Source organism: Chanos chanos, chromosome 10 (genome assembly GCF_902362185.1).
Source record: "Chanos chanos chromosome 10, fChaCha1.1, whole genome shotgun sequence".
In the NCBI taxonomy this organism is placed as follows: Eukaryota; Metazoa; Chordata; class Actinopteri; order Gonorynchiformes; family Chanidae; genus Chanos; species Chanos chanos.
In genome coordinates, this window is record NC_044504.1 from 20,418,169 (window position 1) to 20,490,257 (window position 72,089).

The window sequence follows — 72,089 nt, forward strand, 5'->3', positions numbered from 1 at the left end:
GGCCTCCTCAAAATAGTGCTGAATTTGAATAGGTAAACCAACAATCTAAGCACAATCTGTGTACCGAAATTTTCAAAACAAATCATACTGACAAAATTGCTGATGGAGCAGAATAGCTTAAATGGAAAAAAAAAAACCTTACACTGATTTCCCCGTAAAATACACTGACATTGCTAACAAAATACAACAGGGAAAAAAAACTTTTGTTACCAAACGGAGCTGAACTGTCCGCCTGACTCCGCTCTTCAATATAAATTGGAAGCTGAGAATTAAATAGAAGTGGAAAAGGGGGGAAAAACTAACGATCAACTTAAGTAAACGTATGGTGTACTTACAAACACAGATGACCGAGAAGAAAATGTTCGCTGTGGCTTGTTACTAAGACCCTAAAATCTTACGAGAACTGTTCGGAAGAGAGGAAATGTCTACACTCTCCTTTTTTGAAGATTCCCTTAGATTTCTCAATGCCTGTGCTCAAGCGGTGGAGGTGGAGTCACATCAATGAGGTTTTTACAGATGGACTTGACTGACAAAAGGTGCGACAGTTATATTTTCAGACAGCTCAAAACATCTGGATGCCACCTAGTGGAGAATGCAGCCTCTCTTAGTAGTAACCATTGTACTACTTACCGTTCAGAGTATGAAACCAAAGCAAATCAATCTGTAATGATCGGTAGCTTACTTGCCTTACTTGTAGTATGCAGAAATAACAGCTGCGCTGCAGGCCATGTCGTCAATAATGCTTAATTTAGTCAGGTTCAACAGATTGGTTAACCACCCAAATATTGCTGATCGGATTTAACTAATATCTAGACGGTGGTTAACCACAAACTGCTTCAGTTCGTGCTTTTTTTTCAAATCCATTAAGGCGAGTAGGCCTACACATAAAAATCTGGCGAAACCCCAAATGTAGATAGTTAGGACACCAATGCCAAGGTGAATTATAAAGCATCACAATTTTATAAGCCTCACAAGCTAAATAATTTCTAATTATCATTGCTGTCACAATATTATTAAGTTGTCTGGGCGGCAGATAAACATAAATTCGTAAAGATGTCGTTTTATGTAGTATGTTACTTAAAAAGGTGGCTTTAGCGTTTGATTTCCTTGATATGCTACCACACCGGAAAAGCCTGAAGCAGACTTTCAGAAAATAAATCGAAGAAATGAAGGAGACAGAGCAGACCTAAGAGGAGCAGCTCCAGTGCAACAAAAGTGTCTAAAAAGGAGGTCGTGAAACAACTCCTCTGACTGCGGCGGCTTGCATGTACCTTCTTGTGAGCCTCAGAATATTCGATCAAGCATTGGTCTTCCGCCCCTAAGGATGTATTGACCTCAAAGTTGAAGGACAAATCAATAAAGATATATTTATATATATAACCTATGTTTACTATTGTGGGTTATATATGTGTACAAATATACGACTTTTTTCTGATTTATTGCAATACATACGCATGAATACGTTTCATTTTCATTTTTTGCTTTACGCTTTTATAGGCTACGAGTGGGCATTCATTCTTGCATTTGTTGAGTGATAGCTACAACTGTCTATTATCTATCATTTAATTAAATTACTTCTTTTCTCCATATGAATGGACACACTTCCACAATACAGTAGCTGTTAAAGATAGGGTCAGTTATGGAAGATCTTTTCATACTACTTAACATCTTGCAATTGGTGTATAGTCAAAATTGTACTTTCAGTGGTGTGACCTAATGTTTCAGAAATAAGATTCATTGTGTCACCCTTAGCATTTAGTACGATTCATGTTTTGATTCGTGAACTAAAAATACGCTAAAAAGTCAGCATGTGCTACATTTATAAAGAGGTCTAAGGTTGCAGGATCGCTCGCTAGATGGCACTACTTTTTTGTGAATTATTATGTGCCGTCATAGCAACCACGGCACCTACATACAAAACACTTCAAACATTGACTGTAAAAATGTTAGCACAGCAGTGTTTGTCTGCAGAGCGTTGAAACCGAGTCAAATTCCATAACTGACTTGATGCAACGTCATATAATTGATTCATTAATTTTGTACTTAATTGTACTAGTTGTGGTGCGCGTTACGCTGTGTGCTGATAGAAAAGCGGTAAGAGCTTTTCTTACCCCTGCACAAATGGAAGATTTCACTTGCACTAAACCACGAGCAATTTCCTGTGTAAGATAATTTTTAAGAATTCAACACACAACCCACCTTCAAAACTGAGGCTTGGGAAATACTTGGTTTTTAAAAAGGGAAGGGTACTCCGATAATAATTGCATGAACAAAACAAGAACTGAGATTCGTTTCTGACAGACATTTTAACGTTAGCCCCTTTTTAGGTACCTTCGTTCAATCAATAGCCCCTAGGATTCTCTAGCAAATAAATCAAATATTATATATATATATATATATATATATATATATATATATATATATATAGCAGTATCTATCAGATAAAACATACGCATTGAGTCAGTCTGGGAAGGAGACGGACACATACCCACAAAATCCATATTAAAACTCAACATTTCAGACACACACTTGTGACACAAGAAATCAGTGAGGAACTGATTTTGACTTAGCAAATTCACAGGCTCAGTGGAGTAGATTTTCTTATACAGATCAACTCACCTTGGACACAATAAATTTTGTGGATTGGTTTGTAAGAAAGACTAGTCTTGAACCAAATCATATTTTAGATAGGAAATCTCTGTAAAGAACACAGTTTAATTAAAGACCTGTCTTAACCTTTATCTGAGAAATATGCTTGTTGCATCACAGAAAACTATCTGTTACAGAGAGAACAAAAAATGGGTATTTATTTCATTGAAACTGTACAACAGTTGCTGATACATCGTTTGCATGAAAAGGTATTGTTGACAAATTCATTTTTCTGCAACCACTTTTAATAAAGCATTATTAACAAATATATAAGCCTCATTCTGTAGATGATACTTTAAATCACTTTAGACTGCTTGGTAACCTAATTCAGAACTCACTTTTTGTTTTCTCAAACAGCCCTTTCAGCTGTTATTAAACAGACTGGACATAATTCCTTGCCCAACATTGCACAAAGGACAGAGAAAAAGAAAGAGAAACACAAAGGGGAGGGTTGTGTGTGCATGTGAAAAACATAAGCAAGATGACATAACAAAGAATAGATGAAAATATTCAACAAAGTTGTTCAATTAAAAAAAAAAAAAAAAAAATCGGATGTGGTTGCAGGACTACATACACTGTACTTGCAGAATACAGATGCATGTAGACCAAAACTTAGTCAGATCCCACAACACGTGCCTTTCACGTGACTGTACTGCGCTACGCAGTATACCATGACTCAAGCATCACTATTCAGTAGAGGCAGTCAGAGGGGTATGCAGTCTATAGAGTGGAGTTAAGAGATCGGTTTCCTACAGATTATTCTAAGACACGGTTCCCATTCGTAGTGCATTCTGTTATGCACTGGACAATGGTACCTCAGGCTCTGATGCTCAGGTCACTGTGGTCAATGAAGCCCCAGAAACCTTTACCTTTTTTCCTGTTTTTGTTCAAATAAAATCAAAACATGAAAAATAATAATAAAAAAAGCATATAAATCTTTCAGGGTTCATTTTATTTCTGTTGTTCAATACCCCACCCCCACCCCGACTCATTCCTCCTCGCTCTCATTTTCTGGATCCAAGTCCGAATCACCATTTGCTTTGGACTCTTTCATATCCTCTTCATCTTCCTCATCTGCGTGGTTTTCTTTTTCCTCCGTCACATCCATTCCCTCTTCCTCCTCCTCCTCTTCTTCCCAGTTCTGTGAGAAGTTCAGTGATTTGACTTAAAAGGTATCCACTGACAGATTTAAAGTAAATGTGTTGTGGCTTCTCTGACATTTCCATTTCTTACTGATGTGACTGTTTGAGATACCATACATCATGTCAGAATAAAACTACATGCATGAGACAAGTGTGACCAAGCTTACAGAATTATACTCGATGTTTAAGTGTGTTTGTAAGCAACTGTGTTATTCCTATTGTATGCTACTTACATCAGAATCATCCGCTGGTCGACCTTCATCATCTGAACCTTCGTCTTCATCAGAGGAGTCTGCAATAAAAAAAAGTAAGGTCATTCAAAAGATACAGTACACCATATGGTCATATTATTTCATAGTCTTAATGTTACAAACAAAACAAGAAAATGAAAAAAACAAAGGACAAAAAAAAGAAACGGGACATTTTGCTCATGGTAGCCCATCAAACAAGTACAAGCACTGAAACTATTTCTCTGAGAGATCCTTTTCTGTCTCAATTGCAAACACCCGGCAGGCGACTTGTATTTGAGATTGCTTGTGTATAGCTGAAAAGAAGCATACCCCAACTGGCTCTCTACAATATCAGTAACCCCCACTGCGCTATCAGAGATAGAAGGGAGGGTACCTTTCTCTGAATTACATATACATAGCAGGATCATTTGTCTCTACAGGGAGAGAAACCATGTCAAAATGCAAGTTGGCTACGGTCTTTTGCAACTTCTACATTCAACAACGAGGGGTGGGTGTGCAAAGCTCACTGTGAGCATTGCTCCCTGGAAATGAGTTTCAACAGGAAGGCTACAAGCAATCCCCTCAGTCATGTAGAGCTAAAGGCTTTAATGTCCCACTTTTATACCAACTTCATAGCACAGGATATAAAACAAACAAACAAACAAAAAACAGTGAGTCCAACACAATCAGGAATTTCAGAATCATTTTGTGCTCTTGTTTTGTACATAAATGGACAAATATGGGCTAAAACAGTGACTTTCCTCAGGGGATGCATTCTTCCCTATCTTTGGATCAAATCTCAAACGTTCCTAACTAGTGGTCGACCGATATGCATTTTTTAGGGCCGATATTCATCGCATTTGACTGTTACAATAACAAAACTACATAAAGGAAATAATAATGAATTTGTTTGCAGAGACCTTCAATATGATCAATCTGCCATAACCTTAACATGTTCATTCACTGCCCAACAACATACTAACGAAGGTTCCCTTAAAGTTGCTTTATATTTCGTGTAAACATAAACAATTTACTGACGGGTGGGTTGTCAGGGCGTGAGTGTGGTAGCTGAAACCTCACTTGAGGGAAAACAAAAAGAACACAGTTAAGAGTACAGTAATAGCTCCCACGCAGTTGCCATACGAGTGCTTTACCCCTTCAGAAGCATTTGTTTTGAAATTTTGAGAAAAACGAATATACCGTGATATATACCGTTACAGTCTATGCTTCAAATTACACCATGATATAAATTGGTAAATTTTAGGCCACACTACCCAACCCTAGTTCAGATATCACATAACACTTCAGTAATCCCAGATCAGAAGGATAAAGCTGTAATATCAGCAAAACCGATATGAGGAGGCCGATACCGATACAGACCGATAAGTGTCAAAAGGGGCCGATATATCGGCAAAACCGATATATCTGTCGACCTCTAGTGGTCACCAATATCAACCACTCACAACCCACTTCATGGTTTTATTGCAGACATGGTTCAGCCCAGTATAGGAAGGACTTGAGGGCTACGCTCAGATCAACAGTATAGTTTTACGTGAAGAGACACCCATTAATAAACCTCATTCCCTAGCAGGACAAAGAGGCTTTCTTTTCTTTGTGGTTGAGCAGCAGAACACACAACAAGTTCTCCAGAGGAGTTGGAAACACATCTGAAGGAGCCATGCCTCTCCCGCACCAGCCTCCCAGACAACAAGTTTGAGAACCTCAGGTTCATACAGTTCAACCACTTTCTTACGAGAAGAAACACTGGGAATTGACAAATTACTGTAGGCCTAGGGGTTCTCAGCAGATAATGAGCATTATGGAAGCGGAATTCTTTCAACAACTGAATTCATTTTAAAATACTTTACATTGATTCATTTGGCAGAAGCTTTATGCACAAGTGCAACAGCATAGTAAACAGAAAATAATTTAGCTGTGCTCTTCATAGTAAAGGTCACCACAGTACACTATTTAACAGAGATGGCTTGATTTATGTTCCACTGTACTCTTGGCTGTAGTGGTGGAAGCTTATAATACCCCAGTCATATTCTAATTCTTATCACCTCTACAATTCTAATGTCAACTCCAGTCCTGAGGGCCCCTTGCCCTGCGCATCTTTGTTTTAACTCTTCATTATCACAGGTAATTGAGCTAATCAAGGGCTTGATGACTAATTGATCAGTGGAATCACACATGTCAGTCCTGAGTTAAAACAAAGGCATGCAGGACAGGTGCCCTCAGGGCTGGAGTTGAGAATCACCGGCTTACAAGATGCACATCTTCCTTTAAATAAAAATTAAACATGAAATGTGAGACAGAAAGACTGATGATAAATTGTGTGATTTCTGCTCTTACCCTCTTCATAGACTAGTTTGGCGGTGTGATCCAGGTCACCGATTTTCTGGGCACTGTTTGTTGTCGCCACCTGGTGGTGAGATAATAATATTGGTAAGGATCCCTAAACTCTAAATGTGACGTGAACTTGTTCGCATACAGACTATTGTGTTCGAAAATTTAAAAACTGATGTAACAGTAATAGAGCACAATGTCAAACGAATGGATGAAACACCTGTTTTGTTTAAAACACTGCAGATTTCTGCACGAGCATTAAAACATAAGTGAAAATTTAGCTTGTTGATGTGTAGTGCAGTGATGCTGCTTTAGAAAAACAACAACGTACCTGTGTTATTAGCAGGTATAGCTTGCCATGCAGCCTGGTTACTTGGTGGTACACTTTCACTCTACTCTCAATCATGTGATAGAGCTTTCCAAGCTGGGATACCAAATCAGGAAGCTGTCACAAATAGCCAAAAAGAAAAGTATGTCAAAACAACAAATATTAAACGCATACACAACAAATAATTGAAAATGATTTCCATTGGCAAAATTCTTTACAAAAGTGGCCAACAACAAGGGGACAGACACAGTGGCATACCGTGGATAAGTATGAGGTGTGTTGTGTTAACACAGCCTTCAGCCACTGGACGCTGTATATTGCACTGCAGAGAAAAAGAAGAGAAACAGAGTTAAGAAATTCTGTTTCTTAATCATATATTCTTTTTGGGAAAATGATTAACAAGAGAGCTTCACTTACGAATATGGATGCCCCTGCAACCTTCTTGAAAGCTAGTGAATAAAAGAAAAGATAAAGAAACCTCAGTCCCACAAAAGAACAAATTAGAGGCTAATTTGTCAAGTACAGAAATGGCTTTAAAAGAGATTGCATAATTTAACAGTGTCATTTTACTGGAGGAATTGCAAGGAATTGCACTAACCCAGAAACAGATGTATGTAACGCTTTCATCTGTGGACAATTTCCGCTATTAGCATATAGCATTTTAGAATCTGACTCTCGCTCTCTACTAGACACTACACACAAGCTCTTACCTCCTCAACCAATGGCAAGATAGCTGGAAGTGGTAACTGTGAAACTGTTTTCTTTATCAACACCTCTTTGTGTATTTGAAGTATTTTCTGTAAATGGCAGAGAGACATGAAGTTGACAGAGATGGAGAGGTTAACATGCCAATGCAAATTTGACCCTGTTAGTAAAACAGTAAATTTATTATTAAATTTAATGTCACTGCATGTATGAACATAAGCTCTACGAAACACTCCACTTAATCAGATCAACAATCAGTCAAATTAAGAACAAAAATCTGAATCCAAACCGTACAAGGATGGCAAAAGTGTCCAAGTGTCATATCACGTGAGGTCTACTGAGTGTGAAGTGTGTGTGGACTCACATTTAGGATCTTTTGGTCTCTGCTCTCCAGGCCTTGCACCAGGAGCACAGCATAGCTGTCTGTCTGCAGTGAGATGGCCCCTTTAGCACTCCCCTTTCCACGAGCAGCACTCAAATCTATCTGCTCCAAACGCTCCTCTATAGACATCTACAAAGAGATGGGGAGAATGGGAGAGGATGATTGAAAGTTTACATTTTCAGTAAACATAAGGTTCATTTTCAAAATCCTTTCAAATACCCATCAAACCCCAAATGCAATATAACTCTCATCTTAGAAATGTATGAAAACATCACTTGCCTCTTGTACTTCTGTGCTGCTAGGTCCTTTCTTTCTTTTCTCTGGTTCATTACCAGAAACTTTAATTGGTGCTTGGTGACCGGGAAGCCCAGGAATCAGAACTTTACTCTGTCTCTCATTGACAATGGGCGTCTTCACCTGAAACATCCATTTTCAGTCTGTTCAGCCAACATACAGTCTAAATCTTATACTACATACAATTTGACAGTAACCATATGAAGGAGGTTGGATTAAGTGCAGCAAGGTTATGGATAAGAGTTATAAGATGCTGACACAGGCTCTGTAACAAAAACTTTTTTTGCAGAGTGTATATTGTACAGTACCACAGAACACATTACCTTGGACACCTCTGTGTCTACAGAGAGAGACAGGGTAGTGTGCAGATCCCGGACTAAGCAGACATGTCTCTCTGATGTATTCGCTGCCTGCAAGCAAATTAAGACATTCAACTGAGTCAAACACTGGCCTGCTCACCTTTTGGATCAGAGGGTACAGTCATGACTATCTGCAGTCATCAAGTGGTCCTTTACATGTCAGCTTCATGAACCATACAGTATTGATCACAGTGAACAACTCAGCTCGCTTGCTCCAAATCTGTGCTTCTCAAACTAAAGTGCGAAGCTCTGCTTGTTAAAATGATGCTGTTTAAGGAACATGAGGAGTTATCACCACTAACAGCAGTGTCTCACTGTTACTCACCGTTCGCTCTATGACGGGCTGCAAGTGGTTGCCATATGCCAACAGCAGGTTCTGTTTGTCTGAGCAAAGAGATGCTGCCAAAAGGGGAACGGGGACGGGTGTGTCCCCCTCGCCTGCCTTAGGCCCAACCCCTGACACTTGGAGAGAGCAGGAAGGGGAGAGGGGTTTCTTACATGGCCTGAGAGAAACAGAGAGAAAAGAGTGAGTAAACTCTCAGAAGCAATACATTAGCATGAGTTTAAAATGTGGGATGTGAGTGAGCACACATGGAATAAAGACAGGATTAAGCAAAGATACAAAAAGGTGGAGAGCCACTGTAACAGAATGACATTTTCAGAGCAACACTTCCAAAGAGAAAGAGAAGGTATAGAGAGGAAGACATTTCAAAAGGGACAGAAGTTTGGAATGATTGAAAAGATGACTAACCCATTGAGAAAGTGCTCAAAGAGATGTAGCTGCCCATCCTTACACACCACTGCTAACCTCACTGCCTGCAAACACACACAAAAAAATGCAAAACGCCAAAGAATCACTAAGCGTTCATTCAATTACTGTCCAGCCGGACGACATACCAGAGAAAACTAAAAAACCCCTCAACATCACCAAAAAACGTTTTTTTTTTAACCATCTCACTCGAGTATACTGTGTTTCAATGTGCTCACCTCATCTTTACTTTCAGATGTTAGGAGGTCAACATACTGGGGTTCGTCGGTCAGAGTGAAAGACACAACAGAGTTCTTATCCTTTCCGTCTGAGCGCACTTGCCTGAGAAAAAGAGGTGGCTCATTAAGCCTGGCTCATACAAACAAACAGCATCACCTACAAACACAGTACCAGTTTACATTCTGGATGGACAGGGAGAAGGACAAAGAAGATTGAGTCTGAACCCACCACACGCTCAGCAGACGGTCTTGAGCTGCTCCAGAGAGGAAGTAGAGGCCATCGCTGTCTGGAGGTCGTGTTGTGGCAAAGCACAGGGTCGTTACCATGGTTGAGTGACCTGTGAACTTCTGAAAATGGGATAGAAGCAAGGAGCTGAACATCTTCAATAGATTTAAAATCTTCCATATGTGTTAAACACAGATGAAGCATTTGGATGTAAAGAAGTTGAGAGTAAGAGCAATCTGTCCTTCGCTGGCCCGGTGGATTCTCTGAGACTTCACTCACCCTGTACACCTCTTTGGTCTCCAGGTTCCACATCTTGATGGTCATCCCAGCTGAGAGAAGCAGCTTTCCATCTGGACTTACACTCAGGCTAGTCACTGCTGCTCTGTCTGCTTTCCATTTACTGTAAAGAGACACAGATACACACACACAGAAAAATTTCTAGGTGAATATACATGTTGTGGGGGAACATACAAAATTCTGGGGGTGTGGGGATCGACCTGCATAATCTTAATGGGTCTCACTGCAAATTCTTAACATTCTTCTAGAACTTGCACACGTGACATCACTGTCTCATTAATTAGATGAATACACAGTGTAAGCCTCAATCTTCCAGGTTCCTCCCCACAGTCAATTAACCTGAAGTAATCTGCTGACAAAACACTAAGCAAACACGGTTCATGCACCAGTAGCAACTCAAACTGAAGCTCTTTTCAGTGCACTTAACTTCCGACTTAAAGCCAACTTCTAAACTCACTGCACAATGCTTTACAGTCGCCTTTGAGACATAAACACAAAAATCCTTGTACACCACATTTTAGTCTTTAGGCTAACCACATGAAAGCAAATTTTCATTCTACCCCCGCTCCAATACTCCTGCCTTTGACTAGCTGAATCAGGTGTTTCAGTATTGACTGGACCAAAGCTCTGCAATTCTGAAGGTCCCTGTAACCGGATTTGGTAGCCATCAAAAACACTGGCTTACAGAAGCAGACCCAAGTAATTAATGAATAAGGTGATAATGATTATGATGAACATGGCAGAACGCACCAGCGTGTTTTGCCTGTCTGTAAGTCCCATTCTGCTATGTGTGTGTCATCTGACCCACTGTAGAGCAAAGTGTCCTCTGGATGCCACTGCACACTGTTCACTCCTCCGTTGTGTCCTCCATCCTGAGAGAGAGAGTGAGAGAATAAACAAAAGCGTGTGTTGCGGTTACTAGCACTACACAGAAAGTTATTCACATGGCTGACATCACAGGATCCAATAACTGCAACTTTGCACTGTCCTTATAGTATTCTTGTTTTTGTAAAATTGTACAAAAATCACTTTCTTTTACAATGAAAGCTAACCTTGGGTATTCTGCTAACAAATGAAAACTCAAGTTCAAAACGAATCCATTTTCCAGCTGACTACACTTGTTGCAAAATGCTGAAAAAATATTAAAATGTGAAACCATTCAGGGGCGCTTCAGTGACTGACAGCTTGCAATTAATCACAGTTGAGAGCTTCAAGGATTCATCAAAAACACACATTTAAAATGTACACTGAGCAGCAGAATAAGTGGAGTGGAACTATACACATTTGGGTATAGAGGGAACATTGAGGTGCTTACCAGTGTACAGTGTAGTGCCCCTTTCACTGTGCTGTAGATTAGGATACTGCCTGCTGCTGTGCCTAGGGCCAACAGATCTGCCTTCTCCACCACCTGTCCTGCATCTGATTTCCTCTTCTTTCTCAGCGGCCCCTCCTGATGTTCCACGCACAAATACACCGTGAGAAACAAACTCCACTAATTAACAAGTTGGGGAAATGAGTGTAGTGTATAATGAAGGTGGATAATAATTTCAGCCTCTGCATTAAGTGTCACAGCAGGGCTCTTGATTGATTTAACAACAGTTGTGAGACGTTTTCATATCTGTAAACCATTAATTATTATTTTATAAACCCATACAGAAGCCAGGCCATTTATCATCATTTAAGGAATATTTCACAGTCTGTCACTAAACTAATGTTTCATATATCATTCCAGAAAGTAAATTCTAGAGTTGTAACCTAGAAGGGGGATCAAGATCACGTAAAGCTTTAGAGTTAGAAAGTACTCTTGTTTATCAGAACTTGCTTAGCAAGCGCTTTTCCGATTCCTTTATCCCTCTGCACCTGTTGAAGCAAAGTGGGGAAACTAACTTACATGTTCTGCTTAACAGAGAGAACTTCCCTTATAGTTAAGAGAATCTAACCTTAACTTCTTAAGACCGAATCACACACAAGTGTCTTTGTCAGCGTCACGTTGTATTTTAAGAAATGATGAGCCCAAATTGTGAGGATCTTGTTAACTTTCTTTCGGGGTAGAGTTAATGACTGCGGCAACTAAAGTAAAACAATAATAATGCAGAGAGGTCGATAATTATCCATCAAAATGGACTCAGAAACCAAGTAACAACTTAGGTTAGCAACCACAAGTCGATATACTGACCTGCGCCACATAACGGATTGTAAAGTCTTATAACGTAAAGTTAACGATGATGATTTGTGAGACATCGCTGTATTCATCTTCATGAATAGTCACATTATGATATTTAACCAAAGAAAGTATTTAGAGTGCGTTTTGTCAAGGGGAAAAAAAGAGTCACGTAGCCATCTTACGAACATGTGGGACAAACATGTGCGTGCAATTGCTGAACAGTAAGTTAGCTGGTAGCTCTGCTCGCTAATAGTCTGCCAAATTCCACTTCAGCAACGGCAGGCTTAAAATCTGTCGCACTATACGTGTACAAGAGCCTACCTGAATTCACATTCCAGTAAATCGCAAAGACAGTAAAAGCGTTTTCAGTAATTATGAAAACTTAACCGGATACGCTAGCTCTACTGACTAGGCCAATAACCCGTGCAACTCTATGGAAAACTGCCCCCCACATACCTTTGCCGTTCGGCATGGTCCCCAAGCTATGCAAGTACAGGTGGCACTCAAATGGGCAGAAGGCACATATTCCTGGTGAAGTGTTTTGCTGTCTGTGTTCCAAATACGAAGTCTACCATCCTGCGCACACAAGGCCAGATACTGTCTTGATTTAGGAGAAAAAGCGCAAGGTAGCATCAGAGAGGAGCTGCCTCCATCGGCCGCCATTATTGAAGCCCTACGTAAGTCTGCGTATTCACACACGCATGGTCCAAAAACCACGTGTTATCTCACAGGGAGCACGCGCGTTTGCTAAGAGCGCTGCCACGCTCTTGATTGGTCTTTGGCCGGTAGAATGGGATTGGCAAATGTCAGATTTGATCTGCCAAGGCGGATTTCTCTGTTAGGATGCATTAAGTGTGTTGCCGTTACAACATCAAGTGAAAGCGTACAAATAGTTTAGGCAATGTTTATTTAATCATTTTAGACAGGCAATTTGAACTTCATTTTAGTACTGCATAGCAGGAAGCGGAGAAGGAGGTGGCTAAAATAGGGGAGTTTTAGTCATATTCAGGTGTGAATTACACGACGACAGTCGGGGGTTTAACTTTGTGTGCTGTGAAAGGGGTTTGTTAGATATTAGGCTACCGCTATGACTACACTGGTGTTTTAAGGGAATAAGCAATAATTGCATTGGAGTAACTAGTCATAACATCAGATGAGGAAGTGCATGCAAAATAGGTAGCAGATGAATTTTAAGCTTTAGTTGGTTTAACTAAATGTACTGATGATATTACTCATTGCTCTGGCATAATTTTGGGCAGCTGAACAATTTGGGCATTTGGAAATGTCCTTCCAAAACTCTAACCACAGAAATCCTATTACTGGAATGAACGTCAGTAATGTGTGAATGCACCATCAGGGTTGCCACCCAATTTCGTTGTACTCTGTGCAATGTCAATAAAGGAATCTATCTATCTATCTATCTATCTATCTATCTATAGGATCTTGGAGTTTATGTTTGTTCTTTAGCTTGAAGGTTTGTGCATCCATATCCAGTTTTAAGTGGATCTCATATCTATGATCCATTGCAATACTGCCACTACTAATACTGCTACTAAGAGAAAGGGAAAAGTGAAGCGTCAGCAAAATAATAATAATAATAATAATAATAATAATAATAATAATAATAATTAAAATAAATAAACAACCAAATAAATAAATGAGGTAGCTTTCACCAACTGGTCTCACAGCCTGGAGGTATTTCGTGATTTTTTTAGCCGATGGAGATAACATAAGTCAATATATTGCCAAAAATCAGTAACTTCCAGAATATTTCTATAAACTATCAAGAACTCAATCCGTCACAACAAGCGCCCCCTAATGTTGTACAGTTATTACTACAACAAAGCTGGTGTTTGTCGTTGACAAAATCACGTGATCAACATGGCGCTGTTGTGAAAAGAGCATGCTGATGTCCATTCGTAATGTTTAGCACTGTCATTTTCTCAGTAAGGCGGTCTGACTTGATTGTGATTTTGTGAGCCGTGGTGCGGTTGGTCTTGATTGTCGTTTATAATTACTTTTGCACTAGGCAACTAATATAGCTGAACTTCAGCAGATTGTAGGCTAAATTAACGACCGGTGTCTCTGAAGGGCTAGTTGACTTATTTGACATTTATTTTGATTACACTGGCCAACAGATGCATTCTCTTGGGAGACAACTTCACGCTAGCAAGCTTATGCGACGCTTTTGAGGATAATAAGCGTTGCTGAAAAAGCACTGTAAGGTTTCAAAGGATTGAGCACCACTAGATCTAACCTGCACTGAAGTAAAAATAATCTTTCTTTGTCGTAAAATTTCTTATCCATGTCAGTAACGAGTGGCTCCCTTTTAAAAACACTTGGACTTGCAAGGTTCTGTGTAACCTGTCTTAGACAACAGAGTTACAGTGTTAAGCAATCACACATCAAAGTGTCAACTCCACAGTTGACATGGAGAGTGAGAAACTATGGGACAGGCCCCAGTGGTGTAGATGGAGAGGGGAATGATCCTGATGCAAAGGAGCCAGGCGGTCTCGTGTCTTTACAGTTTTCTAAAAGAGCAGCCCAGCTCAAAAGACGCCGACCGCTCTCACCTTTAGAGAGGGTCAGTCGACTACTGCCTGAGGAGAGCTTGAGCCAGGAAGTGTGGGAGCTCAGGGAAACAAAGCCAAAAGAAGAAGAGGAGCAAACTCAGGAGGGGCAGATAGGCCAGGAGACCCTGAGCGTCCAAACAGAGTTCACGTCAAGCCCACAGGACAAAATTCAGAGAGGTGAGGACAAAGGGAAGATGTTCAGTCATTTGCACATAGAGGTGGAGGATATGTCTGAGCAACCTCCCTACACTCTCCCTGGGGAGCGACCAATGTGCTTCGGGGAGGTCTTGTTTGCGCAGCACCGTCGCAAACGGCAGCTTCTGTTCCAGAAGATGTTCCAGTTGAAGGAAGGAGAACGGCTACAGAGTAACTGGGGAGTGATTGCTCATGAGGAAATTGCAGGGTGTCCTGCTGGTACTGTCCTGCGTACCTCTCTCGGTCTTCCCATTCTCGTGCGGAGACCCAGCCTGGAAGAGTTCACCTTATTCATGAAAAGGGGTCCTGCCATTGCTTATCCCAAGGTAAGTCCTTCTGTCCTCACATATTGATTCCCAGTCATTAAAACCAACAAAACAAAACAAACCCTGGTCATCTTTCACTGTCATATTGTCGATGTCCTCACTATCAGTGTGTTTTGCTTACAGTAACTGTATTCTTGTTGTTAATGGTTCTTCTATATTTGTGTACACCTTTTTCTTCTCCCCCTCTAGGATGCCAGTGCAATGTTAATGATGATGGATGTCAGTGAGGGAGACTATGTTTTGGAATCAGGCTCAGGATCTGGAGCCATGACCCTCTTCCTGTCAAGAGCTGGCACGTATATTACTTTTCATAAGTAATTTTAATACATTCTGTGATTATAGTGTACATGCAGATCCAGCTGTTACTATTGGTGATGTTGATGTATTTTAAGAAGCTTATGGATGTAGTTTGTATAAATTTTCTTATTGTCCTTGTCTATTAAAAGAAGTCTTGATATTAGTTTGTAACACTGGTATGTATGCGTGAGTGTGTGTCTACAAAGAGATGTCCACCAAAAAATATGTACATGTTTTATGTGTTTCTTCTGCAGTGGGTTCAAATGGCAGAGTGTTAAGTGTAGAGGTGAGGGAGGACCATCACAGACGAGCTGTGTTGAATTACCAGCGCTGGCGTTCTTCATGGAGCCTTCGCCGAGGGGGGGAGTGGCCTGACAACGTTCAGTTTCACTGTGCTGACCTGTTGTCCGCTAAACCCCTCTTGTCTGGGAAAGGTTTCAACTCTGTAAGGAGACACCATTTCTGTTTGTTTCAGTGTTTCCCAGTTCTCCTCAAAGTTACCTCCAGCCAATACACCTTTGTTCTGTTGTAGTTCTTCAACACTTGATTCATTTGTTGAATCAGAGGGGATAGTGTACAACAGAGTAAATAGGGCAAGTTCATATCATAGCTGGAGGTATTCAGTGAGATGTTTTCAAAACAGCAATCTAAAGTGTGTCTCATTCTATAACGGATTTTGTTTAGTTATTTTTATTACCAGTTAGTGGGCTGTTTGCTTTGCAGATTGCCTTGGATATGGTGAACCCCCATTTGGTTTTACCTACTGTGGTCCCACACCTTCATCCTGGAGGTGTGTGTGCTGTGTATCAAGCCAAGTGAGTAACACAATTGAATGTGTGCGCTTTAAAAACCTTAAAATCTGTTTGTCTTGAATGATTGAGTGACCTGTTCAGAAATGTGGTCAGAAGCTATTACCAGGATGGGAGGAGCCAGTGTATCTGACAAGCAACTCAATACTGCAGCCAAATACATTCACTGTGCCTCGTGAAAAAGAACCCAGATAGAGATAGGCAGCCACAAAAGGTGTTCTCTTTTTATACATTCCTGTTTTTTCCTGTTGGTGGCAGTGTTACACAGATAATTGATTTACTGGAGGGATTGCGATGCTCAACCTTGCCTCTTGCATGTGAACGCATCATTGAGGTGCAGTACAGGGACTGGCTACTTGCCCCATCACTCCAAAAAGATGGCACTTTCCACACCAGAAAAGCAATAAATAATTCAGTTGATGAGGAGGAGAAGGATGAATTAAGTGAGGATGAACAAGGTAAGCTTTGTTGTGCTTTTGTCTACATAGAAATATTGGTTTGGGAAATCGATTGGTTAAATGAAATTATTTGGAGGCATTGCAAGGATATGATGATAAGGTGCAAACTGCCTTTCAAACTTGGTTCCGACAGATAGGACTTGATTTAATTGTTTTTAGTGTCATGCAGCATTAAATATAAAATATATCGGACAAATACTTGGTCGGTTCTAATCTTGTTTTTATTTCAGAAATTTCCAGTCACAGAGCATTTGGAAGTGTTCCCTACATCGCTCGTCCTCATCCTGTACAGACCAGTCACACAGGTGAGTCCCTGTGGTGCACTGCCCTGTCACACAGACTGAGAACTGGAGTTAGGGATTATCAGGGCTACTTTCTGACTCCTATTGTCTCTTTTGATGGTTTTAATGAAATATACTGTAACACATAGTTTGCCTTTAATGCTGTGTTTCTCTTTTGTTTGTTTCAGCCTTTCTTGTGAAATTACGCAAGATTTTGAAATAGTCAATCTCCAAAACGACAAACAAGCAACAGATCATGGTACTCACACACAGTGGAATACTCGAAATGAGCACCATTCTGGTTAGAAAAGAAATTTCAATAAAACTCTATGTATTTTGGATATAATACGGAGCAAAACTCATTCACAGAACTCCAACAGCGGTGCCTTCTACACTTCAATATTGTGTTTATTTGCAGTTATGTGTAATTATAAAGAGGACCATGTTTCCAATTGCTTTAAATCAAAATAAACATGAAATGTCAACAAAAATGCCTTGAACATGTTTCTTTTGACATTTCAAGTTTTATAAATGAAGGTAAACATGGTGAAATTAGATAAATCACTCATAGATGTGAACAAATACACAGGCCTTGCTGCATTTACTAATCATTTGTAATTTTCTCTCCGATATTTATGTCCTTCACTTTATTCACAAAGCAGCACCACAATACCACACCAAAAACCAGTCGCTCATTTCTTATCACTGACTAATGCAAATGGGTCAGTCTTAAAATGCAGATGATCATGTTACATACATATCACTGACATCACTTCAACTCCAAGCATTTGGTTAACATTTCACAGTTAAGCTTTCAACACGGTCACTGTGTACTATAGTTGCTGCCAGGCACAGGAGCAGTAAAACACTGAATAAATAGTGAATAAATAGCTGGAAGAAGGGTGTGGTGACATGAATGTGTATCCAAACTGTACAAGGGTGAGAGCTGTACATGACACTCAAAAGACCATCTCTGCTCTGCAGTGAGAATTTAAACAGATGATATTGCACACATTTAAGTAAAACTGTCAGTGTTTTGAACAGGCACCCTTATATATGATACATCATGCTCAGAATGATAGGTTAAGGCACTTTACCAGTCTTGGTTTATTATCCACAAATATTTTCCATTAATAACATTGACTGTACCACACTTCTCATGTGTTCATGTGTTCTAAATTAGTTAGGGCTTTCAGGGAGTTCAAAATGTGTGCATGCAACTGTGTATTCACAAAACCCAGTCTGGGGAAGTCTGTGCCGTGTGCGGTCGAGGATCTACTCCTCACTGATCCAGTCCATAGAACGGTCATTCTCAGCTGCGCTGTCTGCATTCCTACCTAACAACATATTTGAACAGAAAAGTAATTAAAGCATTTGATATATTTACATAATTAATCTTTTCAATTAGTGCTACTTTCTGAGCTCTCACATTGTGTTTGAAGAATTCTGCTGACCTGTGGGATTCTCCATGCAGATGCAGGAACGCTGATCCCTGGCTCCCCTGGTACGCTTTAGTGGAGCAGGGGCTTTGGGTGGAGTGGTCTCCTGAAAGATAGTGAGGGGGAAGTTCAGCAGTGAGGAGGAGGGAGTGCCCATCGTGGTGTTTGTAGAGGAGAGAGATGGGGAGGAAGACAGGCTGAAGTCTAAGCCTGAGCTCCTGGCGCAGAGGGTGCAGGGTTTGGGGGAGGCTGATGGTCCGCGAGGCATGTGGACCTCCTCTCGGTCCCTATAGTGCCGCTGGGCACCGCTGTGGTGCTCTGCACGTTCCCGCTGCCAGATGAAATGAGATGGCACAATGGCCATCACCTGCACGCACACAGAAACACACAGACAATGATGTTGAGTGGGATCCTCTATGTGGTGGATGACATGTATTTTAAACAAAAAAACAAATAATAAATCAACAAATTAACCAGTCAGCCATAGAATAGAGGAGACGGTGGGGTGCTACAGATGAAACAAGCGGTAGTCGGGTGCTAGATTTGGGGAAATTACTTGGACACCGAGATGGGGTTGGTGGGCAGAGAAAGAAAGGCAGGTCTGGGGAAAAGGAAAGAGGGAGGAAGAGAAGGATGAGTGAGTGGGCAGAGGAGATTACAGTATTGTCAGATTGAATACCTCTTCACAGCAGCGGCGGCTGACAGCAGCACGGTACTCAATGCGTGCCCACAGCTTGTCCCTCTGTTTGAGGAAGCGTGGGAAAAGTTTCCTCCAGCTCTTTCCCAGGGCCCAAGGGAAAATCTCATACTTGCTTTCCTCCTCATCCTCCTCCATGGTATTTGCTAGGTAGCTAAAGTACAGAAACTGACTGTCACTGTTAGGTACAAACTCATCTTCAACTGGTGTGTGTCTTTATTTATCAGGTATTTCAACTGATTATCAGTACTGAGTGAACTAAACTGGTTCAATCCACCACTTGACTGGATGGAAAGGCTAGCTTTAGAGATGCTTGCTGTGCTTAATCTTTTAGAAGTACACTGAAACACAAGTTGATGACATACACGATCCCTGTAGTTTAATAAGTCATATTTATTGGCATGAATGGAAAAGTGGGAAGAATCTGTTCAAGGGAAGCACTTACAGAGCTATGAAAAAGTTCATTCTATTATGCTCGCTGATGCTGAAACGGGCTCTTTTGAAGTAGACAAATGTCATGGCCAGTAAATACTAAAACAAAAGGAAGAGAGGGAGATGTAAAAACCAGTGCATCTGTCCATCATAGTTCAGACAAGTGTCCTTCCTCCGCTTAATGAAAGACTGAGACTGCATTTTTCCAGGAGCTGTGGCATGGAAAACTTATGGAACAGAATAATTATCGAGAGATAAACATACCTTGTCTGTGATTTTACAACAGCAGTCCATCCACAGAAAATCCTGTATTAAGTCATCATCTGCAGATGAGGAAAACAAAAATTTAAAGAGAACACTTTAGACCTGAAACTGAGAAATTTGTGCGAATTCTAATAAATAAATGAACGTCAAAATAAATTTGACACGCTAGCAGAAACCAGCCTTTGACAAACCACTCCGCTCACCAAAGAGCCTGAAAAATGCGGCCATCTCTCGACGCTGAATAACAGGTTTCGGGCCGCATGACGGATTGCTTCGACGTGGGGCTTCACCCATGCAACGGCTGCTCATACTCTTGCCCGGTGGGCCATCGTCCATTTCGTGTTTCGGCCGCTTCATCCCAAGGCCTTTCTTCAACTTCAGATTTCGCGCCGTGGTTGGATTGACTCTCACGGTAACAGAGGGTGGTGTCGGGCTCCAGTTAGAGATGTGTTTCAACATACCTGATGAACTGACTGGGTTGGTCATGGGAGGAAACGCCTGACATTAACAGATGCCAAAGAACCATTTTGAACTAGCTAATTACCTCACTCGAAAACCACCTCTGGATAGCAAAAACCGTTTCATTTGTCGATTCAAGAATATTTCATGTGTCACTTGAGATAATTACTTTAATGTCTATGGCTACTTCCTCTAGAGCCATGTTTGTCGAAAATATTTTACACGACTCGTTAGCCATCAGTTACCATCTGGCCAATAACTTTGGTCAGTCCAGTTTGAACGGAAACTCAGTAGTGTCAAACTGATTTTAGAGAATTACCAACGTCTTATCTACATTTTATACAAATTAGATTACCTTATTATTGTCAGCTTCTTTCCGTCTTGGCCAAATTGTGGACAGTTCACCAATTTCTCGCCAGCAGAATTTTATTGGAACAAAATCAAGCTTGTGTCGTTGGCTAACACTTGACAAATGAGGGTGGGTACTTGGGGAAAAGAGAATGATTATGACCATTAATTCAGGCGGCAGACATATTGGTTGGTTCGACTACTTTATGAGATTACACAAAATGGGAATAATGAGTATGAACTCAGTAGGATTACCGCGCTATTCCCCTGGAAACAGTTCTATTCACCAGAGCGCGCCTTAAGAGGACGCGCGCCACACAAGAACTGAACCCCTTGCTATTGAAGACTTGTGTCACAGATGGGAAGAAAATATTTGATGCCGGTAGATAGCCACATAACCTGCGTTACGCTGTAATCGGGATAACTGAATACAGCTAGGGGTATTCCAGAAAGCGGGTTAAATCAACAGAAACTCAGAGTAAACAGTAAACCTCCTAATGGCTTCATTCTCCTAGCAAAACAAACAAAAACAAAACCAAAAAAAACCCATCTAGGTCATTCATCTATTTCTGAAATATGGTTTACGCTGTCTTATCAGACGCTGCCATTGCGTTATCAATGGTCAATTATCCTAAAAAGCCGAATGAGGAACTCGTCTGGTAGTGGGCAGAAACCAATTAGCATGTTGATAGAAGCTGGCAGAAAAGATTTCCTGCCTTAGAGATGGAATTGTCTGTGTGTTCCAAAGCGACTGTACAACGCAGCTAGTATAGGCCATACAATTCTTACTTCTTCGCATGGTCATACTTGCTCTATTCAGTTTTTTGTCGATCTTAATTTCATTTGCCACAGTTCATTCGCCTAATGATATATGTATATTTTAAAGGTATATCAACTCAGTGATTTAATTATCTTTTGAATTCAGTTTTGATGTCTCAGAAATATAATAAAACTGTCCTGCCTGGTGATAACAAATATCACTGCTGAAAATTAGGATGCCACATTAGGATGCCAATCGATCTATTTTGAAACTGTTTAGTTGATAGGCTGTGTGTACTAAAAGTCTGTAGCCCACCAAAGTGAAAGACGTCATGCTTTATTGACTGGGAACAAAACCATGATATTTGGATAATTTAAATTCAGCAATATAGCAATGTTCTCTGTGTGTATGAATAATTTATTTTGCATTAAGACACAGGTAACAGAGTTAATTAAGTGCATGTCATCACGTTAAGTTTAAATAGCTTAGGCAGCAGTACTCTTGTAAAAGCAGATTTCTTTTACTGTTTTCTTTTCATATTTACATTTAATTGTAGATTTTGCATATTTTGCCATAACTGACAATAATCAGCCATGGCACTCAGAAACAAGAACAAACATGACTGCAGTGTGCAGAATGAAGTTTAAGTGACCTTTGCCTTTAGAAGAAGGCTATCACACAAATGATAACTGACAAAATTGACATAACTGACAAAAACTGATGAAGAAACATTTTAAACTGCTTTTATTAGTGCAGTGAATTTCTTGCAAAATTTACATTACTTTTTGCACATTTTAACTCAAGGAGTAAATGAAACTCATCAAAAAAATATTTTGACAAGTAAAAACGTTGACTAAATCAAAATCTTATTTCATCTCAATTTTAGTGGTGATTAAATTAATGGAAGATTATTAAACACAATAAAACTCATCTCAAGCAAAGTAAAGCAGACCAAAACGTTAAAAAATTACACAGTTGCAAATCACTTGCACATCTTCAACCCCACACAGAAATCCTTTGGTTTATGACCATGGAGAAGCAGATAGATCAGCATGGCTTTGTATTTGTTAGCCTGCTTCCTACAGAGATATTTGAAGAATTTCATCCGGCCACACACTGCATTGATCTCCTGAAAAAGAGAACAGAAAAAGAAAATCCTGAGAAGTAGAAGACATACTCATTGCACCATTGTGATTATAAAAGAAACATTAGTATTGTTAAGACAGACCAAAATTGGTTGAGAAATGTGAATTCATCTACAAATGTGTCTTGATACTATGTGAGAGGCCAGTTTGGTTCAAAAAGCCTTTTACATGATACCTTTTCGATGGTGTGCTCAACCGCTTTCTTAACTTCTTTTACAATGTCTGTGCAGATCCAACAGGTGATTCCATTCATGCCAAGACTCTGAGAGGAGAAACAAGAGAGGTAACTGATATTGTAGTGGAGCTACTGTGGTCACTAGTAAATATCACGCAGTTCGCAAAAACAGTGATTTTATTGGCTATCGCCTTCACTCCCCTCAGTAATATTTTCTCATAACTACCTGTACTTTCTCTTCGTATTGACCCATCATGTTGTCAGGGCCGCTGAGTGTTAACTTTGACATCCCATGTTTTAGACCAGCCTCAGGTTGAAAGTCAATACACTGACCAGTAACTGTGTGGAAAAAAAAATATGTTCACTCACCAACCAGTGCAAAATTTTAGTACATTTTCTACATTTTAAAGAAAATCAAAGTGATTCTTCTCAGTTCTTCCAAATGAACTTGAATATTTGCAATTCAGGTCAAATTGTGCAATCATATTATGTCTATCAGTCATTTTTTAAACACATCTTTTTTTTAGTTGCTGAAACCCAAGTGACTCTGAATGTTACTTTGCCAATTTTAACATGAGAGAAATCCAATATGAGAAGAATGTGAAACTCCAGTGATACTATGTCTCACCTGTGAGTGCCAGAAGAAACCCAAAATAAACAAGTGCTGCCATGCTTCCCATCACCTGGCAACAAAAGTGTTTTTCTAATATCTTCTACAGTTTTATGGTCTTTTCATATGTAAGAAAAGTTGCAAATTGTCACTTTAGCAAGTAAAATGTCTCTCCTCCTATTTCCCCTTTCTCTCTCTCTCTCTCTCTCTCTCTCACACGCACACACACAGACACTCACACAGTCTGTCAAGGTCTCAACTGAAACCTAGTAACTTAGTTTTTGTGCTGTTAATAGCAGTATTCCTGAAGTGCTGATCTGTAGCACCCTGAACCCTCAGTCGACCAAGGTGTTAAAAAATAAGTCACACTGAACACTGTAACCAGACACAAACTGTCAGCTCTTTGCTGACATTGAGTGTGTTCTCTGGTTCCCCCTGCACATGACAGGCTTATACAAGAGAATTCGTCATCATGGCTTTGTACACCGCAGTTATGAATTACTTTTAATAAATATCATATCAAGCATTTTTTCAGTTTCTATGCAGAAATTTTGTGTTGGACTTTTTTTGTCTCACTGTCCTTTTTCATACAAATTAAAAACACTATAGATCATGAGACAAGAAGTTATAAATCCACAAAGGAAAAGCAAAGTTATCAGATCTTACTTTCTGACGTTTCAAAATGATTTTATGGCATGATTCTTAAGACTTTGTACTGACATGTTTCTTTCATCTCACTGTGAAAAATACATTGCTCTGTCTCCAGAAAATGCAGTCTCAGATCAGAACCATGTTTATGCTGCCTGAAAGTGTGGTGTGATGAAGGTGATGTAAGAAAATCAGATGTTTTCACAGATGACCTTTATGAAAAAATAGTGCAACTTTGCAAAACTCAGTACTTTTTGAAATGTTTCTAAAAAAGTTAGGTCCCAGAGATGGAGAAACACAGCTGGTCGCAGAATTGTGTTCACTTAGTTGTAGAAAGCAAGAATAATGTTTAAAAAAAACACCAACATGAGCATTTAACACTGCTTGTATAACTTTTGCTTTACACAAATGCTTTTTGAGGCAGGGAAACACCCTGGACAGGTCACCAGTCCATCACAGGGCAGACACACAGCCAAACACATTCACACACAGGGGCAATTCAGTATCTCCAATTCGACTGACTTACATGTCTTTGGGCTGTGGGAGGAAACTCATGCAGACATGGGGAGAACATGTAAACTCCACACAGAAAGGGCCCTGGCCACCCAGCCGGGAATCGAACCCAGGATCTTCTTGCTGTTAGACGACAGCTACCCACTATGCCACTGTGCCACCTCTAAAAATGTATTACCTCGAAATTATGAGGGAGTACACAGTAACAGTAATTGTATATTATCTAATGTTCAATCACATGGGGTTGAGTAACCACCGTTGTATGATGCACTGTGAATACTGGTGTGAGCCCAAGCAACTTAATTTGCTTTAGTCTGTGATCAGCTGCCATTACCTTGTTAATTAATTTGTGAGCAAATTTAAAAACATGACCCATAATTTTCTTGAACACATGAATGATTTGGGTCACATCTAAGTCCAGTGAAAGAATGGGACTGGATATAAGAGGGGAAGAGCAAATCATAGGTAAGTTGTCATCTCTGTTTTTTTAATTATTATTATTATTATTGTTGTTGTTTTTACATATCCTTAGTGAATACTCTTTACAAAAATCTGAATGTTTGATGTCTTCTTGTTTGCTTTTTACATTAGTAGGTGGGTTCAATGTTAATTTCTTTGGCCCAAATTTCTAATCAGCCTCAAAAGTGAAACTAAACCACCAAACAGTAAGTTGTAACAAATGACAATGTGGATTATTGAACTGGTTTCTCATTTAAGTGCCATGCTTTATTTACTGATTAAGATGTAGTTTTAATAAACTCTTTCAATATGTTAAGTTATCTCTTTAGAGATTGTTGGATAAAAAAAGCTATGTAGTTTTCTGTTAGAGTTTTGGATTCCTGTGTCAAGAGATATAGGGATGGTAGTGACTTCATCATTTTAAATTGATTTTTTTTACACTCAGGTATGACGTGATGGAAGTTATTGTTTGCTACAGATATTATATTTGGGCCTACATAGATATACATCATTTTTTTACTCATGTATATATTTAAATAAGGAACCATATAACATACCATGGACAGCAAATCTGTTATGCCGAGCTGTAAAACAGTCTAACAAATAGTTCAAATAACTGATGATGTCTCACTTGAATATATAATCAGAGTTCAAAAGTGAAAGAGAAGTGATATGCTTCAATTATTAAGGAAGAATTTCAAAGCATTTGTAACTCGACTTCTCCCCACCCTCTCCTTCTCCATCTCTTTTTACACTGACGTGAGATTGCTAAAATTTGTGGTTAAGCGTATCTGGTGTGTTACCTCAGTAGTGCTGAGCAGCAGAGCAGTAACACCGCACTGCCGATGTGTTAGATTAAGGAAGTTAGACTACTCTCACAACAGAAAGGTCAGCTTATTCTGCTCCTGTATGAAGCTACGTTTATATGTGAATTCATGTGTCTTTGTATTAGCATAGTCATATTTGGCAGGTAAAAAGAGGTCTGTTGACAATGTGACAAAAGAATAATTTTGTTTATTTCAAAATATAACACATTTCTTATTTTACTTCACATTTGTGAGGGCAACACATTTTAAGACTTGGTCTTTCAAACCGAGGCCGGATTTTGACGCTGTGTTCTTCAGCTTTCAGTAGAAGTTTTTGTCTCTGCTCTCCCAGTCTGTTCCCTTTCTTTAACTGCACATCTCACAGATAGAGTATCTGTGAACCCCATTATTAATACAATAATTGTAGAAATTTGCAGAGTTATCTGGCATTTTGTTTTTCTGATGTTATTACACCAAGCAAAGCTTCAGCTGCCTACATTTGCCACGAGCACCTTTAGGGAAAAGACCTTTCATTATTTTTTTTACATATGTTTTTCTTCTGGCCACACAGCACTGTACCAGAATGGGAATCTTAAGCTTTTTGCACACTTTCTTCATCATCTGGAAAGAAGAAAAGATCAAAATAAGTAACTCTTTACAGCAATGCACAACTTGTCATTGGAAATATCCAATGCAATTTCTAATTAACACATAGAATATGACTTATAAGAGACTTTGCTCACATTCACATTTCATAGTTGCTGTTATTGTTACCAGTCAAAAGAATTGGCTTTCATATATAGAAACAAATACACCAAAACTACTTCTGAATGTTACAGAACCAAGTTAAATTGATCCATTACTTAACTTGGCAGTTCATTTTCCACCTGATAACAAGCAAACTACAAAATGTGTATTTTTCTTTTCCCTCCCCACATACTTTTGACAAAATACATGAGAGGCCATTGAAAGTAAGTAATTTTAAATCAGTGCATGATGAAAAAGGTTATTGTGGTTGTCTCATTTACCATTACCTTCATAATTGCTTTGCTTATCATCATCATAATTGCTTTTATTGTGGTACTGCATATGGTACAAACCCCTGGCACCATATGTGAATTCTGAGAAAGAGCAAGAGGAATGATGGAGAAGACAGAACACATGACACTGGTCAGCAGTCATTTAAAAAATGTCATCTTTTTCCTCTTCAATATACTTCAGTGTTGAAAGATCACTTACATTAACAATACACATTTTAGAAGAGATAATTTCCATTTTGATAATCACTTTTTATGTTCTGTTTTTTTATTCCTGCTAATTCCTGGAACTATCCTATGCCCCACCACAGTGCAACCCTGATGACAATCTGGTGGGAGGGTTGGGGGCTGTAGTAGTGCTATCATTCTCAGTCATGGGCTAAATTGGGTCACTGGTTCCTGTCACCTGCCCAGTTTACAAGTCAATTTTCAAGTGTTTCCACGAGAATATGGCACAATGGAAGTTTACACTATTTTGTAATTTTGCCTACTAATTTACTTTTGATACTAGAAATTGCTGAAACACAATGACAGGCAGAGTACCCTGTCTGACTGATTTTGCTGGAGTACAGCCAGTTATACTTTGTATAGCGTACAACACAGCAATTGGTATCATTGAGATTCAACCTGGCAGTGCCAGGGATGGTATGTGGTGTAGCTTATTGCTGCACAAGTGGTGTGACCCAGTATGCTTGTTTGGGGTATTTTCATTCTGATCTTTCAACAGAGAAATGCATTTATAAAAACAAATGTCATGTTGGGACTTTCAGATATCATCTTAAAAATACCCACCTGTGCCTCCGTTCCATAATTCTTTCTCGCATTCGCAGAAAGGCACAATTTCTCTACCCCATGTTTCAGATTAGTCGCATATGGAAAAGCAATGAACTGACCAGCAACTGTTTAGGAAAAAATATTCATTCCAGTCACAATGACTATTCAGTTCAATTAAATCTGTACCATACTAACCTGTTGAATGAAATAGAATGTACAGGCAATTTTTAGAATTTTCCCAGTCCTCCAAATGCAGTACAATAGAGATCTGATGTACACTGTATCATTTTCCCGTGCCAGTTCACATTGTATTTGAGACAAATGGGAGATTTCAACAGTAAACTCTTACCTGAGTATGCCCACAGAAGTAGTAAACTGACAGTAAGAAACATGGCTTTGGTCTCTTAGTAATTAAATAGCTGTAACTGCAACAGCATGTGCTCTTGTGTGTGGAAAGTTGTTAGATATTGCCCTACTAGCCCCGCCCTCTAACAGTTCATCTCATGCTTGCCCTTTTCTCTCTCTCTCTCTCTCTCTCTTGCTCTCTCATTCTCTCGTTCTCTTGTTCTCTCTCTCTCTCTCTCTCTCTCTCTCTCTCTCTCTCTTGCTCTCTCATTCTCTTGTTCTCTTTCTCTCTCTCTCTCTCTCTCTCTCTCTCTCTCTCTCTCTCTCTCTTGCTCTCTCGTTCTCTTGTTCTCTCTCTCTCTGTCTCTCTCTCTGTCTCTCTCTCTCTCTCTCTTGCTCTCTCGTTCTCTTGTTCTCTTTCGCTCTCTCTCTCTCTCTATCTCGCTCTCTCTTTCTCCTCATGTCTATTCCCACATCCATACTACATATGCTTCAGTTAATCTTTGTATAATATAAGCACAAATAAATCATGTTTGCTATAGAATGTCCTCATATTTTCTTTTTATTGGAAGAAACATACCACAGAACATCAGAAATAAATGGTTACACAAAAGCAACATCTGTTCACATACTTGCCAACTTTCATCGTAATTTATTTAGAACAAATGAATAGATCATTTTAAGAAGACAGAGACCGTGGATGAAGAAGACAAACAACGTGTGGTGTTGTTGTTCCTTTCCTTATTATCTTACAACACTATGTCAAGTACTACAGCCGAATAACACATTTATGAGTTTATGAGAAAAGAAAACATTAAAATGTTTAAAAGCCATTTTTATTACACCTTTAAATTATATTTCATTTCTGTACTAGACAAACCTGCATGCAAATCAAAGGGCAGAGCAACCCCCCCCCCCCCCCAAAAAAAATCACAAATAAGAAGCACAACTAAAAATACTTGCCATAAATAGGATACACTTGCTTAATTATTTACCAGTTAAAGACCTATAAAGGTGGACTCTTTCAAAATCGGTGACGGCACAACTTCATTTCCGTACAGACGCCTAAGGCTCCACCAGGGAAAAGTGAAGCAATCATTTTTCGGCGCAACTTGTCACCATAGAACATACACTTCCCTTTCACATATTTTATAAATATGTTACAGAATCGATGCATCTTCTGAAAAGGTGAAAAAAAAGAAACATAAAATCTGTTAATGCCGTGGTTGACGGGACTGCATACAAGTAAAACAAAATAAATGAACAGCTCCTAACTGAACTTTGGAAATTGGGTTTAGAATTTAAGCAGTCGTCCTGAAGATTTGAAAAGGAACTGAACTAGCACCAAACGCAACATAACATTGTATAATTCAGCAATAGGCCATTTAAGAGATTTTCCAACAATCCTAAACCAGACTAAGTTTGGCTCTCTTCTAATAAATGAGAACGTTCTGAGTCATGAGGTGAGCCTGCATGCTCTCCAAACAGAATCCCAATCTAGTTTGTGGTCATTCAGTCTGTGCCATTCTGTAAGAATGTTTCATTACCTTCCTTGTTTGTTGGTGTACTTTCTTTATGATTCGTTTTACATATCTCTGACATACACAGCACACAACTGGATTTGGCTTTAAATTCTGAGGAAGAAAAAGAGCCATGGTAGGTGACAAAAATATCCATTTTTGTGATCATTTAAAAGAAGACAAAACATCATTTTCTGTTTCAATTTTATTTTTCTCATTTTGTATTTACATACTGTTAATGTTTCATTTTGTGTGCTTTTCTATTTTTTTTTTTCTTTTACCTGTGCTGCATCTCCATGCTGGCTCTTCGCGATGTCAGGCTGGCTTATGAACACCTGTACCCCTTGTCTCAGATCAGTCTCAAGTGGAAACCTATTGCACTCACAAGAGACTGTTCCAAAAGGTAAAGTTTACTGATTTGTCACATGCATTACAGTCTGCAAAGTCACATGCAATTGAATTGCAATTATTATGTGAAACATGAAGAAGCAGTGTGGTCTTCTTGTTGAAAAAAAAAGAAACAACAACAAATAATTGAAGATGATAGGTACTCTAGAGAGAAAGTTACTCTGCAGAAACCACTGGAACAGATGAATACCTCACCTGTATATAGCAATAGAAGTCCAAGGTGAATGAGGAATGACATGCTTGTTACTGAGGAGAATTGTCATTAGACCATAACTTAAGAGATGTGGGTGTGAGCATGGTAAAGGTTTAAGAGGATATCACCACTTAGTTTTAAAGACCAATAATTCTACGTCTGTTTCTCTCTCTAACTCTGGCCTTCTCACACTTTTTTTTTCTCTTTAAAGTTTGTGTTCATAAGTGTCTTTCAGAAGTGCTTATGTGTAGAACAGTAATACCACACTGGTAAACTACCCTGACAAGAAAAGAGAGTCAGCTAATTGTTTGATGACCTTGGTAACACAGTACACAGCTTTTGAGCTTGTCCATTACCCAATTTGTATCAGTTGAATTCAGTCAAATAAACCGTCATCTCTCTCCCTCTTCCCAATCTCCATTTTCTACTCAGTGCCATTATTTGATGAATTTGTTTTTGAGTTTGATTTTATGTGTTTCATGTCAATATTTAACACCACAGTTTAGAACAGCACATCAAATCAAAAACTTTCAAAACACTTTCTATTTTTCCCTCTCTACCTACCCTCTCTACTCTCACCTCCCTCTTGCCCTCAGTTTTCTCCTCTATCCCACCACCAGTGGCAGATTTAGGTATGGGTAACATGGGCAAGAACCCAGGGCAGCATCTTGCAGGGGGTGACACGGGACACCCGCACGAAAACAGTTCGGAGCGGTGACACTTGTACATTCAGTTTTCTATTGCTCATTTGCACGTCATGTCAAAGAAATCATGTCACTGTGCGGGTAAGTTAACCTTGGCGGAGTGGGCATCCTGATAAGGTTTGTGAGCAATGCAGGCTACTGCCTGGGAAGGTCTCCCACTCAGAAGTATGAGATGAGGAGAGGGGTGGGGGTGGGTTGACTTCAGGTCTCCCCCCTGGAAGCCCGGGGTAGCAGAGCAGGGGAGTCTATCAAATAGCGCACCTCTAACTTTGTACAGCACTACTCTTGTGGGAAAAAAGTGTATGAAAGTGCACTTCTGAGAAGTGCACTTTTTCTTAGAAAATTCCCGCATTTCGTGTTAATGCCCACATTTTAATTGCACTTCAGTGTGCACTAAATGTACTGTTTTGGAACAACCTATTTAAACTTAAGTATATTTAAGTTATATTTGATTCAAATTTTAAAACGAATTAAATGCACTAAATGCTACTTTAATATGTGATTTTGGGACACTTCAGTTGCACTAAAAACAATTAAGTATTTACTTCAGGAATATTAAATAAGTGTAGTTGTAGTACTCTTTCAAAATACTTTTTGGAAGTGTTGAAAAAGGTCTATATATATTGAACTACAACTTAATTGAGTCTATATTACATTTAATGGTCACTGAAATGTATGTATCACTTAAGTGGGACAGAATTATGTTACTGATTTACAAAATGTATCAATACATTGTCTTTTGGTGTTAAAATTAGGAACAATATAATGGCAATTAAGTACACTGTTGTCTAAAGACCACCTTTTTTTACCTGCTTTGCTTGAAATAAAATGCACTACAAATGCATTCAGTTGTAGAGTTTGACTGTATGTACAACATGAAATGAGAAAAAAGTGAATGAAAAAATGCATTAAACAAGAACTTTCCATCAAAAACACTTTACTTAAAAGAACGCAAAAATGACCTAAACCTGCTTGGACATTGCATTAAAATTAGCCCCAGCTGAACAAAAAACCAAAACAGCCAAACAAAAGATTTAGTAAGTATATATCCCCAAAGTTAAAGGTTAAATTGAAAATATTTTGTCTCTTAATGTATGTTTTAGCAGTACAATAAAACCGGTCAATTATGATTGTTTAAATAAGCTTCAACATATTAGGAAATTATTTCATCAAAGAGCACTTCAGCAGAGTACACAAAAGCACAATTTAAATGATAACAAAGTTCCTTTTTTAAGAGATCACCTCAGTGTGTCAGAAATACAGTCATTGAAATGTATTCCAGAACAGTGTGCAAAAGTAATACTTGAAATGTATTAATATAAAACATACTTTTGGAAAACTTTATTATTGTTATTCTTGATAATAATAATAATAATAATAATAATAATAATAATAATAATAACAATAATTTCACAGACATATTGTTGCCTTTTTTCTGGTTTAAAAATCACAGTTAGTGCAGAATGGTGGAGGGTGGGTTTTTTGGGGGGTCGGGGTTAACCCAGTGCGCCATACAGGATAGAACTACTACTACCCGCCACCTGTCAGGCTGATTGATTTTATGTCAAGTAGCTCAAATTTTTTCCACCAAAAAAATATGTATTTTTCTTGTTATCTTTTCTTCATATCTTCTTATACATCTTAAAGGTATAGACAGACCAGTCAGCAGTATTGCTTTTAAGTATGATTTTAATAAATCCTGTGATAGTTACATTGAAACCCAAGCGCTAACATGATGTACTAAGTATATTTGAAAACTGCATTTTTACCTAAAGATTAGATGTTAAGGATTCAGAAAGATTTCAGAGTCATCAAACAACATAATTTCTCTGCAAGCTATGTAGGCAAGTCTGTGCAGACAAGTCCAGTGTTTAGCACAAAGCCAACTTCAAACAGATCTGTTGAGCTCTACCACCACCAGACAGTGCATCAATCAGTTTGGCTTTATATTTGTTGACAATTTTTTTACAGATGGAACTCATTCTCTTTAACTGGGCACACACTGCATTCAGCTGCTTTGTTATTTCATCCTGAGAAAAAAAAGAAATGGGAAAGTTTTTAGTAGAACTAACACAGGAAAATCCTATGTGAAATATTTGTACAAGTGCAAATGTTTTACCTTAGATTTTTGTTTCTTTAGTTTAGACTGCACTCTGTTTACAATCGCCTTACACACAGGACACGTTGGCTTCATAATCAGGTTTCTTTTTACTCTTGGCATCAGACTCAGTCTTGATCTCTCATATGTCACCTATGTTTGAGAGAGAGAGAGAGAGAGAGAGAGAGAGAGAGAGAGAAATCAAAACATTGATTTTTCTCTTTAAATTTTTCAAATACTGATAATCAGTACAGTTGCTATCAGGGTTAGGTCAGATTACTTTGAAATGAAGTCAGTTACTGAGTACAAATTATACGGCAATTTTTGTAATTAGTAACATAATCCATTGGATTACAAACAAAATGTAATCTAATCTGAATACTTTTGGATTACTTTTGGATTACTTCAAAATTAAACTTTGAAAATATTGCACCTTATATTAAAAAAAGGGATGAAGCCACAACAATTTCAGTTCCACAAATATTCTTTTTTCTCTTTTCATCTCAAAACATTTTCAATGCAAATAAGATGCATTTTGCATATTCAGCATTTACTGCGTTGTGCCGGCAGGGCAGGGACCGGCGCACATAATCGGCGCTCAGGGTCAGCGGCAACTTCGCATGCCCACCTGACCTGTCTTGAAACACGGACCAAGGAGTCTAATGCGCGTGATTCTAAGGAACAATGAGAGTGAGGGCTGGTCCTGGTTGGCTGAGGTGGGATCTCCATGCAGTGGCACGGAAGTGCACCACCGGCCCGCCTCAACCCGTGCCATTTATACTTGGACAAATTGTATGTCAGACGCGCTTTTCATGAGTCAATAGCATTGGTTATCGTGAAAAAAAAGTTTCATAATTTCAAAATTACAATATTTTAAAGATGTAACCAAAAATGTAATCAAGTAATTTTTGACAGTGTAACTACACTGTGATTGCCACTTTTTTTTCAAATGTAATCTGGGCTGATTATAGTCACTTATTTTTGTGATCTGATTACATAATCCATTACTACCCAACCCTGATTGCTGCTTATTTAATTGCTCTGACCACAGACGTATTAACTTTCTCATTTTTTTCTCAACAAATATAACCATTTAATTCAGGTGAAGTTAACACAACATCTTTGACATTTACCTGTGTAGTGTCATCACGCATGTCCATAAGTCTTTCATTAAGTACCAGAGCCAGCTCCTCCACCCCGTTCTCGTCCACAGCACCCAAATCAGTCTGCCATGAAGTACTGTCACTCTGAGTAATGACTGTCCAGAATAAAACATGTATATATGTCAAGTGTTAACATGTTTATATGTTAAGTGATTTGTCAAATGCTGTCATTAGATGGCAAGCTAACCATAAACATATTAACAGATTCAGGTAAATTACAGTGACATTGTGACGCGTCAAATAATCTTTTGCAAAAAAATATACTTAAAGTAAGGTTAAAATTGTGAGTTTTACTTAAAATGAACAAATATTTTGTAGGTAAAGAACCAACAAAACTGAGCAACAAAAGTGATTGAATCCTCTAAACGTCTCACCCAAAACAGCCAGCACAACTCTGAGCTGAATGATGAGAGACATGCTACTTTGTTCCTGGAAAAAAACACACACACACACACCAAAAAACAGGGTGACAGATGTGACTGTATGTTCAGAACATGCAGGATATGTCGAGGTTGTATATACTGGCAGGGTCAGAAAACTCATGGTATACCCAAAGTGTCAAATCAGCCACCCTCTACCCTTGTCAGGAAGTTAAGCTCTTCACAGATTTGGCACTCACGATCTTAAACGCTGATAGGTCAAACACTGGAGTTAGTTGCATAAAATGTGCACGTCTATAAAATTGATGATGTTATCTGATTTTTTAAACGTATTAAATAATGAGTGACATGGTGAATGCATGTGTGTGTTTGTATGTCTGTGTGTGTGCGTGAGTGTGTGAGTGCGTGCGTGTGTCTGTGTGTTTGCATGTGTGTGATATTTGCAATCATTGTATATTAGCTAAATTAGTAGGATTTAAATGAATAGTCAAAAGCAGGGATACTCAGCTCTGGCCCCCGAATCCTAATTTATTTTGGTCTTTTTTTAATTGGTGGTAGTTGCTCAAAAATATGACAGCTTTTTATTTTCACCTGGCATTCAACTTCCTCCTCCTAAACTAGACCTGAATCCTTCTGACAACAAATATTCATCCAGAAGAAGGTGTTTTTTTGTACAATGTTATCAAACACACCCTATGCTAGCTTTTCTACATGGTCTCTTTCAGAGGTGTAGTAAGGCGCATACTGACGACTGATACACTGGGTCCTCTCATGTCTGGGGGACACGATACTCTGTTCATCTTTCACAAGCTGAGCTTTTGCCTTGTTAACATTGCTCAGGTTGACAGAAGTAGGTGACAGGTTGGGATCCCTCCCTGTGCCCTGCAGACACTCTGTGGGAAGCCCAGGAGGGGTTTGGTAATAATTGGCAGGATCGCCTAAGTAACACCTGTTCATCAGAATTTGAGAACGTCCCCTATGGGTCAAGAATCAGACATACCACAGGCAAAACTGAGACACAAAAGCCAAAATCTCCAAGCCTTTCACTGGCTCAGCAAAGTAGTATGAAGATGATGTCATTTCTTTTGTGATACAAAATAACTACGGTAAGTGTAACTTGAACTTTGAAAAGAAAAAAAAAAGATGTTACATATTTGTATGGAGCTGCTGGGGCATTTCAATAGAAATCCTGACTGCATGAGGAGGCCTTACGCGTCATGCATATGAAAGATCAAAGACAATTATTGTCCTCTGATTTCACTGTTCCATTCCAGGATTCTCCATGTCTTACCCTTTCACTCTAACACACACACACACACACACACACACACACATACAGAGGAGAGAGAGAGAGACTGATTGTGGATGGCTAGTGTCATACTATATGACTGCTTCCCTCTATGATATATTTTTATTTCAGTGCTTTCCAAGTTTTACCATCCTGTGGTATTTAGTTGTTATTCTGTTTCAATTTGGAATTGAAGACATTTGGAGGAACAGGCATAGTAACATGTTGCTCTGACTACCAAAAAAATGTTAATGTGATCATTCTGTAAGTGCCTTGTAAGTGACTTTTGTTTCTCTTTTCAGAGAAAGTAGCCTAAGTGAGAAACGTTCAGTGTCACGAACGTTAGACCTCACCCACACACACACACACGCACACACACACGCACACACACACACGCACACACACACATGCAAACCACACACGCACACACATGCAAACCATACACGCACACACACACGCACACACGCAAACCTAGACAAAGTGGGGGGAGGCGCATGTCAGAAAAAGTTGAAAACCCCTGCTCTAGATGACGTGGCATTTTTGAGGAAATCCAAGGCAATGATCAACATTTTAAAATAAAGTAAATATATAAACTGATAAATCTCCACAGATATCCACCATCCATCCCCATAAGACACAATTTAGGCTTTGAAAAATCTTTTGTTACATTTATTCATTGGCTAATCCTCTAATATGAAGCAACTCAAATATTTCCTGTCAGATATCACATACCTGGGAGACATGAATAGAAGTTGGCCATTAGACTGCAATGGCAGCAGTCCAGACCATCAGAAATAAAGCTGATGTGATATTCTGGCACAAGAAATAATGAGTGTTTATTGAGTCGTTCAATAACTGATTCAGTGAAATGTGTCTCTGCTGTGTATACAATTGTTTATTTGAGGCAATAGTGTGTGGTAAGGCCTGTGTAGCTGTATTAAGATTCATTTTAATTTAGATGGAGCACAAATACTGTGAGCCTGAAGCGAAATTTGACTGTTAGTTCTACACTACCCTCTACTTCAAACAATATGTGCGTACATTAGTGTGGAGTAGTACAGGTCAGAAGGTAAGATCAGTCCACATGTGTAACCCATTTCTAAACATAACAGACAACACAAAGGGGAGGGTTCGCTCTTTGTCATTACCAGAACACTGAACTTGTCAGTCACTCTGCTATGTCGTTACACTGTAGCTCTGTGGCTCTGTGATAGTCAGGCTTCTTTTGTTTATTTTGATGGACGTGCTGCCACACTGTTTGCTTTTTATTCTAAAAGAAGTCCTGAAGTTGGTGGCAGGCAAAGATTCAAAAGTAATTTTCTGTTGCACACAAGCGACAGAAAGCTCTGATAAAGTGAGACGTAGATCAATAAATAATCGTGTATAAATAAACAATTTGAGGTAACATAAATTCACTCACCTTTTCTACATAGCAGATGAACAGTTCCAAAAAGAGTTCCGTGACAGGTTTTGTTAAATGTAACTTTTCACTGAATGATAAAGAAAATTTATATGCAGAGCTTGCCATTAGCATTATGCTAATAGCTTTGTTTTGTATGTTTTTTTTTAGTCACAGCTTTAGCAATGCTGTTGCAAAATACAAGAATTATTTCGGATATTATTTTAAGTTTTGAAATTGAAAAGTTCAGTCAGTCCATTGGGTTATGAAATACCTTGTCATTTACATAAGTTATTCATCATAACACATTTGAAAAAACTCCATCACAGGCCAGATACGTATACAGTAATACAAATTATACTGACATTCAGACAAGAAATTCTATTTCCAAGACCTCAAGATTCAGAGAACAGTTTCTGTCATGGAACATTTTTACTTAAATAAGCCTGTTTTGATTTGCTATGTTTGTTTGTCCCGAACGAGATATTTTTATTTGTGAAATGAAGTCTCTGTTCTTTTGAAAAACACAAGGTTCCTTTAGGGCGGGAGCACGATATGTCCAGTTCTCCCTGTTAAGGAAATCTTGTATTACAAAAGCATTCATTGGACAATAATTCTTTGCAGTTGAATGCACAAGAAACTCAACTTCTATGAGCTGTGGTAACAGCAGGAAACAAAGTAAACTGTATTTGATTCACTTCTTAAATATAGTCTGTCGGGCTCACACAGTGAAATCATAAAAGGACAAAACCCTTCATATCATTTGAAATAGAATCTGCCGATCTTGGTTTGTATGATCAGAGCTTTACAATATTTAAGAGATAAGGGAAATGCAAAAACATCGTGCACAGAGAAATGCAGGTTTGAATCTCTTCATCCAGCACTATGCATTATTTGGTATTTTGGTCATTTTACATTATCAATGAACCTAACTCTGTGTGAATGCACATACACGTGGAGGAGCACTTCTGTAAGCAAGGTTTTTGATCCATCCACTCTAAAGATGTCTTTAGATGGGTTAAGATAATCAGTAGGTTTTGTGTGTTTCACTCTCCACACGTTGTAAAGAAACACATTGAGCACATTATTTTTCTCAAATCAAGAAAATGCTTTAAACAGAAAAATCCAACAGTAAAAGCAGCCAACAGCAACATCATCCTTTAAAAAGAGAGGGAAAGATTAGAAAGAAAGGGGTCTCACATCCAGTATTTGCATTTGCTCTCTGAAGAAGGCTACTTTAGAGTTCACAGACAACAGGGCAGTGTTACACAACATGCACTTTCCGTTGTCTTCACGGCCTTGTGTGGCCACTTTGTTCATCCAAACGTGTCTGAGTAGCAGTAGTCAACAGTTAGACCTGCGCAAGCTGTCAAAGAGTCCTGCTCCCAGTCTACATACACATTCTGTAGTTCTCTCACTCGCTCTCACACACACGCACACACACACATACATACACAAACATCTGCACGCACACACAAACACATACACACACGCGTGCGCGCACACACACACACACACACACTCACACACACTCACACACACACACACACACACACATCTTCCTCCATATCTTGTTGTGTTTTTGTCTTTCTTTGTCTCCTCAGATATTCTCCAGGATGTCACAGGGCACATATCCTCTCTTCTTTCCACTGGCCACTCGAATGAAGCCGTTGTGTTCCTCCTCACCACTCACACAAATCTGGAGTAAGGAACAGAAAATGAAACCAGTGAGGCCATTTCTTGTTTTGTTTTTTTTGGTAATCAAAGATATGTATCAGTGTACATCTCTGAGCATGAAGACTTACATATTAGCATAGTAATTCACTAGAGGGCACTCCATACAACATGACTTCATAATGTTACAGTGTTTGTTAATGCATTCAGACAGAATTTTCTTTTCTTTTTTTGGGGGGGAGGGGGGGCATAATAATGAGAATAATGAGCCTCTGTCAGGGGTTACACCTAAGATTCATAATACAGCAGTCTTAATCTGTGCTGAAAAAATCTACAGAGCTTAATATTTGAATTTGCATCTGGAGCTTCTGACACAGACATTTTTGCAGATTTCTCTTTATATGTATTGTTGAATAGGATTACTCACCTGTCCTTCCTTCAAAGTGATCTGGCCCTGTTCCTTGCAGCCAATAAAAGTGCGGATACATCTGAACACTCTGTCACCAGCCCTCACCTGGTGTGCAAACGCAGCTGGGAAGAAACCGATCCTGTCTTCAATAACACCCTGAAACAAAACACAACAAAGAAATCACATAAAACAATGTTTTCATCCAAAAACTAACTACAAATCTCTTGAATAACCCTAACGATAACACCTGACCCTTAGCAGATGCAGATTTAAAAAAAAAAAAAAAAACTACTGTAAAACTATTGTTTGTGTTTCTTCTTAAATTACTCTACAGTTAGTTTCTCCCATACTTATAATAAGGAACCATGTAAGAGACCTAAAGTTTTCATTATCTAAACCACCCAGTTTAACAGCATTGACAAAAACACATGAATTCACCTGGACATATTTGCCCACTGTAACCCTGGCCAGTATGAGCAATGATGATCTGTTTATGATAAATAAACAAGTCTGCTGAAATGTACATGAGAACTCAATTGTAGAATGGTTTTGTGTCAGCTAGTCTTTAACCACTCTACAATTTGTTACAGATGCTTTTAAGTTGTGTTACCTTCCACCAATCATCATTGGAGTCATCTGCTAGAACAATTCTGTCCCCAGGCCTGAATGAAAGATTTGAAAAAGAACTGAAGAATAATCAAGGCATTGATAAATATTCATCACTATTTTCAGCCATTAGACATTTGTGATGAAGCCATCTTATATTGTGTATTTGCAATTCGTGCTGCAAATAAACAGTACAAACCCTCTTAGAATTTTCCAAAAATACTTGTGCGTTGAGAACCTAACGCTTAAACTCTTAGTTTGATTTCGTATCCCTTAATATTTTAGAAGTCAATGCACGATATAACATTAATAAAATATAAAAGGAATTTGCATAGACATATTCACACCTGAGTTTTTATCAGGTTTTCTTTCAACAGTCAGGTATGCACATTTCTTTCTTTGTTGGTCTTGAGAGATGATTACACTCTGTGAGGGAGCCTTGCTATCAGGCTTCACATGAGCAGATTTAAAATACAAAATGACAAGCAGCTCACAGACAGAGCTTCCTGGTGAGGTGTCACTGACTTTAAAGTGAAAGACAGAGGACTGGGGTAATCCGGAGGCTGATGTGAGAGATAAATCAAGGCTTTGGAGAAAAAAAAAGACAAAACAAAACAAAAAAACAGCGTATGCTCAGGGCAAAGAACTGCATGGATTACCCGGGCACTGCGGGAGGTAATGTTTATATGTCTTGAGAGAGACTACTCCGGAGGGAAATCTTCTATTTTGGGTGGGCACAGGAAAGTGTGCTTGAGAAAATTTACTCTGACAAATGAGATAAACTCAGATGCCTGATAAGAGCTGTTCATTTGAAACCTAACTGAGCAATGAGAAGAGGAGTATGCTGTGACTGACATCATAACGAACAGGATCCTTTCACAGACTCATTAACTCTCTGCCTGCTCTGATCGACTCTCTGCTTAGTTAGGCCAGACAAAATGAAGAGACAGAGAGGAAGCACAGATGAATGAGATGAGCTATTGTCAATAGAGTGGATTAAAAATGCTTCAGCAATTTTACTCCAAATGTATATTAATGACAAATGTTTCACATTATCATTCAGCTGCAATTGTACACTTTGTCAATATTAGAATTCCTATTAATACAGGCAAATTGTCAGTGATTGATTGCAAAGTCACTGAACTGCTCAGGTTCTGACCTTCATTTTACTCTTTGATAGTTGCCTCCTGATTTTGGAAAAACTTCATAATCATACTTATTTAAAATAATGACTTTTGATTAGTTATCAACTTAATCACTTCTTTAAGTGTTCTCTTTCAACTAATTGTTCGATGCTCCTGCTTTTTCATGAAGCAATGGAAAAAATGACTCAGCAAGTAAAATGATTTGATAAGCCATCTGTTAATTAATTAAAACCATAATTTGTGGGCTATAAGGCTGTCTGCTTATCTGTGTAGGTAAACAATGTGTGCGTGTGTGTGTGTATTCTGCACCCAAATTGGGCTTAACCTAATAGTTATCACTAGGGGATTTACAATGGGTGCAGTGAACTGCATTGCTAAGGCTGCCTCCAAACTAATCAAACATCCTGCTCCAACAAATGGAGAGGAATGTAAAGGGCAGAAACATTTGGGTGGCACAGATAAGCACAAGAGAGAAAGGAAGAGAGAAAGAGAGATTGAAACAGCAAGCAAGAGAGAGAGAGAGAGAGAGAGAGAGAGGAGAAAAGACAAGAGAACAAAAGAGAAGAAAAGAACAGATCAGAGCAGAGGACCAGACCATGAATTGATCTCTAAATGTCTGGTCATTTGTGTGTGACTATGAACTTAGACATATGGCCTGCCACATGTCACTGGTTAACTGAACCTACCAGACTTTGAAACGACAGTGAAATGTGTCTGACAGTTATTCTTCAGGTTAAGTAAAATTGCCTTGTATTGTGCATATGGTAGGTGGATTTATGTCTATAAAACAAAAAAACAGTTATCAGCCATGACACAGAAGCTGATGAACACTGGTTAGAAACCAGCGTAAACATAAAAGTATAGAAGGAAAGCGATGGAGTGAATCTTTACTGGCATGACTAAACCAATACATAATTTATTGCTCTGTACTGTTCTCTGAAGTAATGGGGTCTGAAATTTCAGAGTAAGGGGACAAAAATAAGCCACACAATTGGCTGAAAAGATTAATAGAAATTATTTCCAACTGGCTGTCCTTGACTAACCCTGCCATAATGTGTTCCATATAAAACATTCTGGTGTTTTATCATGAAATCACTTCTTACGGTCTGAAACTTTTGGAAAACTTTTGTGACAGACACTGGAGGTTCGGACAGATTTGTGCCGTGTGTTAAGCTACAAACCTCATTTCCAGATCCTGACTGTCCTGAGGGGTAAATCTGTATAAGGCCACGTAGGTGTTGAGTTGCAGTAAGTCCTTTCGCAGTGCTCTCCTTGCCTACCGTTCAATACACACAAGGACATCAAGTTGTTAAGCAAGCATAACAGATCTCAAACCACACATGCAAATCTCACAGTGACCCTTAATAAAGGATGGAGCTTTGTGTAATTATTCTCACATTCACAGGTCATTCACATTGTGGTGGTAAATGCATAGGTTAACGTCCATGTTTCGAAGACAAATGTGAGAACTAAACATAATCAGTAATGAAAAATAAGAGCTGTGAAATCAATTTTAACAAAACAAATGTCTATGAATATTAAGCGTGCATACAAATGAGTCTATGAATGTTCTTTGAGTCCATGAATATATTGTGCTGCATTGTTAAACCTAATCCGTAAGCATCATAAAATTCTAGCTCACGGTGCAGCCTTTGTTATGAGTGGATCATGTGAAGTCTAATTGTCTCTCTTGTGTCTAATATCATTCAGTTACCAGGATGAAGATAAATAAGGAAACCTCTCTGCTTCCGTCCTCTCCAAACCCCTGAGCGAGAATTTTAGCAAGTGCTATTGCCTATGTGAGATGAACAGATTAGTGTATGGGGGAGGACAGATCCTCTTCCAATCTCTACAACAGCCTTTAAGATATTAAAAAAATGAGTAACAGGAAGGAAGTGAGGAGAAATGTTCACACCATCCTGAACAACAACCTGACTTTCACAGCTTCACACCAAACAACAACAACAAAAAGATTTCAGCTGCTATATTTTGAGCAATTTTGTTATGATCATATTGTTGCCCATCTGTAGTTTTTTTTTTTTTTTTTTCTACTAAATGAGACAATGATCAAGTATAGCTTGTTGGGTTCCAAAAGTCCTCATATAAAGAATTTATCTATAGTTGTCTGAGTAGTAAGCAGCTGCTGCTGAAGCAACAAAGAGATCACATAAATCACATAAAACAAGAGTATAAAACAGGTTTCAGGCACTGGAAATGTTTATGCTACAGGTCTGTTTTACAGAATTGATATCAGGAGGCTTGTTTTATTGCTCCAGCACCAAATATAGAGGCAATCAAAGTGCTGAGACTCTGAATTTATGAGCTGTTGTGAAACTACATGTCCTTTATGACTTGAGTATGAGGACCAGTGGTCAGTTGTGGGTTTTTTATGTAGTGGCGACAGCAGTGTACAAATCCACTGCCTTTTTTTTTTTGGAAAAAAAATTGAGAGAACCCCAGGGGAGAACCCAAGACTTCAACTGACTGTCTATATTGATTAAAAAAAAAGACTTAAGATCCACTAAAACACTAAAAGCTATTTTAAAACCAATTTCTCAGAAATTGAGTATTATTCATGAAAACCACCTGAAAGGACAATAAGAAAACCAGAGAGTCAGGGACAAGCTGTGTGCTTTCTACTGTAATGATAGCAATGCTAAGCTGGCACTAAGAGCGTTCCTCCCCCTTGAGATGGTCCAATAAATTTTGCAGTGTGACCACTGCATGAAGAAAAATAAATACAATGCCAATTGCGACGAGAGGGGGACAAAAACAGATTATATTCAGAGCTCGTGCATATCTAACCACTGGTATAATCATAGAGCCATAGTTTGTTATTTAAAGGGAGAAGTTTTTCCCCTCTTGCCTGGGAAATTCCTTGCCTGTGGAGACAGGCCAAGAGCTCAGAGGGACGGGATCGGAACTGGGACAAGATCAGTTCTCAGGCTAAAGATGGGAGAGGAGAACCAAGGAGTCATGGCAAGAAAAAAGATCTTTGTCTGATCTGAGGAGAATGAGTGGGTTGAGATAAGCCTTTAACAGCTTCTGAATCCTAGGAAGCACAGCAAGATGGGATCTACAACTCAAAGTGCTCATCTATAGCAGTCCAGTAGTGTAATCTGTCTTAAATGTTATTCTTCAAAAACACTTTAAAATAGGGATAATGTGTTAGGCACTAATACCTGCAAAGGATCATGTGTTAGCAACTAATATACAGCTAATATATCTCTGTATAATAAATTAACTAGTATAATAAATGAATAGAAAAACAAGCTTAATAAATTATTAATAATAATACTTCATGCAGACCTTCCTGGGCACTTATACACAGATTAGAGGCTAGATATTACATTAGATATTAGAGGCTAACAAATGATCCCTTTACTAAAGTGTTACCACAATCAGAACTCAGATTAGGACCCTGCTCTTCATAATGACGTGAGAGAAGCAGTGAGGCTGGTTGTGTCCGCCAAGAACGGTGAAAGACCTTATAAAGATGCTATCACTTCTGCAGTCTTGTCAAATCTCATGCTCTCTACGCATGCGTGTGTACTGAAATTGATGGTGGTCATATCAGCAAAAATCTGAGGCAGAGAAGTGGTCCAAAAAACAAGCACCCGTGGGAGAGTTTATATCCTCATAAAGCTGCATTGAAAGTTGAGTGACCCTTACACATGTGTGGTCTCATTCAGGACATCAGTATGATACTGGGCAAGTCATTCAGGTTGCTGTCAAAATAAAAGTCTATCTCACCCTATTACACACATGTTCTGTCCTCTTAAAGGTCAGGCTCACATTTTTGACACGTGGGCACACACCAGTGCTTTTAATTGGTACCACAGTCACCTTTTTGCTCAAACACTGTATTTAAATGTCTTTTTTTTTCACCAAACCACTCAACTTTATTCTAACATCCTAAAATGCACTAAAAGCTATGATGACTTAACATGTCATTAATGACTGTGGTTGCATCAGCAATGAATCTCCAAATAAACACCTTTTTAACTATCAAATGGGTAAAAAAAAATAAAGACATGTTGCTTACCAGAGCATGATTTTCTGCATGATGTGTAACTGTGCTCATACTTATTCATTCTCACAGGAAGTGGGACTAAACAGCAGTTTTCATTATTGGTTTTAAGGGGAAGATGTGAAACTATGCTCAATGAATCAGCTGGGTACAACTATACTTACTGATACTTACTGAATCCCAAAATATAAAAATTACAACACACTGATAGATATTGGTCTGCTGAAATAATGCGTGACAAACTTCATTGATGATTTAAATACCTTCCTCACTTTGTTTTGTTTTGTGGCATTTTCTTTATACCGGATTCAGTGGATTCTTAATATATTTTAACAATATGTTTAACAATGTGTCACTACAGTAACCATAATGGGAGAAAACTATTAATACAAAAATGATTTGACTGGGGGCAATGGGGCTCACCGGTGAGTTCTCAGGCTTCTGTTCTGCCACATGGAAATGCTCTGTTCCATTCTCAAGGGGTGTAAAAACTGTAACCAACAAAATTAAAGGTTGATATAAGTCAGTCAACAATACCACACATAATCAACTGAGCAATGAACAGTATCAAAGTGGTATAAAGAGATTGGGCAGAACTGCACTCCAGTTACAGCAGTACAAATCTTGACTTGCACTGTCCTCACATGAACCTACAGATCCATTTCTATCACTGGAAAAGGGTCCCACGTCAGTGTCATGAATTTATGTATTTTCTTAGAGCCACAGGGGATTTTGGACTTCAACGGGTTGAGCCCTTATAAATATTTATACCATATTTCAGAAAAAAGAATACTGTGGTATAGACTAGAGGCTTCCATTTAAGTGGTGAGGTTGGATTTATCAGTAAAATTACAATTAAATAAACACTTTTTTTGAGTACTCATTCAGAAACGTACAAACACAATAAAAATACACATATGTATATTTGATTCGACACTGCGCTTAAATATCTTAACTGTCCACAACTGCCTATAAATTTAACAGGATGGGGCAGAGGACCCTTTTTGCCATGTAGATTAGTTGTAGTTTTAATTTCCATAAGTGAAACTGGTATATGGCATCATATTGTATGATAAGACAGTATTAGTCTTCATTAGTGCTCTATACAACATCCATCAGTAGCTTAAAGCAGATATGAGTTTATACCACTCATAAGAGGTATGATAAAGGTTGCCTAATAAAGTAAATTGAGGACTGATAAGATTTCAGGTACCCTTAAAAAAGCTACTCACCATTATCACTGTGTTTTCTGGTCAGCTGAGCATGACTGCTATGGGCTACAGCCTCCTCTGGCACCTGTGCCAGGTCACTGGTCTGTACAGAGAGCAAAAACACAGCTTAACAATACACACCACACACACACACACACACACACACACACACACAGACACCTCGCACGCACATGCACACACACAGGCACATACAGGCACACACACACACACATTCTGCATTCAGCAGGTTGGCCAACACCTGGCCCAAACAGTCATTAAAATGATCAATGACTGCCCTAGAATGACCCATCTCCACAACAGGATCGAATTTATAATATTCCCAATCAAATATGAGACAGTTTAAAAAGATTTATTACATGCATTTTCATTGTGTTAAGGATCATTACCAAAGCAATCTGTTTTAGAGATTTAAACAAATGGGGTCGCAAAGTTGTTTTTATTTCCTTCACCCAAAGAGAGGATGAAGTTGTAAAATTGATGGACTTCTCTTTATTAAGTTTGGAAAATCTAAAAGTTACTAAACTCTATCTCCTCTACAGAAATACTCTTCCTTTATTGGTAGTGTTTGTTTTGTAGTGACATTATCTGGTGTTGATTAGAGAATCTGTGTAGTGTACAAAGCCCAGACCCTAAGGAACTACAGCTCTTAACTGATGAAGAGTTCTTCTCAGAGGCTCAACCATAAAAAACTCATCAATGAAATACATCCTCCTCATCTTCCTGACTGTTCCTAAGGGCCCAGAGAACGTTTGTCTTTTACATGATCTGTCAACTGATATGAGAGGAGAGGGCAGTGTAACAGCTTAACATAATTCGTACAGACAAATCTGTATTAACCATGGCTGAGAATTAGAGTGAGTCTGGTTACTGAACTAGTCTGGGACTCTTTGAATAAACCATTCTTAGCATTAACACACTGCCATTTATGAATCATTACGAAAATGTTTCAATCGAGTAATAGAATTGTCTTTGCCATGTACTTTACAGCTTCTGTAGCTTCTACATGTAACAACTAGACTCCTCTTTAAAGGAGTGCATGGTCTTCAGTGGACCTGAGCTGAGTACTGCTAGAAGTTTATATTTGTTTGCTGCTTTACTTCACTTGTTGCTCTGTTAGAGTCAATATGTGTGCACTGAAAAAGGTGATTATAGCATTGACTGATAACAGGACCTGTGATTCAGCTGAGTCCTGTTTTTCATGTCTAATTATAATCAGTCAGCCACAAAGACTAACATGTCCTTAAAATAATCTCAACCAGCAGTGGTACATGTCCCACAAATCCCCTCCAAGGCAAAGTTAGTTTGGACTCGCGTGCAGAATTACCAGTTTGGGCTCATCACAGTAAGTCTTTGTTAAAAACAAGAAGGCAAGTACTCAAGCCACAAAAAAATGAACATGTACCAGCAGCTTGTCTATACATCCACTGAGGTGCCCCCTGGCAAGTTAAAATGTTGTGGACTATGACCCCTTGCTTATTTCTATATTATCTCCACACCTGCAGCAAAAACCTGTGCTATGAGAAAGTGATATTTTAGCATTTAATTTATAGCATTTGACTTCAGCTTAATATTACCAATACTGGGCATCAGTGAGAGACATTTTATAGGTAGAGGTTTCTGCCCTGATGCCTTGGTAGTTTCCTGAATGAGAATGTCAGGGTGGCAAAGCAGTGCACACTGTTGTGTTCAGGTAGGACTTCTAGCCTCGGACGTTAAAACCCCACAGCTGACAGAACCATAACTCAAATTCTACTGTACTATAGCACTTAAGTCACAATGGCTTCCTCCTGACAGCTGGAACATAACAGCTCCACCACAGCATACCCAGGTTTGACTGAGTGGTTAAGGTGGTGGGAAAGCCATCAGTTCCTCGCTAGAAAGAATTGGACTTTTTGAGTCCTACTTCTAACAACATTTGAACTCAATTCGTGATTGAGACACAATAACCGAGTTATGATGACTTCAGCCGTGTGGCTGGATCGCTACTGCTCCAAACATTACTCTCAGCACTTGAGGTTCATTTTGTGCTGGGAGGAACATTGCCAGACAGTCTTGTGGATCTCTCAAACTGGATTTGGATAGCACTTATTTATCACTAGCAGTGAACCATGTAGCTCGTGTTCTCGGTCCAGAAATGTGCACCATAAATTCAGCAAGCCTTGCCATGGGCTGTGCATTAAAATGAGTTGTCAACCTCCATTAATTAAGTCACAATATTGCCTGTTAAACTGAAGAGATAACTATTTACCAAATCCATCAGCTGCAACCTTGAAGCTCTATGTCATACATCATCAACCAGTATAGCCCCTTACACACTTTGCTTCTGTTAGAGTAATAGAAGGAGCTAGAAGGGGGCAGATGTAACTGAGACTCTAAATAAGTACTATGATTGACCATTGATGTAATTTGAAAACATGGTGTTTCTGACCAATGTATTCAATACTTTAGGAATAGATTACTATGCATTATGCAGATTATTATGCAATTAGATTATTATGCATAATGACATGACTCTTACTGAGTTTCTGTGTGGGGACTCTGAGCCACTTGTCCTCTTGGTCCTCTGTGCCAGTGATGTCCCGAACCGTAACGCCTCATAAACAGGGTCCACTTTACTCCCGCAAGCTTTGATAGGATGAGAATCCTGTCAGTCAAAACTCTTTTCCAAATAGGCCATTATAATTTCACACATTGTGACAGAATGAGAATACTGTGAGTAAAATCCATCTCTTGCTTGTAATCAACACAACTACACTGTAAAAATTGTCTGTGAAATTAACAGTGAAGTGCTGTAAAATCATGACAGCAAAAAACTGTAAATAGAAAAACAATGAAGCAGTGTTTAATTTACAGTATACTATAGTAAAATACTGAACCAAACATGACTGTTAATTTTAAAGTAAGAATATGTTGAAAGACATATATTTGAAAGACATCATATTTCTTTGAAGAATTTATAGATTACTGTACTTTAAACACAGAAAATTGTATTACAAAAAAACAGTACAATGCAGTTTCAATTACAACTTGACAATATTAAAATAATGTTTTATGCCTGGTAGATTTTTTTAATACAGAAAGAAACTGTATTACATTTTACAAATTCATATGTTACGCTTTACAGACAAGAATATATACAAATAGGCCTAGAGTAAAATTATGTTAATATGAAGGGTTTAAAAAACAGGTGATGTGTCTGTCTAGAATTGAGTAGGCCTATATTTAACAATATATCGGTAGGCTAAAATTATAATAGTAGTGGTGTAACCTGCATTGTGTAGACAAGCACAGTCCCACACCGGACTTGAGCGCACTCCTCAACACCTGAAGAAACATACTAGTGACAGAAGCTAGCACTCATGGGTTTTAGCCTCCTTGCTAGCATGCCCTCCCTCCATGTCCAAAGTTGCTTGAGTCTGGTGCGAAACTGTGCTCAGGACTGACACACTTGATTCCACTAATCAATTAATCATCACGCCCTTGACTAACTTAATTAACCGTGATAATAAAGAGTTAAAACAAAGAGATGCAGGACAGGGGGTCCTCAGGACTGAAGTTGAGAACCACTAGTCTACAGAACACAGGGTACACCTGCAAGTTTACAGGATGAAAATATGTGACCACAAGCCACAACCTATTTAATACCTTTTGGGGAAAAGGAAAAACATAATGGATTACATGAAACACTGTACATTGGGCTCACACACGCAGGGTATATGTGACTTACCGATTGGCATGACCTCTTTAATGCAGCCAAACTGTTCCTGAATGAGAAGAGGGGAGCTGTAGTACCTCCGAAAACCCTTAGGCTGGGAATGGGGTCAGATACAGCGCAGGATCAATACAGTGACACAAACCACAGGATGATTAACACTACAAAATGAACTTTTTTCCAACAGAGACCCCATACGGCACATTTATCCACATGGGTGACTTCTGCTACACACACATACTCTCTGTCAGTTTTCTCTCTCCTCTAATATTAGAAATATTAAAAAAGCTGTTAAACTACAACTACCATTACCTACACCGCAAACAATGGTCTACTTGTGTCCATAACTGCAACTAATGTTAATTCAGTACTATTACTACTACTACAACCACTACAACAAAAAATGAAAGCAAAAAAACCCCAAAAACATTATTAGTAAAAACCACTACATTCAACCTCCATGCCAGTAAAGCCCAATCTCTCCTTCAGGAACTGTGTAAGCTTCAAATCAGGCCAGTGGTAACATATTGTGGACATATGTTAGTGAATCTACACTACTACTAGTGACTGGAGGTCACACTAAAGACTTTATGTCATATTTGTGTGACAAAGCAACAGATATCAAGTATATTACTGATTGTGTGGAGTGGCCCAATCCCAGTCCGAGCGAGCCAGACTAAGTCATGAGAAGCTATGGACTTGCACCTGTTTGAAGTGCAGCGCTAGTTCAAAGAAGAATCCAGCTGTTGATTTTTATGTATCTTCTTTATAGCTTTTTTTTATGGCTTTTATGGAATTAATTTTCTTGTTTTTTGTTGGTGGGTTTTCTTCCTTTGTTGTATGACACTCACAGCAGCATGATGATACTGCTTGCTTATCAGGATTGTCTGGTGTCCCATGTAAGCTTAGCCTTGGATGTGTTGTAGGTATTAATTATGTGGGCCTAAAAAAATATCTGCCTAGAAAATGTGGGCTTAGAAAAAAGAAAAACATCTGCCAAATGCTTAAATGTAAATGTAAATGTAAATGTATTTCTTTATTTTCATGTTACACTGAGAGATGAGTTCTTCTCCTGATTTGTTTATTTGTTTGTTTGTTTCTAAAATTGCTGCCATTGCTGTAAAATTTAGTTGGTTCTCAGGGAAGTGACAGTTTTTGAACACCGTACTTTGAGTCCACTCATGTTACATTACTAAATGTGGTCTTTCCTGGTTGAGGATTCATCTGTGATCCAAATTTTTTTGGACTGAATAAGTTCTAACAAGTGAAAACCATATAGGGAAGGGCTGCGTTAGCGCATTCATTTGTTTACATTTTGTCAACAGTTAATGAAGAGGTTTGCGCAATCAGCGTCATGTGTTTCAATTAGGCCCTCATTTGGCTATGACTAGAGACGAGACTCTAAAATAAGACACACTTAAGCTTCAGGAGCACCTCTTGTGTGTATGGATGTCAGCTTTCATAAGCCTGCTCATTAGAGGAAAGGTTAAAAGGACACATTCATAGTCAGTGGACCTGGTTAATGAATGCATTTGCAAAAACAACATGGCTGTTTGATGCAGTATGGTAAATACTGATACACTCTGATATTTCATCGATCAGTGTCTGTCAAGACACCCATCAAGATACTGGTCTCCATGGTTTACTTCAACCTAGTGCTTGTCATTCCTGTTTTGTAGGATTTGAAGATGTGACCTCTGATGAGACAAATCTATACTTTTTTTTTATGAGTATGGCCCTTCTATGAGTATGACACATCATTCAAGAGATCATCAAATACAATACTTCAACAATGCATACTGCACCACAACCATGAAGTCTGGTCAAGTGATCAGATTCACCCAGGCCAAGTTAAATAAGCAAGGTTTAAAAATAACCACCTGCTCAGTTTTGAGAAAACTGAAATGAGAGCTGGGCTCTTTTGGGAATTTTCCTCTTTTGATGCATGACCCCCCTAAGCCTTATTTTCCATCCCTGAAAGCTAATCATATCATCCAGAGGATCAGCTTCATGTCCTACCATGGCAACATTACAGAAGGAGGAGGGGCTTTTTTTTTTTTTTTTTTGCTCCTTCATTGTACATGGATGTTGAACACTGGGACGGGAAGAACACAGTCATTGCCAACAGTCTTCCCACTCAATCCAAGGAACACCTGGCATCCACATGAGGAACACTGATGGGAAAACCAGAGAGCCATTCTTGCTTTCTTTTTTTCCCCCCTTTTTTGTTTTTCCTTTTTTTTTTCAGCGTGAGGCGTGTGAATGTCCCAGCGCAGTCGTGACTACTGGTTTCCCCCATGCATGACTGAAGACAGTGAAATGACAGATGTGTTTAAGAATGTTCACCAAACACTAATTCCACCCCCAAATCTTCTCCTCCCCTTCACCCCTTTCCACCATCACCACCACCACCACCACCATCACCTTCACCCCCTGCCGAACCAGTTCATTAAAATGCCTGCTCACACTTCCCGCTCACAGAGGGAGGGAAAGAAGACAGAATGATGAATCACACACAAGCAAATGCCTAATCTTCATCTAATAGCCCAAAATAACCAGGAGAGGAAATGTAATGTTGTAATAGTGAGTTCTCTGACATAACCACAAGGATCTAGTCAGCTGATGTGTCTCCTTTAGGATCTCCTTTAGGTTACTGTGGATCTATTTATTATGAATAATTTTAATGCTATCTTAATTTTGAAACATTCATAAGTCAGGTCAATGTTCAGGAAAGAAAGACTGCAAATAAATTATTGGACTTTGTGCTTTTACAAATAATGAATATAGAGCTATAAACATTATGCACACAGAATAAAAAACAACAGTCTATATGAGAACACTAGATTTGAACATGATCCATCAGATGCCTAGTATCAAGGCCAGAGCAGGAAACCAACAGCATAATGTTATATCAGCGGAACTATAGAACTGAATGAATCACATCCAGATGGTACCATGATGAATGAAAAATTCTTACCAGCTTGCCCATGCATCGTTGCTGGCCCACGCCGTCCACACACTTATGGTGTATGCTCATCTTGCAGGCTTTACATCTCAGGCCCAGCTTGGCAGTGGTGCCTGTCAGTGAGACATCCCGTCAGACTCAATCAGTCTATCAGTCACTCAACATCTCCAACATTATCGCCTCACACTCAAAACTCTGAGACTGTCTGTGGCACACAAAAATCAAACAACCTGTAGAGAGGAAATTGGCTTTTCAGCTGCAAAAAATGTTTGGAAAGACTTGGCATACAGTAAATGTAACAGGGTTGACGGTAGGAATTTTGACACTCTTCCCTGTGACATGGTAGAAGACATTTGATAGGCAGACTGAAATACACAAAAAATATTTTCAAAATGCCATTTGGTTCTTGGTTCAGGAAAAATGAAGAGCAAGGTGGAAGTACGCTCAACTTTTATTTTAAAAGAAACTTTAACTAACATTTTAAAATAAAAGTTGAGTCTCCTTACAACAGCATCTGAAATTTTCATCATTATAATTCCCTTTGAAAAGGTCAATCGACAGGTAATTAGTACAGGCAATTACATTGTTTTTAATGCAGTTCTATGACCGGTTGAAAAATATTTTGGTCTGTAAATTTTTTCAGTTTACCAGACTCTGGCAGATAGACCAAAAAGTTAATTTTGGAACCTGCCCAAGGAGTTTTGTTCAACTATTACAAAGACCCAACATGTAAGGTCTTATTTCTACATTCTTAAAGTTTATTTATTTCGTTTTGGTTCAAGACAAAGACTTCAATATTTTAAACAGTTGCGCAGATCTAATTAATCTTGGCTTCAGTAGGAACCTTGGGCACTGTGCATTCATTGTCGTGACTATGAACACAAGAGCGATTCCATTTACCCTGCCACCTCTCTCAGCTTGCCAAACAAAGTGATGGGGATGCCACGATGAAAGCACCGTGCATGGAAGACTTGCTCTGAATAAGGATACCAAATAAGTCACGAGTCCGGACAGGAAGCGACTAAAACAAACTGAAGCGAAAGGCAAATTTAACTTGTGTGTAAGAGGCAGTGGCTGTTCTGCTCCACTGAGATGAGTCAGGTGTGTCTCACACACTTTCAGGGGCACAAATTTTTAAAAACCCTCTTACGCTTTTAAACCTTTAAGCTGTCTCATGTTAACATCGTTTTCACGATGCTCCCACTCAAAAACAGGAAACGATTCCTACTTCTCTCTCTCTCTCTCAATCTTGATTTGACACAGATAAGGATGGAAAAGGGGTGGGATGATAAAGATCAATAGTCAATAATGATCAGGGTCAGTTCTGAAATCAACATAAAGGCTCCAGACATCTTTCATTTATCTGCACTAATGTGAGAACAGCTCTCACCCTGTGACACAACTGTACCAGATCTATTCAGACTCAGTCAACCTAAGATAATTCAACCTTGCATTAAACAACAAACCAAATCTGGGACTCAGTTTCTCATCACACAACCACTTCCTTCAAATTAAATGATACAAGTTACAATTTGATCTTATGATCACTTTCTTCCCCCTCCGCCATCTTCACTCTTGCCTGCTTCCAAAGCGAGACAGTGTAACACACCCTCCCACACTAAACATCCAGCTCTGTCTCTGTTTAGCTGCTATCCATTGATGTATGAATCAAAGAGGTTTGAGTAAATGAGGATTAATTAAACTAAATTACTTTTGGAAATTAAACTGCTGTGCTGTGTGAAAGCAAAAAGAGCAAGCGAATGAAGAGTCTTGTTTTTGGTGTGCAGATGGAAAAAGAAAGCTGTTAAACGCTAATTGCTGCATTACAGTACACTCTCTGTCACTGTTTTTGATTGCCTTCCAGGCAGTAATCAAGTCAGACTGAGGTTCATTTGTTGAAAAAAGACAAATATTCACAAAACTGAGACTTCGGTCTGGTCCACTGCCACTTGACATTTAAGTTCGACAAATAAGTGTTCTCTAGTAGTATAGTTGTATATTTGCATATAGTAGTAGTATAATTGTGTATGTATATATACATAATTTTACTCTGCTATTTAAACACTCTCCTATGACTTTCTATTAATAACTGAGATACTACCGTGCGACAAAACTGAAATGGTAGTCACGCTTCAGTCAGACTCCCATTTGTTCTTGTCTGTTCAAACTCTGTCGCTTCTGGCATTTGATTGATTAATCAATCAACACATGCTCAGCCTGGACTTTTATTCTTTTGGTATGTAAACATGCACACATCCCTTTACTGACCCATATACACATGAAAAAAGACAAATTTCATACAATTCTGTTTTACAAATGTTAAAACACAGCACCATTTTCCGTTCTTCTTTCTTTTCTTTTTTTCTGGCTTGCTCTTTCGTTTCATTGACATGGAAAGACGAGACCAGGGACAGGGATAACTGGAACACGCTTTACAATGGAAATGAACTTAAACTGCATGTGATCTGAGCCTTCTGTTTTTTTAAGTCAGACTTGAGGAAAGGTCTGCTGATTCACTGAGAAAATATGAGTCTGACTTACAGTTTACTATTTCTCATCATTTTGCTTATAAGAAGTTTAGATCTCTCAATATCTATTTTGTTTTTAGACTTCTGCAATAAATACATATTTCATCCATGACTGTCCTTCATAGGGGGCCCAGTTTTAATTGGTTTCTTTTTTCTATCATTCTGTTTCTGACAGGACTGAATGAGTCAAAACTATGTCACTGAAACGTATCTGAGATGCCATAAGAAGAGTTCATGACAAGACATTCATTTACAAACTCCATTTACACATGGTTGGGCAGACAAGGTCATAGAGGGGGGATGTACATGAGAGCAGTGGGGCATGGTTAACCATGAAAACATGTGAGCTGTCTGTTTTGTTGTATTACATGTGTCACAGGTCTCTCATACATTATATGCGGAGGACTTGTGTGACCAAGGTCATCTTTAGTCCCCATTGACACCGTACAAAGGCAAAGTGACCTGGCCAAGGTGGATCATGTATCTCTGTCTCCTGGTTGGTCACACGTCTGCTTCAAGTCACTGATCTAACACCGGAGCACTAACTACACACATATTAACCTGGAAAAACAAAGTAACTTGATCCTGTACAGTGTGAAGCTGATGAGTGGTATGTGTATCACATCGGTAACATGACAAACCTACAAATACAGATCTGGAGACAAGCATGAGAGAGGCAAACAGATTCAGAGGTAGAGATTTGGATTATCCTCTGTTAGGCTGTGGAGTTTCTCATTCATCAGTGGTGGAGACTGATCAAGGATTAACATACGTGTGAATGTGAGAGGCACTCATCACTGGACACCAGCTTGTCTTACCTTTTCTGCTTCATCAGGACAACAGTTTAGCTGCAGTGGACTGGGACTGTACTTTGAGATTTTTATGTAAACGATAAATTCATGTGCAGATCTCAACTGGATTTTGTCTAATAACACCAGTATAAACCACTAAAACACTGGCAGGTAAATCAATTCTTCATTAAAAGAAATGCATTGTTTAGTGAGTCCAGTTATAAATAATACATTGTACCTTGGTTTGGGGACTCATTCTCACTGGTATACTCAATCTGAAATCCCTCTAACAAGGTTCATTATTGGTTAGTATATGTGCTATGAACCGGTCAGCCTTTGTACTTGAATCTGATTTGTTGTGTATTCAAACAACAGACAAACAACACATATTATGTTATGGTTCTTTCACACAAAAGGTCATTAGTTGTAGTTTGATCAGGTTCTGAAGAGGTTCAAGGGGGACTTTTTACCCTTGTGGATCCAGGTTCCAAGAGGCAAAATGAAGCAGATTTTAGTGAGGGAAGATGACAGCAATGAATTCCACTCTGAGCCATTACCTGCCATGGCCTGGCTTGGTCACCTTAACTGCCAATTTTTCACTTGCACTGCTGTAATAGCCTGGACCAAAGCCAGACCCCTGCCCTCTTTCTTCTCTTCCTCTCTCTGTCACCCTAATAACACACACACACACACACACACACACACACTCACTTCACTGAGGGTACGCATTGATTTACAGATAGCCCAAGTTTTTTACTAACTTAGTTTTTCTCACTTCCTGTGTAGATTACTTTCTGCACATCCACTGGCTGATTAGTCTTCGTTTCTTGGAGCACAACAAAGGTTCAGGTATATCTTTTGTCTATACAATAATTTTCAATCTGTGTGTGTGTGTGTGTTCATGTGTGTTATCAGGGTGACAGAGAGAGGGAGAGAAGAAAGAGCAGGGGTCTGGCTGTAACTGACAATAACATAGGTTCTACTCATTTTTGTCTTGTTTCACAGTGTCAGATGTTAAACGTAATTCAATACAGGGAAACAAATGCTCAAGATAAGACCAAATTAATATTCATCATAATCTGGTTAGAAGGATAACAAAAGGCTATGACATAAGGCTACATGGCAGAAAACACAAAGTCCATAATTCATATCCACAGATGGTTCATAGGTCAGAGTTATAATCTCTCTCTGCTCCTCACCCCTCTTTCTCTCTCTCTCTCTCTCTCTCTCTCTCTCTCTCTCTCCATTTATGTATATCAAATCTGTTTACGATTCACATTCAAGAATTCATTTTATTTGGCCCAAGATTTCAAAACAATAAATTACACTCCACTCAACATCTCATCCCAAACACGCCCACACTCACAGCCAAAAAAATAAGCCAGATATTTGTCTAGCGGCTCACTTCCAGACAGTAATAAAAAGTAATCAATAATCCAGTAATACTCAGTTCTCAAAGAGAGCATTTTTATGTACCATCTCTAATCCACAGCAAAACACTGCTTTAAGTCCAGAGAAAAAGAAAAAACCCTCTTTGTTTATAATCAAGGGCACAACACAACACAAGGCCGTTTTTCAAAATCCCGCCAGTTACTGCCGTGCGTCAGAAGAGCCATTGTCTAACACTAGCTCCCTCCGTTAACTGTCACATTAGACCTGTTATATCACAGGATATCTTTTTGTTACGAGACAATGAGGAGCATGTGTATGCCATGTCACCTTGGAACTGGTAACACCACGGGGAAGGAAGCCAAGACAGACATCTGAATCGTGTCATCTCGTTTTTAAAATTGAATGTCTCATTCTCGGATGTGGGCAGAAACAGGATGCGTGTGAGGCATTTGCGTTGGTGTTGGATCCTGTTACTGATTTGGAGGCGTTTTCACAGGCTATAGTCTGGAAGGTTTTCATGGTAGTAATATATCTACAAATTACTAAGAGTGAATTCCAGTAATTCAATTTATATCATAGGTGTCAAGGGAAGTGCGAGCACTTCTTTATAGATAATTGTTTGGAATTCATCTTACTCAAAAGAGGCCACTTAATTCATGCATTGACAGGCAGCTATGTTCTGTGCTGGCAAACAATAGCAGCGCCTCCAAACAGAGGTGGTACTTATCGAGGTTTAACTGAATTTTGTAAACACTGCTTTATTGGTAATGCCTGCTTAATAGGGGCTAATGAGTTCACTAACTCCAAACAGCAAATACAGGTTGAGCATCCCTAATCCCAAAATCCAAAATCCAAAATGCTCCAAAATCTGAGAATTTTTGAGCACAGACATAACGCTATAAGTGGAAAATTCTACACCTCACCTCACTTGCCTATGTGGGGCTCTGGCGCTCTCATTGGCACCGAGATACCTCATTGTGTATATTCAAATAAAATCCAAAATCCAAAACACTTCTGCTCCCAGACATTTCAGATAAGGGATACTCAACCTGTACTAAATTCACCTTTATTTATGGACAAACCAAATAATGTCAGACACAGATGTTTAGATCAAGAAGCAATCTAAATATCACAACACATTAAGACAAATCCTCAAATTAGGCTGTTGGCACATGGGCACTGCAAGTGTGTGTGTGTGTGTGTGTGTGTGTGAGTGTGCGCGTGCGTGTGTAAAGTTGATGAGCCCTGCCATGTCCATATGCTAAGCCATAGACACACATGAACACACCCAGACACACAGACACAGACACACAGACAGACAGACACACACACACACACACACACACACACAGCATACTAAGGCTTCACCCTGCCTTATCAAGCGACATAAAAAAATATATCCAAAGGTCCAACAAAAAGATCATGATTTTGACCTTGAAATATTATTAAACCAACTACAATGTTGTAGTTGTTTCTTTCTGTTAGCCTCCATGTAACTCTTCTACTTTCTCTATCATAACCTTCCATCTGCACAATTGAATCTGTTGACATTTTCAGTTTGCCTTGCAATCCTCAAGCCTCTGTGTATGTATTTGTGTGTGTGTGTGTGTGTGTGTGTGCTGGGAGAGGGGGTGTAAAAAGGCTGGCACAGATGAACCTCAGACAGGTGGACATCTGTAGAGGACCTCTGCCAGTCCTCTTGCTGAACTAATTAACACATCCATGACATCAGAGCAGTATTTGGCCCTGACACACAAAACACACACACACACACACACACACACACAGAGCATGTAGTGTGTATGGCTGGAAATTGTCTAGCTTTAAGACTGCTTTGTCCAACAATGTGTAAAATCTCTCAAACCGCAGACAACAATCAAAAAGCACTTAAGGATTTATCCAGCTCAAAATGTGTTCATATGTATGACTCTGCAGCATCCAAACAACTGACCGTAGCTTGTGGGCAAAATATCGCCTTGCATTATAATTGTAAGTTTTAGAGGGAAAAAGTGCCTCATGGCTATTGTTATGATGAAGTATTAATATTATAGGGACCTGTGCTTGCTTAATTACTATATGCTGTGAAATGTATCTGTGTGTTAGAACAATGAGCATTTATCATGTGGAATCTGTAACACCTGTGGAGCGAACACCAAGTAGCCTGTGCTCCATTAGGAAAGTTATTTTGCAAACCCCCACGCATGTCCTTGAAAGTTTGACTCACTGTATGAAACACTCTGCACTCCTTCACCTCAGAGGGAACTGCGCTTCATCTTTGAGATGTGCTTCCCCCTTGCGCATATAAGAATTACTGATTCATAATATCTATAGTGGTTGACTCTTCAGAAACTTAACAACTCTCTTCCATATAGAAGAATTTCTCCCACAAGCTGAAACCAGAGGAGAAGCTTCACAGCCCAGAGGGAGCATGAAATGTACTTTGATCACATTTAGTGATGTCATGAATCACTGCCGCTGACAAATATACCACCTCTCATAGCAACATATGGCGTCATACGGTTTGTTTCATACGCCGCTGAAAAAGCCGTGCTCGTTTGCCGAACAGATGGTCTCGTTGACCCTCGTTATTCCATCAATAAAGTCAGTCTAATGTAATGTCCCAAGTGGTCTCTTTTGGACAGGTGCCTAACACGGGGGCAGGAATATAGAGCGTGAGCTCAGGGACTGGATCTGGTGGCCTGTTCGCTGGACACGCAGCCCGACAGAAACCGACTGACCCCTTTTCTGGAGCTTATTAAAAGCACTGTGGAGCATGCATAGTCCCAAATCAGACAAATGAGTTAGAACAACACTTATCTGGACTCCTAACAAACAGCATGGGATACATATGTGAAGATTCAGATTTGCTCTGAGGGAGGATTTGGCTGACAAGTTATAGCTCTAGGAAAACATATGCTAAGGCATGATTATATGTGCAATATGTTCATATCCAATTTTCCTCTCAAAACATGTTCTTTCTCCACAGTAAATATGGTTCTCCCAGAAATTCCGTTTTTGAGGAGATGATTCCAAAAGCATACTCATTCTATTCACCGGTGACAGTTTTTAGACTTTTTAAAATGACTGCACATTTCTGTTCCAATGCAACACTTCTACTTCTGTTCCTCTCCAGTGGAAACACACCTGACTTTGCCATTTAATCACCAAGCATCAACGACCTAGATCAAGTAACACCATTGCCAATATCAGTGAGTAGGGAGTAGAGAACTCATTGCTTGTTTCCATGTCCTTTCTTTCACGTTTTTCCCTCCTAAAAACTGTTAAGAAGGTAACCAGTTTACTTGAAACTATGCCTTATTTTTCATAACTACTATATATGACATAACCCCCCTATTCTTTCCTCTACTCTGTCAGGCTCAGCATTGCTGGTACCCACAGGGAAAGGAGACTCTTACCTACTATCATGTGGTTGCAGATGTCACAGAAGGTGGGTTTCTTGAAGATGTGCTCCAAGAAGCTGTGAGCGGTGGGGTCAGGCTGGCGTGGAGTGTGGGTTGGGGAACACAATGACGTAGGCACTAGACATGGGATCAGTGAGGGTGCTGCTGGGGCTGGCACAGGGGACACGGGTGGCACGGCTGCAGGTGCCGGCACCACCCCGCAGCCGCTCAGATGTCCTGTGCTGCTGCTGATATCTGACAGGTGCTCTGTCTGGAACTTGACGTCACTGCTGGGCCTCTGAAAGAAGTTGTCGGCGCTCTTGCTGCGGAGGCTCTTGGTCTTGAAGGAGAGCGAGCGTTTCAGTCTTTGCAGCTAAAACAAAAACATGAAAGAGTTTTTTTTAATATGTATATATATATAATTTATAGTTAACAAGTAAGCACTGCTTTCTGAGCTGAAAGAGAACGCCAACAAAAGTAAGGTTCACAATAAACTTGTCGGGTATATGGCTATTTGGCTCCAAAAGAACTTTCAAATCAAAAGTGTCAGTGTTCTACAAATGAGACAGAAGATATGGAGATACACATGTGAACAGCGTGAGGATTCCAAAGGCCAAAGGGGAGCCACTTACTGTACATGGTCAAAACAGGCTCATTAACATTGCGATATGCTCTCTTGCTCATTTATTTCTGACAATGTGAAGTTCTTAAAAAGTACATTGCAGAAGGAGCCTGCTGGTTCTCCATGAAAAGTGCATAAAACACTCCTTATGTGGTGTCCCTGTGAAATACAAGACATAAACCACTGTCTGTCCACCTCAGTGTGATACAACAATCAAATTTCCTCACTATGGTCTCCCTTATCTTTGATTCCATTCATTCAGCACTGATTTATGGAGTGTGCAGAACTCAGACAGGTCAGAGAATAAGAGGGAGAGTGAGCAAGAGAGAGAGAGAGAGAGAGAGAGAGAGAGAGAGAGAGAGAGAAGGAAGATGGCTTGTAACCTGTAACTGTAACCTGTTCATGATGAAGAGATGTTAAATGGAATATCAATCATGACATGACATCTCTTCTAAATTAGCCCTGACCACACTCTAGCAGACTTGCCTGTTTCAGATTGACTCTTAAGCTTCAACACTATAAAAGTTATTGCAAATGGGGAAAAAATAAAATTATTTAAATAATCAATACATACTATAACCTTGCCTGTTCATTTTATTGGTAACCATTTGATTGACAAATTATTTGTTGCAGAGAGCTACACACAAATTCCATAACAGTGTTCAGAGAGAGCAAAAACACACATATCCACAACCATACCAGCCATGAATACACAGACAGAGAAGGGAGTGGAAAATGGACAGAGACCTTGGCGCAGTCCACTCACTGGAGCTGTTTCCCCCTAAACATGTACTCCAAATGAGCGTGACTGCAAAACAGATATCTAGCTAATCCCTTATTCCCTGGCAGACAAAGAGAGGAGAAAACGTAGTTTTGGCTAAGTGTGGAACATACTTGCATAATACAAAATGTCACATAACATTCTGTTTACGTGTTTACTGAAAGATGATTTTGATAATGACAAAAATATTTTTTATTTTTAGTATGACTCACTCTACAAACACTCTTCAGTGAGCATTGGCCCTGTTTGTGCCCTACACTTGCATTAGGAGGACATCAGCCAATCAGAACCAGTATTTCACAAAGGCAGACTTGTAGAGACACCATTACATGCTTGTGTGTATGACTGTGACCTATTGATCCCTTCAGTCAGCCTGAGAACAATCAATCAAAGCCTCACATTCCCAGCCCTGCCCACATACAAGTAAGAATCATGGGAAATGACTGACACTGTCCACATGAAACAGCGGCTTTGCGATATCAACTTATGATGAGGGATGACTCAGATGCACACAGAGGTGGGATGTGTAATGCTAAAAGGTGAAAAAATATGTAGTTGAGGTAAAAATCACACCTTTGCGAATCTCATAACACTCCACTGTATCCAGTAAGCCAGTGAGATGAAAAATGGCCATCTTCTCTCTTTGAATGAAAAAAATTACAGTGTCACAAGATCTATCTCCATCAACATTTAGCTGCCAATTAGGGAGATAACAAATTGTTGAATTCTATGTCAGCTTCATAGTCGCCAATGCCAAACACCTGCAATGCTTTACCTGGTAAAACAGAAATTGTTCATTTTACTTTGATAAAAGTGAATAGCTTGTGTATCAAAAGCAATCCCTTAAGACTGGGAAAAGGCATAACAACTTCTGTAAAAATCCATCCTGGATTCTGGCTCTAATAGCATCTAGCATCTAATAGATTTCACAGAATAGCAGCCATATATTTTCACTTTGTTGTTGCACTACGAACAATGGCTTTCCTGGCCAGGAGGAAACAGTAATAAATGAGAGAGAGGATGCATCAAACAGATTGGGTGGTAACACCTGGCTGGAATGGCCATGCTGTTGACATTTGATTCATCACAAGAGAAATAACTCCACGGACAGTCGCAAACAGAGGCACTCTATCAACCACACAGGAATGGGATGAGACAAAGTAGAGATTATTCCAAAGCTTAATATAACCGAAGCACTTCAGGGATGCACATATATAAAATATTCAACAGTGACACTTGAAAACATTCTAATTAATATGTCTTATTATGAATTATGTTATGAGATTAATAACTATTTTTTCTCCTCTCCTTTTGAACCAGTGTCTGCATGCTTGGGTGGTATCACTGTGGTATGGTAACTGGTAAAATAATATGAAAAGAACAATTTCTGCCTGTGAAGCTGTGTTGGAAAGTATTAAAGTTATTTAAAATGGACCATAAAACCAGAGATAAAACATAGACCAACCACACTCTATAGCTGAAACTTTCTAAAATACTTTTATAAGCTCAATAGACACTTCCAGCGTACTCTATGTCTTGAAGGTGATCTTTGAATTTCAGAGCAAAAGGAGAACAGCAGTGCTTTTGCTCTTCTTACATGGTGGACGACAGTTCATCAGGTTTACAGCCTAGGTTAATTTTACTGATAATCTGCATATGGCAGCAGCCTGGAATGCAGCCCATCATTAGCACAAATTATGATTGAATTCTCTTAGTTTTGATCTTAAATTATAAGGCAAGACTGTTTCTTATTAATATAACACTGAACATGAAAAAGCTATGACGTTTAAAAGAGTTTCGCTGTGTTTAACTTTGAGGACGACAGCAGTGGCAGCTATTTCGGCTGGTTAGTCTCAGTGTTTGTCTCACTTCTGAAGCAAAGTATCCAATTTATCTGCCTTACAAAAACAGACAAGCGTATTTAAATATATTTCCGCTGCGCTGGTTAGGTGAGGAGTTCTGGGACGCCAAGCCTTGTTACTGTTAAACTGTGAAAAACTCTAGAAACACCTTTGCCTAGACATATCCAGTGTTTCATTGTTTACAGTCTGTAATACTTAGGGCAACAGATGACCCACATAACTGACAACGGGCTGAGGAAATGTCAACGTCAGTATCACCAGTAAACATCTCCGCCATCTGAACCCTATTTTACAAACTCGTTCAGTTCATCTTAATTCAACGTTAATATGCTATCTTTTGTCAAACAGTAACGAACAGCATTAACAGTAATCCGTTTTTAGTGATGTCATATAAAGAAAATTAAAGCCGTAAGATACTTGATACTTGATATAAAATACTCGATTTCCTGATAAAATCGTTTGATATCTCTCTTAAATTAAGCGGTCATCGTGTATTTCCGCTGTTCGATTATACATATCCAATGATGGAAAATCAACAGTTTTGACAGCGCGAAGTCATGTGATAACAATAAACACTACTAGAAAATTTCCAGAGGCAATAAATAAAAAGTGTAAGAAGAACCTTTTAAAGCCTATGTAGTACAATATTGTGACTGCGTAATAAAATGTCTGCGTAATGCTTTGAAAATATTGCATGCAGTGTGAATCGGTGAAGTCCTAAACCCTTACTGTTTTTAAGCACCCGGGCAAGGTGAGAAGGGGGTAACGTACCTTTGATTCTTGATGACTGATGGACGAGGGAGACTGAGGCATGTCATGCTGGTCACGTTCATTTTCTTTACCAATACTATCTCCCTGCAGCATGTTCACCGGGGGAATCATGTTTTTAAGTCAACAACGATAAAATAGCGTACTGGTCGCAGGACCTCGGATACCACTGAACTACCAGTTATTTCACATTTTTCCCACGCGACTTAAGTTTTCAAGCGTCTTTAGAGCCACGTCATGGAAACAGTGCACCTCACAAAGAGAGAGTCCGTTAGTCCGAAATCTGTGGTTTTGTTTGTGGTCTTCAACTACGTCCAGTATTTCGTTGTGACGGACTAGGCTACCTCACTAGAAACGAGCGAGTGATTTTTGTATCACAAAAATGCAACAGCACGTTTTGTTGCACTTATCCGAGATCTTTTCAGCAATAATGCTACTTTCCGTTACTTTTTCCTTGCGTGTTACTGTCACAGCCTGTTTAAGTAGTGCGTCTCTCGGCGCGGTTAACTTAAACTGGAGATTATTAGCGGCAGTGTCCTGCTGCGCTGTTGGATGCGACTGTCACATAGTGTTTGAGCCAATGAGCACACCTGGGGGAGGAGTCTGGAAGTGATACAGCAGTCTACATCCCTTGTGTCAAATGGTATTTACAAGGTATGCTTGCTTATGTAGGCCGGAGTCGACCGACAACCTTCGCAGGGAGTGATCGTATCAGTCTTTTATCAAAACTGCATTTGTTTGTTTGCCTGATAATAAAGTTACAGCAACTCTGAGTGTTGTTTTCTGTAATCGTAATTGTCAGTATTAATCCAGTCATCCAAATTCATCTCTTCATTAAGGAACAACTGTGAGAAAATTTTTTTTTCTTAGGTTCTTTTGCACTATATATTTTAATGGTAGTCTCCGCACTTTATCTCTTTATCTGTAGACGGACAGACAGACACATACACACACAGACACACACACACCCACACGCACACACTCATTCTCCTCTGTCCTGTAGCGCCCTTGATATCGTACTGTCGAAGACTGCAGCTATTTTGTGACTTGAATTGTAAACCGCAGACTTAGACATTTGGATCAGAACGGTGCTTTATGAAAATCATGCTGAGTCTGACAAGTCCAGATGGCAGTTTTACTTAGATTTTTGGTTGCAAGGAAACATTTCTCTCAGCATACAAATACTACATATGTGAATACTAAAAGTGTTTTCTTCTCTTCTTCATCACACAGCCTCATCAAATAAAAGAATAGCTGCCAGCTTTTATAAACTCAAGGATGACAGGGGCATCACAGTAGCAATTTCTCACATTCCACAAAAAACTTGTATTCATCTTAATGCTATATTTCATGAGTTACATGTGCACCACATCTTATAATTGACCATTTAAGAGCTATATATATATATATACACACACACACACACATTTTTTTTAATAATCCTGTTGGAAAAATTCAAAACCCTGTTATAGTGAAACTGCAATCAAATAATAGAGCTTCAGTTCAACACAGCTGTATCGCTTTCAGCAGTTTTGTTGTCAAAATGTAGTGTGAAAACAGATTGCAAAAATTCCTTTTTAAAGAAAAGACAACATGTGTGAAATGACATTACAGGGACATTATAGCTGCGCTCCATATCACTGTATAATTCAGAACTGATCCTTGCTGTTAGCTCTCAGACATCTACAGCCACTGCCATGAGTAAAAGCCAGATCAAACAATTTACTGTAAGAGAATGGTTAAGAATCAACAAGTATGACTCAGTCAAGGTGACTAGATGCTGTGAGGTAATTCATAGCAACAAATGATCCATTTCCTGGAATAAGAAGAGTGAGAGAGGAATGGAGAGAGCAAAGAAAGAAACGAAAAAAAAGGCTGTAATTTTCAGCCTCAGCTGCAGCCCATGACTGGGAGTTAATGGCTTGGAGAGATGGGGAGTTAATTATATAGGCTGATAGATCTTTACTGAGACACAAAGGCTAAAATCCAACAGATCTGGTCAATGTCTCAGCACATGAAACTTCAGCCATTTTCCTGTATTCATGTTTGATACATACTCATTTTGTTTTCATTATCATTTTGTCATTGTGTCATGTTTTAGGACTTTCAGCAAGCATACAATATGACTGAAGCTTAATGGAACATTGGTGTTAGGTTTTTTTTTTTTTCCTCCACTGGATCAGATTGCAGATTTATGTTATACCATAGACTGCCATCTACAGGTCCCTAGTTTGTGGTTACTGTAAAAAAACAAAACAAAAAAAAACAGTTTAAATTGTGTTTTCAAATCTACAAAATGAAAACAATGTAGTCTAATTTAATCTTAGTCTAATCTAATATATATATATATCCAGAGATAATTAAATTAAGAGAGTAAAGATTTTTACACTTAGAATAAAAAAATATGACCTTTCATGGGAAGGCACTCCATTCATAAAAAAAAAAAAAAAATAGTAAGTTACTAAGATACTGTAGATCCACATCACTTACTCATATATTTCTCCCCTGTGGTGCAAATACTAACACATTAACAAAACTGTGACAATATCATTTATTTTTATATTCATATTTATAGAAATGCAAAGCCAGATACTTTTGACAAAATGGCCTGCAACTATCGAGTCTTATGTTGTCCCTGATATTACCACTTGTTGTGGCTTATAATAGATACCATAGCCTGTATCTTAATGGCACACTATTGAAAAGGAGGTCACATTGGTATCATTTCATTCAGTGAATTCATTTATAGAACTGCCTCTGCGATTACAAAGTCAGTTCTATAAATAATGAAATACCAAAATAGTCATGCAAAATTCCACACATAAGATTGACATTTCTCTTTGCAATTCTCTGACATTTGAACAATTCTGAGGGGCTGTGATATTTTTATCCCCATCCATTAATGGATGGATAGTGATGTCACAGCAGAGTTTTGAAAGCAGTAAATGTGAACAGGAGGGTGTAGGTGTATTGGCTGTATGTGTTATGAGTTTGTGAGCAATGTGATACAATTCACCAGAGCATTGTCTGGCCCTGTATGATTATGTCACAGAGGGCTAATGCTACAGCCTCAAAACACAGAGAGACAGACACACAAACAGACAGACACAGACACAGACACACACACGCACACACACACACACACACACACACACACACACACACACACACAAAATTTAATTATTAATTACTTTCATCTCTTTTTCAATTTTTTTCCTTTGAAAAATAATCAATGATTCATTTATCAATAAATCAATAAAGGAAAGTGATATGATGGAAAGTGATGAAAATAAGTTTCTGTTTCAGTCATCTAAAAATGTAATCCAAGCCAGGCTTGCCGAAATAATGGCCCTATTTGCTGATGGACCAGTTTACACAAATATGGCACTGTTCTTTTTAAATGACTGCTCCTGTTCTGACAGCAGGTGACCCAAACATGGACCAGTGTAAACTCCGTTCCCAAAGAGAGGCCTGTGTTTGGGTTGGTTCAGACTATGAACACCGAAAAAAAGGAGTGCTGTAATCCTTTTATCCATAACTCATTGTGTTTAATGCTCTATAGCTCTTGTTAAAGTATGAGACAATGCAGTGTAATCATCCAATAAACATGAATATGTATTTAAATCAGCAGATCATGAATATTATCAAAAAGACATGATGTTTTGACATTTTGTGTTCCTGGCACTCCTCCTATACAGAATTCTATCAGAAAATGTGTGTGTGGGGCAGGTACACAGGTGTAACCAGGTATACAAAATGACATCTGCTATGAACACAAATTCAGTCAAGAAAAACTGGCCCTCATAGTAATGCTGTTTCTGAAGCTATTAAAAAAAACATTGCTTTGTACATCACAACACAATTATTCTGAGGACATTATGCAACCTCAACAGTGGGAACCACCAGATCCTAATGTGAATCCCTGCTTCCGTTCAGGGCTTTATTTTGGGACTTGCTAAGTTAAGCATGTGTGAATGACGCTCTGTAGGAATTCTGTTCATTGGCTGTTTGGTAGGATGGCATTGCTGAGGTGTGAATCGTGGATCCATCTTCTCAATGCCACACTGAATATTTAATGCTTCACACAGATGGTGAGAGTGATTGCAGACACCCAGGCCACTAAGCTGCTGAATGCAACCCTCCATTTCTGCACTGGGACTATCTATTCTCTCTGCTCCTATACACTGTTTCAGTCCTCAAAGCCATTCTTGTGTTATCCAAATTGAAACTATTGAAGCTGAAACTATTATTGTGAGAGCCAGAAAGCATACAGAGGGTGAAAATAATTATTCCTCTATGTATGGTCAATAACAAAGCTTTTTTGTTAGTGCACTGGGTTTACTGCTTATTTTTTTTATTGAATTCAAAATGTGGCAATGTGTGTGCTTTATGACTCTGTTAGGTGCTGTAAGGAATGGCCCATAAGAATTTGTATCTGGGAACAGTATTCTGATCATGCATATATTTGCCATTGCAATGTATGTTTCTCAAAAGCAAATACATCACAGGGTGTATCTGACTCTCTTAGACAAAAAGGTCCTAAGGTTCTATTTCAATGCACGCACACTGGCTCTCTCTTTCAATGCACGCACACTGGCCCAAAATGACATTTTACTTCATTCGTCAAAAGTTATACTTTGTTGCTTTTGCCAAAAGAGACATTTGCTCCTTTACTTTTAAACAGAAAAGACTAAACATGTCACATAACTATTTGAGAACTTTGTCACTGGTGTGTAATGCAAGGGATAGTAACTACATTAAGTAAGTCCCAAAAGAAGTCCTGAGGGTTAAACTGCTACCATTATCATCTTCCCTTCAGTAGAATGAAAAAATGCACAAATCCCTTGTGTAAATAAACAACCTATTTATACATCCAGTACAACATGAACATTGAATAGTCTTGTCCAAGGGAAGATGTCAGTGTAGAGCAGCACCATACACAGTGTTGTGCATAAGCTTTCTACTTTAAAATGATGAAGAGGGAAGATATTCTCATTTGTTCAGTGTTGACAGCAGTACATCTAACCACGGCAATGCACTGATCACAGTATGCTTTGTGTTTCGGCCTGGAAAATGAAAACAAAATAATTTATATGAAAGTCTCATTTCTTATCACAGGGCAAGACAGACAGCACATCAAACAACCTATCAACATCCGACCACTATCATGAAATTTCCAGTCACTTTTAAACCAAACTGAAAAAGGAAACTGTTACATCTGATCAGGAACCATAACCTTGAATGTTTTTAGCCTAAAATGAATTCTTGATGACACTTGCCCAGCAATCCAGACTCTGTGGGTGGTGGAAACACAGCAGGCAAACATTATAATGTATTAGATGGATCCCCTAAGAAGTTCTCCCGTGCCTCAGTGCTAATTAAGTCGGGCCATAATGAGGGATTTAAACCTGGATCCCTGCAGGTTCTGTGGACTAGTGGGAGAGGGGAAGATGGCCAATTCTATGGGTCATTTTGAAAAGCAGTTTGGTTAAAGCATTTTTGAAGCCATCGTGCACATCACCTCCCCACCTCCTTTGCATAGTGCAAGTCTTAAAGCATGAAATTATCATTTTGCCTGTGCAAACAAAATGCATTTAACCTTTTCGCCTTTTTCTCTCACTTAGGCCTATTCCTGAATATCACCTGTATCTCTCAGATGTGAAAATCTATACCCATTCCTTTGATCTGACTGTTGCAATATAATATATGAGAGGGAACAAATGTTATGCTAAAAAAAAAAAAACCCTAATAAGACACCCTGAGACCCTAAAACCTAATAATTTTTTACAATATAAGATATTATGTTACCAGATATGAAACAGTGCTTGTTACTAATTGTGCTTAGAGACTGGGTCATTTTCCCAGCTTTCTCTTCAAGTATGTCTCCCTACACTCTGACGCATGTCTGACCCCCCAAAGACTGCAATGTTGCTGTTGCCTCTGGTCTCGGCTGGTGGTCGGCCTTTCTCTCTCTCTCTCTCTCTCTCTCGCTTTCTGTGTGTGCGCCAGGCTAGCACTAATGAGGCTACAGATAGCAGGCTAAAAACAGCACAGTCTATCCAGTCCTCCATTCCTCCCTCTCTTGACTAAAAGCATATCCCCACATACAGTCTCACAGAGCTAGGAGCTCATCTCCGCTGAGCCTTCCTGCGCACATACACACTCAAATGTCACTCAGACTTCTTAGTTAGCAAGGATGAGATGTCAACAGTGCAGAAATCTAACAGAATTTGTTTTCATTTCTTTTTAAGTTGAGTCGAAGCTGAATATGGAGTTAAATCCCAAATGAACAAACGATTGAAACAGAGAATAAATTATGAGCTCAACTGACTAGCCATCATCCAAAGCTAATCTTGTGAAGTTGAAGAATGACTGCAGGATTTTCTCAAAAGGCATTCACTGGACTTTTAAAATTGCAAGGTCTGCCAACATATAATAAAATATTCATTTATGAATCACGTTTTAGTGAGTCGAAGGCCAATTTGTTCTTGATGAGGCACAAATATTACAGTCTTTGAGGGATGGTGCTTTAAAAGAACAACATGTTTTCTCCACAGTTCTGAGAAAAGATTCTCAGTAAACACATGACACAGACTGAACCTGACACAATGGAAAATATTTGTAAATAATCATGAAAATCTGTGTTCCATGTGTTGCTAACAGAATCCCTAGAGCTTGAGGTTTCAAATGAAGCACCAGGGAATCTGTAATAATAGCCCTTTACAAACCCCATCTAATGAGCAATGTGAGATTTATGCTATAGGCCTACCAAAGCAAACATGTCTGTTTTCTTTACATATTTACATGATGAATCTTTTTAACTCTCATTTAACACCTATTTCTGATTTCTAATATCTAGAAAATTGAATTGCCCATGAGCAAATAATCGCCAAGAATTTGATCAAGTTCATAACAGATATGTCTATTATATCTTGAGTGGTTGGAACTGTTATCTGATGCCTGGTTACTACCTAAATAGAAATTGCTTTGTATTGATGTATGGATTTATAAGCTATATTTGTGTAAGAGCTTTTAATATAAACTGTTTAAAGATTT

General features: G+C 38.9%; 4 protein-coding genes across 4 annotated transcripts; 1 reads left to right on the top strand and 3 right to left on the bottom strand.

Moving 5' to 3' along the window:
• Nucleotides 1-3,594: 3,594 nt before the first annotated feature.
• Nucleotides 3,595-12,775, bottom strand: wdr43 (WD repeat domain 43). The gene is made up of 18 exons (XM_030786999.1): nucleotides 12,569-12,775; nucleotides 11,264-11,398; nucleotides 10,699-10,820; nucleotides 9,931-10,051; nucleotides 9,655-9,773; nucleotides 9,426-9,528; nucleotides 9,190-9,254; nucleotides 8,764-8,941; nucleotides 8,403-8,489; nucleotides 8,065-8,202; nucleotides 7,768-7,914; nucleotides 7,409-7,495; nucleotides 7,116-7,147; nucleotides 6,957-7,020; nucleotides 6,702-6,815; nucleotides 6,377-6,446; nucleotides 4,025-4,083; nucleotides 3,595-3,790 (listed from the first exon to the last, which is right to left on the bottom strand). The coding sequence occupies exons 1-18, from the start codon at nucleotides 12,773-12,775 to the stop codon at nucleotides 3,638-3,640; spliced, it is 2,001 nt and encodes a 666-aa protein (XP_030642859.1). The 3' UTR covers nucleotides 3,595-3,637.
• A 1,642-nt stretch (nucleotides 12,776-14,417) lies between these two features.
• trmt61b (tRNA methyltransferase 61B) lies at nucleotides 14,418-17,330 on the top strand. Its single transcript, XM_030787461.1, has 7 exons — nucleotides 14,418-15,206; nucleotides 15,396-15,498; nucleotides 15,758-15,948; nucleotides 16,227-16,318; nucleotides 16,571-16,770; nucleotides 17,001-17,075; nucleotides 17,240-17,330. The coding sequence occupies exons 1-7, from the start codon at nucleotides 14,418-14,420 to the stop codon at nucleotides 17,272-17,274; spliced, it is 1,485 nt and encodes a 494-aa protein (XP_030643321.1). The 3' UTR covers nucleotides 17,275-17,330.
• A 996-nt stretch (nucleotides 17,331-18,326) lies between these two features.
• spdya (speedy/RINGO cell cycle regulator family member A) lies at nucleotides 18,327-20,342 on the bottom strand. The gene is made up of 6 exons (XM_030787462.1): nucleotides 20,087-20,342; nucleotides 19,884-19,942; nucleotides 19,633-19,718; nucleotides 19,170-19,341; nucleotides 18,506-18,857; nucleotides 18,327-18,388 (listed from the first exon to the last, which is right to left on the bottom strand). The coding sequence occupies exons 1-6, from the start codon at nucleotides 20,340-20,342 to the stop codon at nucleotides 18,327-18,329; spliced, it is 987 nt and encodes a 328-aa protein (XP_030643322.1).
• An 18,373-nt stretch (nucleotides 20,343-38,715) lies between these two features.
• stac (SH3 and cysteine rich domain) lies at nucleotides 38,716-65,147 on the bottom strand. Its single transcript, XM_030787208.1, has 12 exons — nucleotides 65,037-65,147; nucleotides 61,250-61,373; nucleotides 61,016-61,162; nucleotides 52,901-53,001; nucleotides 49,939-50,020; nucleotides 48,730-48,836; nucleotides 46,212-46,293; nucleotides 45,403-45,470; nucleotides 42,131-42,225; nucleotides 39,809-39,860; nucleotides 39,217-39,354; nucleotides 38,716-38,814 (listed from the first exon to the last, which is right to left on the bottom strand). Exons 1-12 carry the CDS (start codon nucleotides 65,145-65,147, stop codon nucleotides 38,716-38,718), a joined length of 1,206 nt encoding a protein of 401 aa, XP_030643068.1.
• Nucleotides 65,148-72,089: the final 6,942 nt, after the last annotated feature.

Coding starts and splice junctions, on each gene's coding strand:
- wdr43 (XM_030786999.1), bottom strand. CDS start 12,775: ATGGCGGCCGATGGAGGCAGCTCCTCTCTGATGCTACCTTGCGCTTTT. Junction 11,399..12,568: donor GACCATGCCGAACGGCAAAG/GTATGTGGGGGG, acceptor GTGGAACATCAG/GAGGGGCCGCTGAGAAAGAA. Junction 9,529..9,654: donor GACCGTCTGCTGAGCGTGTG/GTGGGTTCAGAC, acceptor TCTTTTTCTCAG/GCAAGTGCGCTCAGACGGAA.
- trmt61b (XM_030787461.1), top strand. CDS start 14,418: ATGTCAGTAACGAGTGGCTCCCTTTTAAAAACACTTGGACTTGCAAGG. Junction 15,499..15,757: donor CCTCTTCCTGTCAAGAGCTG/GCACGTATATTA, acceptor TTTCTTCTGCAG/TGGGTTCAAATGGCAGAGTG. Junction 16,771..17,000: donor ATTAAGTGAGGATGAACAAG/GTAAGCTTTGTT, acceptor TTTTTATTTCAG/AAATTTCCAGTCACAGAGCA.
- spdya (XM_030787462.1), bottom strand. CDS start 20,342: ATGTTGAAACACATCTCTAACTGGAGCCCGACACCACCCTCTGTTACC. Junction 19,943..20,086: donor CGCATTTTTCAGGCTCTTTG/GTGAGCGGAGTG, acceptor CCTCATCTGCAG/ATGATGACTTAATACAGGAT. Junction 18,858..19,169: donor GCCGCCGCTGCTGTGAAGAG/GTATTCAATCTG, acceptor GTGTGCGTGCAG/GTGATGGCCATTGTGCCATC.
- stac (XM_030787208.1), bottom strand. CDS start 65,147: ATGATTCCCCCGGTGAACATGCTGCAGGGAGATAGTATTGGTAAAGAA. Junction 50,021..52,900: donor AACGATGCATGGGCAAGCTG/GTAAGAATTTTT, acceptor CCCCATTCCCAG/CCTAAGGGTTTTCGGAGGTA. Junction 38,815..39,216: donor TCACTTTGAAGGAAGGACAG/GTGAGTAATCCT, acceptor TCCTTACTCCAG/ATTTGTGTGAGTGGTGAGGA.